Source organism: Gopherus evgoodei, chromosome 21, assembly GCF_007399415.2.
Source record: "Gopherus evgoodei ecotype Sinaloan lineage chromosome 21, rGopEvg1_v1.p, whole genome shotgun sequence".
NCBI lineage: Eukaryota > Metazoa > Chordata > Testudines > Testudinidae > Gopherus > Gopherus evgoodei.
The window spans coordinates 10,296,503-10,368,591 of NC_044342.1; the positions used below are offsets into that span (position 1 = coordinate 10,296,503).

The window sequence follows — 72,089 nt, forward strand, 5'->3', positions numbered from 1 at the left end:
TTACAGCTGTCTTCGCACAGCTGTGTAGGGAAAGCGCTGGAGTGTGGCCACATTGACAGCTACCAGTGCTGCAGTGTGGCCACATTTGCAGCATTTTCAGCGCTGTTGGGAGTGGTGCATTGTGGGCAGTTATCCCACAGAGCACCTCGTCCCATTTTGGCATCATGGGTTGTGGGAAGGGGCGGAGGGGGCGGGTCATTCTGCTTCCTGTCCCAACGCCCCATGATGCATAGCTTCACATCCCAGCAATCACTGTTTTTCCATCCATGTTTGGCACCATTGTAACTCTCCCAACAGTTTCTGTGCAGCGCGTGTGGGAAATGGAGCCCAAACTGCTGAGGACTATGCTGATGAGTCTCACCAGCACATCACGTTTGGCAGTGGAGCTATTCCTTAAGCTCCAAAGTGATGAGGAGTCTGACGATGATAGCGAGTCGCCTGACACATAAGACACGACATTGCTTGTGGCATTCACGGAAATGCTCAGCACCATGGAATGCTGCTTTTGGGCTTGGGAAACAAGTAGTGAGTGGTGGGATCACATCGTCATGGAAGTCTGGGATGACGAGCAGTGGCTACAGAACTTTCGGATGAGAAAAGCCACTTTCATGGGACTGTGTGCTGAGCTCGCCCCCACCTTGCAGTGCAAGGACAAGAGATTGAGAGCTGCCCTGATGGTGGAGAAGTGGGTGGCTATTGCAATCTGGAAGCTGGCAACTCCAGACAGCTACCGATTGGTCGCGAACCAGTTTGGAGTGGGAAAGTCAACCGTTGAAATCGTGTTAATGCAAGTTTGCAGGGCCATTAATCGCATCCTGCTAAGAAGAACCGTGACTCTGGGGAATGTGCAGGACATTCTGGATGGGTTTACACAAATTGGTTTCCCTAACTGTGGAAGGGCGATAGATGGGACACATATTCCTGTTCTGGCACCACCCCACCTAGCATCCGACTACATTAATTGGAAGGGGTATTTCTCTATGGTTCTCCAGGCGCTTGTGGATCACTGTGGGCATTTCATTGACATTGACACAGGCTGGCCTGGAAAGGTGCATGATGCATGCATCTTTCGGAACACTGGCCTGTTCCGGAAGCTGCAGGCAGGGACTTTTTTCCCAGAGCGGAAGATCACAGTACGGGACATTGAAATGCCCGCTGTGATCCTTGGAGACTCCGCTTACCCATTAATGCCTTGGCTCATGAAACCATATACAGGAAAGCTTGAAAGGAGCAAGGACCGGTTCAAATACAGGCTGAGCCGGTGCCGAATGACTGCGGAGTGTGCTTTTGGCTGTTTAAAAGGGCGCTGGAATTCTCTGTATTGGAAGCTGGACTTGGGGGAAAGCAGCATCCCCGTGGTTATATCCACATGCTGTACCCTCCATAATATTTGTGAAAGGAAGGGTGAAACATTCAGTCAGGCATGGACCTCCGAGGTTCAACGCCTGGAGGCTGACTTTGCACAGCCAGAGAGCAGGGCTACTAGAGAGGCCCAACACAGGGCTTCAAGGATTAGGGATGCCTTGAGGGAGGAATTTGAGGCTAAAAACCAACAGTAATATTTGGTGCCTTGCACGGGAGTGAAGTGCAGTGGGTACAATGTTAGTAGGAATCTGTTTTTCCTAAGCTGATTTGCAGTGTCTGTTTCTTTCCTAGACTAAGGCATCTTTGACCTTCTGCAATAATAAAGATTGTTTTCAAAGCCAAGAATTCATGTATTGAAAAGAAAATAACTTTATTGACAGACACACAACATTTTGGGAACCTAAAAGGGCAGGGAGGTGGGGTGGTGAACTGTACAGTCACAGGTTTGAATATGTCCTGTCTGGAGTGCTGTGCAATGAGTGCTGCACTTCAGGATGGCTATACTGCATGGTGTTGGGGGTTGAGTGCAGAAGGTAAGGGTTGTAGTTCTCAGGGCTGGTTGGTGAACGTACAGATGTTGGAGGCAGCTGTGGAAGTAAGAACCTGGATGCTGGGGAAGGGGGTTTGGAGCTGACATTGGGGCACAAGGGAAAGAGCTTTGGGATGGGGGAGTGCGGCGTGGTAGTGCTCTGCCTGCATGGCTACGAGCACCTGGATAGAGTCCGTTTGGTGCGCCAAGGTGCTTATCAGCTCCTTTGTGCTTTTCTTCCTGGCTGCTGCGTTTCTCTGGCGGATCCTGCTTTCCCTTTCCCTCCAGTCCTGCAGTTTTTTATTCTCTCTGGCAGAGTGATCCATAACTGTTTGCAGCAGGTCGTCTTTGCTTTTTTGCGGCTTCTTCCGGAGGTTTTGGAGTCTTTCAGATGTTGATAACACAGGCAGCTGAGAACTCAGGGTCGCTTGTGGAAAGGCAAAAAAGGCAACCGTTAACAGAGGCAGCATTGTTTATCTCAGACAGACAGAGAAGGACATTCCCACACAGAGAAGGAGTTTACTTCACGTTAGCATAATTTTCCCATACCAAAGAGAGTGCACATAACCCACAGGAGCCCCGAAATGATGAGTAAGGGGGACTGATTGCTTCAGGGCTGTGCAGGGGTTTCTGTGCATTGGGGAAAGCAAAGAGAAGAAGGGGGCACCTACACTGAACAGTCTCCCAACATTTTTCACAGGAGTTAATCCTGGAAGATATCTCGCTGCTGCGAGTCACCTGGGAAGGGGGAATGATTGCTTCAGGGCTGTGCAGGGGTTTCTGTGCACTGGGGAAAGCAAACAGCTGAAGGGGGCACCTACCCTGAACACTTTCTCAACATTTTCCACAGGAGTTGATCCTGGAAGATATCTCGCTGCTGTGGGTCACCTGGGAAGAGCGGGAGGGTCTTCTACAGCAATGTGGATTCCGCCCTGGCCCCTATGCAGCTTGCCTGTGTGCAGCAATGGTCCCCCCACCCCTCGCGGCACAGTGGCGCGGACGCATTAGCCTGACTGGGACAATGACCACAGTGGCTCTCCCTATAAACTTGCGCAAGCGCATTGCCCACGCTCTGGCTGAAACTTTTGAAGAGATTACCGAGGCCGATTACCGCGACGTGATAGACCACATCAATGGGCTATTCCACATCTAGGCATGCATGCATGCAGCCCTAACCCTCCCTCCTCTCCCAAAACATTTCCATCCTGAAAATAAGAGCCACTTACCGGGAAGCCGCTCCTCTGCTTGTCCTTCACCACGTACCGGCTGCTGCGACTGGCTACCTTCCTCCTGGCTTGAGAAGAGCTCCTGGCTGCATGCCTCCTGGGACTCCCCCCACCCCAGTACCCTCACTCTCGGTTTCCTCCTCCCCTGCCTCCACCTCCCCCTCTCCCCCTGCTCTGAAGTGTCCATCGTAGTCCTCAGATTGGTGGTGAGGTCACCCCCAAGTATCGCGTCCAGCTCTTTGTAAAAACGGCAGGTCGTGGGGGCAGCACCAGAGTGGCAGTTTCCCTCACAGGCTTTGCAACAGCCACTCCGCAGCTCCTTCACTTTAATCCTGCACTGCACTGCGTTCCAGTCATGGCCCCTTTCCAGCATGGCCCTTGATATCTGCCCACAGGTATCGTAATTCCTACGACTGGAGTGCAGCTGTGACTGCACAGCTTCCTCCCCCCAAACACTGATGAGGTCCAGTAACTTGCCATTGCTCCATGCTGGGGCTCGTTTGGCGCGTGGAGGCATGGTCACCTGAAAGGATTCACTGATTGCACTCCACACCTGGCTGAGCAAACAGGAAGGGGATTTTTAAAATTCCCGGGGCTTTTAAAGGGCGGGTCACCTGAGGTCAGGGCAGTAGAGTTTGAACTGATGATCAAAGTGGCTGAGCAGGCATTCTGGGATACCTCCGAATATCTCTGGAGGCCAATAACAGCGCTTTTGGTGGCCACACTGGCGGTGCAGTGCTGTATCACCAGTGCTGCAGTAGTTATTCCCCAGGCAGAAGTGGAGTACAGCCAGCTCTGTATCTCCCAGAATACAGCACTGGATGTGCCTTGCAAGTGTGGACGGTGAGTAAGTTGCAGCGCTGTAAAGCCACCACCGGTGCTGCAACTCTCCAGTGTAGCCAAGCCCCCATTCTGTGTTTCTTTGTAAATGTAATCAACTGATGACAGTATTTTCTCCGTGAAAACATAGAATGTAATCTGATTATAAAGACTAGGCTAAAAGAGAACTGGATAAATTCATGGAGGTTAAGTCCATTAATGGCTATTAGCCAGGATGAGTAAGGAATGGTGTCCCTAGACTCTGTTTGTCAGAGGGTGGATATGGATGGCAGGAGAGAGATCACTTGATCATTATCTGTTAGGTTCACTCCCTCTGGGGCACCTGGCATTGGCCACTGTCAGTAGACAGGATACTGAGCTAGATGGACCTTTGGTCTGAGCCAGTAAGGCCATTCTTATGTTCTTATGGTTATTTACACACAAACCACAGTAGTCAATGGAGTTAATATATATTTACAGCAGTGTAAATATGTTAAACATCTATATGTCTACCATAATTCACAATCAAATAGAAATCTGTCATTATGACACAAAAATGTGTGTTCGGTCTTTTCCATCAGTCTATTTAAAAAAAACCACTCTGCTTCTCTTTATTGTATACATACTGTACACAGTGATGCACAAAGATAGTACTGAAATAAATATTATTCATAGCAGCAGGCAAATGCTGGACTCTTTTTCATGTTGGATGTGACTCAATTAGCACTGGATGGTACGTGAAATGCCAGGTCAGAGAATATAAGTGTGCATTTCCATTTACACCAAGCTTAGAACAAAATGACTCCTGACAAGTAACTTACACCAGTGCTCAAGTTACTACTGAAAGACCAGATTCTTTAGGCCAAGATGTCATCTCTATTAACTAATGGCTAGGAGAATGCCGACAGGTGCAAAAGAGCATATGGTTTGGATAGAGATATCCCTTAATATATTAACAGGGATTCTCTATATTAGTCAGGAGGAGAGGCTAGAAGTTGATAAAATACAGGTAAGAGCTGAAGGAAACAATCAAATGAAAAAAAGCCCTATTCAATTACATCACAGGAAGGCAGACAACTATCTATTGGTACATTTTATAAATGCTTGTGTACCAATGCAAGAAGTCTAATTACTAAGATGGGTGAACTTGAGGATCTGTTATTAAAAGAGTACATTGAAATAATTGGTGTCACAGAAACTTGGTGGAATAATGATAATCTATGGGACATGGCAATACCAGGGTATAAAATATCTGGGAATGACAGATAGGTCATGTTGATGCGGAAGTGGCACTATAGATGAAAGAAAGAACAGAGTCAAATATAGTAAAAATCTTAAATGAATCAAACTGAACTATAGAATGTATATGGATAGAAATTCCATGCTTGAATAATAAGAGTATAGCAGTAAGAATATACCACAGACCATCTGCCCAGGATGGTGATGGTAACTGTGAAACACTCAGGGAGAATAGAGAGACTATAAAAATAGAAAACTTAATAATAATGGAGGACTTCAACCATCCCCATATTGAATGCAGATCGATAGTACTGGCCTCCGGTAGCTATCCCAGAGTGCTCCAATGTGACCGCTCTGGACAGCACTTTGAACTCCGATGCACTAGCCACAGGAAAAGCTCCAGGAACTTTTGAATTTAATTTCCTGTTTGGTCAGCCTGGTGAACTCAGCAGCACTCAGCAGCACAGGTGGCCATGCAGTCTCCCCAGAATCATAGAGAGTAGAATGTTTCTACACTCCCCCTATCATCTCTGTCTCTGAGGTTATCGCAGATTAGAAGGTGAAAAAGTGCACTCGCGATTACATGTTTTCTGAGCTCATACAGTCCTCCTGCACTGATAGGGCACAGCTTAATGCACGGAAACAGTCAGTGGCAGAGGCCAGAAAAGAATTAAGTGAGCATGAAGAGCAGAGGCAGGTCGCGATGCTGAGGCTAATGGGGGAGCAAACGGACATGATGATGTGTCTGTTGGAGATGCAGGAAAGCCAGCAAGAGCACAGACCCCTGCTGCACCCACTGTATAACCGCTTACCCTCCTCCTCATGTTCCATAGCCTCCTCACCCAGATGCCCAAGAACGCAGGGGGAAGGCTCCGGGACACCCAGCAACTCCACTCCACAGGATGGCGCAAGCAACAGAAGGCTGTCATTCAAACAATTTGATTTTTATTGTAGCTACAGTAAGCAATATGGCCTTGTTCTTCCCTCCTCTCCCATCTCACCTGGGCTACCTTGTCCATTATGTCTTCTTTTTTTTTAATTAATAAAGAAAGAATGCATGGTTTCAAAACAATAGTTACTTTATTTCGAAGGGGGGAGGGTGGTTGGCTTACAGGGAATTAAAATCATCAAAGGGGGCAGGTTTGCATCAAGGAGAAACACACACAACAGTCACACCATAGCCTGGCCAGTCATGAAACTGGTTTTCAAAGCCTCTCTGATGCACAGAGCACCTTGCTGTGCTCTTCTAATCGCCCTGGTATCTGGCTGCTCAAAATTGGATGCCAGGTGATTTGCCTCAACCTCGCACCCCATCATAAACATCGACCCCTTATTCTCACAGGTATTATGGACCACACAGCAAGCAGCAATAACGATGGCAATGTTGGTCGTGCTGAGGTGTGACCTAGTCAGCAAACAGCGCCAGCGAGCTTTTAAAGTGTGTGACAGTGAGCTGAGTGGACTCCATACTTGCCTGGGTATGGCATCTGCATGGGTAACCCAGGAAAAAAGGTGCAAAACTATTGACAGCCGTTGCTTTCACGGAGGGAGGGGTGACTGACAACATGTACTCAAACCCACCCTTGACAATGTTTTTGCCCCATCAGGCATTGGGAGCTTAACCCAGAATTCCAATGGGCAGCGGAGATGCAGGAACTGTGGGATAGCTACCCGCTGTGCACAGCTCCGTAAGTCAATGCTAGCCACGGTAGTGAGGACACACTCCGTCAGCTTAGTGCGCTTAGTGGAGACATACATAATCGATTGTATATAATCAATATCTAAAAATCGACTTCTATAAATTTGATTTAATTTCATCGTGTAGACATACCCTGAGTGGAGTACCTTGCATTTATCCTTATTGAATTTCATCCTATTTACTTCAGACCATTTCTCCAGTTTTACCTGCAATCTCTCCCAGATTGGTATCACCCACAAACTTTATAAGTGCCATTATCTAAATCAGTGATGAAAATATTGAACAGAACAGAATCCAGAACTGATCCCTGTGGGACCCCACTCGTTACACCCTTTCAGCATGATTGTGAACCACTGATAACTACTCTCTGGGAACTATTTTCCAACCAGTTGTGCGCCCACCACATGGTAGCTTCACCTAGGTTATATTTCCCTAGTTTGTTTATGAGAAGATCATGTAAGACAGTATCAAAAGTGTTACCAAAGTCAAGAAATACTCCATCAACCACTTCCCCACTATCCACAAGTCTTTTTACCCTGTCAAAGAAAGCTATCAGGTTGGTTTGACATGATTTGTTATTGACAAATCCATACTGATTGCTACTTATCATCTTATTCTCTTTATAAGTTAGCAAATTGATTGCTTAATTATTTACTCCATTGGCTTTATGGGCACAGAAGTTCTGCTGACTGGTCTGCAATTCCCTGGCTTGTCATTATTGATTTTCCACCCATGTTGAGTAACAGGCCTACCCTGTCCTTGGTCTTCATCTTGTTACTAATGTATTTGTAGAATGTTTTCATGTTATTCTTTATGTCTCTAACTAGTTTGATCTTCTTTTGAGCCTTGGCCTTTTTAATTTTGTCCCTACATACCTCTGCTATTTGTTTATACTGATCCTTTGTAATTTTACCTAGTTTCCACTTTTTGTAGTACTTTTTTTTTTTTTGGATCTTTGAAGATCTCCTGATTAAGCCAGGGTGGTCTCTTGACATACTTCCTATCTTTCCTATGCAGTGGGATAGTTTGTTCTTATGCCCTTAATAATGTCTCTTTGAAAAACTGCCAACTGTCTTCAAGTGTTTTTCCCCTTAGACTTGCTTCTCTAACAATTCCCTGAGTTTGCTAAATTCTGCCTTTTTTAAATCCTTTGTCTTTATTGTGCTGTTCTCCCTCCTACCATTCCTTAGAATTATGAGTTTTACCATTTTATGACTTCCACCCAAACTGCCTTCTACTTTCAAATTCTCAACCAGTTCCTCGCTATTTGTCAAAATCAGATCTAGAACAGCCTCTCCCATAGCAGCTTTCTCCACCTTTTGGCGGAGAATGTGTCCAATACATTCCAAGAACTTGTTGGATAATCTGTGCCCTGCTGTGTTATTTTTATCAACAGATGTCTGAATAGCTGAAGTGCTGTGCTTTGGTGGATTTTAATTGTTTAAAGCCTGACCCACCTCTTCTTGCTGGTTTGGTGGTCTGTAGTAGACCACTACCATGGCATCACCCTTGTTTTTTACTCTTTTTATCCTTACCCAGAGACTTTCAACAAGTTTGTCTCTTATTTCTATCTCAAACTCAGTCCAAGCGTATACATTTTTATATAGAAGGCAACACTTCCTCCTTTTTTCCCTTCCTGTCCTTCCTGAACAAGCTGTACCCTTCTATACCAATATTCCAGTCATGCATATTGTCCCACCAAGTCTCTGATGCCAACTATGTTATTCTTTATTTACTTACTTATGTTTATTTACTAGCATTTCAAGTTCTTCCTGTTTATTTCTCAAACTTCTCCTATTAATATACAGACATCTAAGATACTGATTTTATTCCCTTCCTCCTAGTTTTGTCTTGTCTCTCTCTTACCCCTGCTATAACAGCCCATGCTCCCCACAGATTCTGACCCTTCTCCCAAGTGTCCATGTCTCTGACTTATATGTGGGATTTGGTCACCTGCCACCTTCGAAGCCCTAGTTTAAAACCCTCCTCACTAGGTTAGCCAGTCTGTATCCAAATGTGCTCTTCCCCTTCCTTGATAGGTGGACCCCATCTCTGCTTAGCAGTCCTTCTTCCTGGGACAGCATCCTGTGGTCAAGGAAGCCAAAGCCCTCCTGGTGACACCATCCTGTCAGCTAGCCATTCACCCTCAGGATGCATTTGTCTCTGCCTGTGCCCTTCCCTTGACTGGAAGGATTGAAAAGAACACCTCCTACACTCTCATCTCCTTAGCCCTTACTCCCAGAGCCATGTAGCACTTCTCATCTGCTGAGGGTTATACCCCACAGTATCATTAGTGCCCACATAGATGAGTAGCATGAGGTATTAGTCAGAGGGCCAGCTGATCCTTGACAATCCCTTCATAATATCTTGGATACCGGTCCTGGCAGGCAGCATATCTCCTGAGATGCCATGTCAGGGCAACAGATGGGTGCCTCCGTCCCACTCAGAAGACAGTCACCAACCACCATTACCCTACGTTTCCTCCTAGGAGTGGTGGTTGTGATCCTCCCAGCCTAGAGAGTACATGGCTTCTCCTCCTCCACCTTTGGGGTTGTTCCTCATCACTCATTGCCAGGGCAGCACAATGGTTCACCATCACCATGGAGGGTGAGTTGGAAGTTGGGGTGGAGAACAGCCTGCTGCCAGAAGTAACTAGCAGCCAGTGTCCTCCCTGTGACAGAGCCATATCCTCCTCCCCCAGTGATGTGACAGCAGTCTTCTCTAGCTCAATAGCTTCCACAGCCTTGGATATCTCCATGTGAATACTGTCAATGAATTATTTGTGTACATGGATGCTCCTCAGCCTAACCACCTCCTCCTGCAGCTCTCGCACCTGCTTCCTGAGAGATTCCACCAGCAGATGCCATTCACATTGGATGGTCCCCCTAGCCTGGCTTTCTGTGAGTGGGAAATGAAGGCCATAGTCTCTGCAAATCCATACCAGGATCTGGGTAGAGGCATCCATGGTTAGTTTCTCTGCCTGGTGAAGATGCAGGTGGAGGAGACAGGAGCAAAGTTGGCACTGGCTATGCCTCTCCCTTTTGCAAACTCCCTCTCAAGCTGCCATTTGCAGTCCCCTGTTCCCTAGCTCCCCTTGGTCATTTAGCCTCAGTCTTTTAAAGCCTTCTCTCCTAGGTCAGCCCTTCCCCTCATTAATCACAAAGGGGGAGGGTTATCACAAGGCTGATTGAGGCTGATCAAAGATGATTAAGGATAATCCTGGGAACAACGGCTCTAACAGTCCCCAGTCAAACAATCCCAAGTGACCCTGTTAAATAATCTGATGAATGAGACTACTGGACGATCAACGTGTAAAGATGTTGCATCTGAAGAAGTGAGGGTTTTTACCCACGAAAGCTTATGCCCAAATAAATCTGTTAGTCTTTAAGGTGCCACCAGACTCCTTGTTGGTTTTGTGGATACAGACTAACACAGCTACCCCCTGAAACATGTAAAGAAGCATTCAGGGAAGACATGGTCATTGCAGAGAAGCTAAAGGAATTCTTTGCATCATGCTTCACTACACAGCATATCAGGGAGATTCCTTCAGCTGAGCCATTCATTTTAGGGGACGAATTTGAGGAACTGTACCAGGTTGAGGTGCAAGAGAGATGAAGTATGTGCAGTAATATCATTTATTGGCTCTAGTTCTTGAACACTACAATGACACAGTCTGGGACAGTAGCTCTGAGATGTGGGAACAGCTGTATTCCTCTCCATGGGTGTTACCCACCCCCTCCTTGGATCTTCAGAGCGTCATTAGGCAGGAAGTTTCCCCGTTCTCAGCTCCCCATCCCAAGGGCCAGAATTCCCCAGATCCTGGCTCACATGGAGGACAGAGAAGGGGTTTTAGAAGATCCCAACATGGCAACCCTTCCATAAACCTTGATTGCACAAGGGCAGGTATGGAGAGGGATCCACCCCTTAAGATGGGAAAAGCTCCCTTCCCACTTACTGGCACACATGTGGGGCAGCAGGATGGGCAAAGATACCACAGAGTGGAAAGGCCCCCCATACACCAACTCCTATCAGTGGGGCCGGCTTTAGGAAGTGCGGGGTCAAATTCGAACATTTTTGGCAGGGCCCTGGTAGGGATGATTAAAAAAAAAAGAAAAATGTAATAAAAAAGCCTTTAATTTATTCCATGTATTATTTACTTTCCAAAAACTATATAAATAATAAAATTATATATTATGTACATTGCATCATATATGCTTTTGATTGGTTATTAATGACCTCCTTTTCACATGTGTGGGTCCCCGCCACTCCCTGGGGGTGTGCAGATGTGTGGGTCCCAGCTGCTCCCTGCTCCTTTCATTAAAGCAAGTATGCAGGGTTACTGCCCTGGGAACTGCAGGGCAGCAGTGGACATAGGGCTGGCTGGAGGCAGGGCAGGGGTTGACTGGAGGTAGGATTTGGCTGCAGGCTGAGCAAGGAGTGCGGGATTGACTGGAGACAGAGGGGTGTGGAGCGGGCTGGCTTCAGGCAGGGTTGCAGGGGGGTGCGGCAAGGATTGGCTGGAGACAGGGCAGCGGGTGCGAGGCTGGCTGCAGGCATGGTAGAGGGTGCAGGGCTGGCTGCAGGCGGTGGGGGCTGGTGCAGGCAGGGCAAAGGGTGCAGCAGAGGCAACTGGAGCCCTGGCCCTTTAAATAGCCCCCAATCTCCCCGCTATCCCAGGGCTCTGGGGTCTATTTAAAGGGCCCAGGGCTCCTCTGCTTCTATCCCACCTGGGACCTTTTAAATAGCCGGGGGAGCCTTGGGGAAGTGGCAGGGCTCTGGCAGCTATTTAAAGGACGGAGTGGCAGAGGGAGCTGGAGCCCCAGCCCTTTAGATAGTCCCCGGAGCCCCCCCCCCTACCCCAGGGCTCTGGGGGCTATTTAAAGGGCCTGGAGCTACAGCTGGGGGAGTGGGGCTGCGGGACAGGGCTTGCCGTGCTCTGGCCGGGACCGCAGGGCTTGCCGCAGCTGCAGGGCTTGCTGCTCAGGCGGGACCCCCAGCTGGGCCGCGGGGCTGCCACACTCCCACCAGCGCTCTGGCCAAGGGAGCGGGGCCACGGAAGACCCTGGAGTGGACTGCATCCAGGTTAAGTAAAGGAAATTAAAAAGGCACCTAAGGCACGATACCCTCTTATGCATGGGCCCCATTCCGGGGAATCTGCTGAATCGGCCTAAAGCCAGCCCTGAGTGGGGAGGATGAGGGCAAAGACATCTCCTAGTGAGGCAAGAGACCCTAGATTTTGGCACACATATGGGAAGGGAGCATGTAGGGCTTACATGTGCCCCTGCCCCTATCTTCTCCCTCCTCCACACCCCATATCCTCCTGACCAGTGTTGCCTCTCTCCTTGGCCCCTTACCCATACACTTTTTTCATCTGACCCCCAACCTCTCTCTCCTCCCCCCAACCTCTCTCTCCTCCCCTACTAACCATCCCTACTTATTCCCCTCCCCATTCCTCCCTCCCTTTGCTGCAGTCCCCTATCCTTCTTCCCCCAATTTTCTGCCCCATAATTACCCCTCCCCACTCAGGAAGCTCTCAGATATCTAACTTTTCTCTAAAAAACTTTGATTTGATTTGTTTCTATACTCTCCCAAATAAAATTGCTACCCAGGACTCACAAATTGTAGCAACCTAAAATGATTTAGCAGTGCCAAAGTTATTTGTGCCCAGGGTGAGCAAGCATATTTCCACCCCCTACTAGAGCCTTGTGTGCGAATATATTTTTTAATCTTGCCCCTATCCCACCTCACAATACCCATCCCCACCTGCTCCCATGTTTGTTGAATTTTTATTCCCTTCCTGCTATTATGGCAGCTGAACTGACTGGATCCCATTCCCACCGTCATACTAGCGGGAGTGGGATAAAAATTCCACAAACAGTGCGGGAGTGAGTGGGAGTGGGTATTTTGGGGTGGGACTGGAGTGAGATTTAAAAAATAATCCTCCCACCCTGCAAACAGCATGAATGCCATTGGCAGCAGCTGCCACTCTCTGGCCATTCAGCTCTGAAGGCATCGCTGCCATCACCAGCGGTGCAGAAGAAAGGGTGGCATGGTATGGTGTATTTCCACCTTCACTTCTGTGCTTCTGCTGACCGAGGTGATGCCTCCAGAGTTGGGTGGCTCGAGAGCACCATTTTTACACCCCATTTTTCTGTCCCTAGCCCTGGCTCTGTGCACCAGGTAGCTACTCCACTTGCTCCACACTGGTTATGTCCCTGCAGCTCAGCCCAAAATACATTTTGTCCTAGGTGGGCATTTGTCATTAACTTTTACTTAGTTATGTTACTGAAAGGGTGAATTCATAGCCATCAGTCTCTACAATGCCTGTGATTAGCCCAATCATTACTTGAACAGTACTAGGAAGAAGAAATAAATCAATTTGGGGGCCACCCTGTGATGCTTTGACCCCCAAATTTGGATAACTAAAGCTACCATACCTCCATAAGGCACACCAAATTTCAGAGCAATCCAAGTAACTATTCAGATTTAGGCCACATATGAGTCGAGCTTCAAAATATAAAAAATGGTGGAAATGAAAATTCTCCAGATGTTTTTTTTTTTTACTCTGTTGGTGCTATATTTGGCACCATCACAGAATTAATGGGGGCATGCAATACCTTGGATAAAACTCAACAGTTTATTGCACTCAGTGCAACATGTATGATTACCTGCCCTATGGGCACGTGGCATATCTGTGCATTTGGTGCAAGGAGCTCCTGGCCCTTAGACACTGTGTATGGGGTTTGGAGGACAGAGAGGCTAAACTGGAGGAGATAAGAGAGACAGAAACATATAGATAAGACATTCCAGGACACAGGAAAACGGTCCCTCCCCCAGCCCGACAGGCAGTACTGTTGAAGAAGATGAAAGTCTCAGGGAAGGAGAACATCCAGCTGGAGTAGAGGGAAATGATCCCACAGTTGTGACCCTTCTTCCAGATGATGTTGTGGTATCCTCTTGCACTGAGGATACCTCTGCAAGGGAGGGAACTCCAGTTACTAGGAAGAGACAGGTAATCGTAATGGGAGAATCGATCGTTAGAAACATAGATAACTGGGTTTGTGATGACCAGAAGAATTGCATGGTGACTGGGGATTACAGTGAATGAGAAGCTGGATATGAGTCACCAGTGTGCCCTTGTTGCCAAGAAGCCTAATGGCATATTGAGCTGCATTAGTAGTTACAGCTAGCAAGGGAAGTGAAGGGTAACAAGAAGGGTTTCTACAGGTATGTTAGCAACGAGAAGAAGGTCAGGGAAAATGTGGGACCCTTAATGAATGGGGGAGGCAACCTAATTACACATGATGTGGAAAAAGCTGAAGTAGTGATTTTTTTGCCTTGGTATTCACAGACAAGGTCAGCTGCACACTGTTGTCCTGGGCAACACAATATGGGGAGGGGGTGAGCAGCCCTCAGTGGTAAAAGAACCTGTTAAGGACTATTTAGAAAAGCTGGACATGCACAAGTCCATGGCTCCAGATCTAATGCATCCGAGGATGCTATGGAATTGGCTGATGTGATTGCAGAGCTATTGGCCATTATCTCTGAAAACTCATGGTAATCGGGGGAGATCCCGGACTATTGGAAAAAGGCAATTATAGTGCCATCTTTTAAAAGGGGAAAAAAGAGAACCCTGGGAACTACAGCCTCCCCTCAGTCCCAGGAAAAATCATGGAGCAGGTCCTCAAGGAAACCATTTTGAAGCACTTGGAGGAGAGGAAGGTGATCAGGAACATTCATCATGGATTCACCAAGGGCAAGTCATGCCTGACCAACCTGATTACCTTCTATGATGAGATAACTGGCTCTGTCGCTATGGAGAAAGCAGTGGACGTGATATATCTTGACTTTAGCAAAGCTTTTGCTATGGTCTCCCACAGTATTCTTGCCAGCAAGTTAAAGTATGGGCTGGAGGAATGGACTATAAGGTGGATAGAAAGCTGGCTAGATGATCGGGCTCAATAGGTAGTGATCAATGGCTCCATGTCTAGTTAGCAGCCTGTCATAAACAGATAAGTAAGAGTTAATAGAACAGAAGTAGTTTATATCTCTTTTGCCTGTAAAGAGTTAACAAGATCAGTGAGCCTGCTGTCACCTGACCAGAGGACCAATCAGGGGACAGTATACTTTCAAATCTTGAAGGAGGGAAGTTTTTGTGTGTGCTGTTAGAATTTGGTTGTTGTTCACTCTGGGGGCTCAGAGGGACCAGACGTGCAACCAGGTTTCTCTCCAATCTCTCCGATACAGGCTCTTATAAGTTCAGAATAGTGAGTACTAGGTAGATAAAGCGAGTTAGGCTTATGTTTGTTCCCTTTATTTGCAAATGTGCATTTGGCTGGAAGGAGTTCAAATTTGTATTTTGCTGAAAGGATTTTAATTTGTACTTGTATACTTAGGCTGGGAGGGTATTCCCAGTGTCTATAGCTAAAAGACACTGTACCTATTCTATTTTAAATTTACAAAGATAATTTTTACAGTTTTTTCTTTCTTTAATTAAAAGCTTTTCTTGTTTAAGAACCTGATGGTTTTTTTATTCTGGTGAGACCCCAGGGGACTGGGTCTGGATCCACCAGGGAATTGGTGGGGAGAAAGGAAGGAAGGGGGAGAGAAAGGTTGATTTTCTCTCTGTGTTAGGATTACTTTCTCTCTCAGGGAGAGTCTGGGAGGGGAAGAGAGAAGGAGGGGGGAAGGTGCATTTTTCTCTCTGTTGTAAGATTCAAGCAGTTTGAATCACAGTGATCTTCCAGGGTAACCCAGGGAGGGGAAGCCTGGGAGAGGCAACGGTGAGGGAAAGGGTTTACTTTCCTTGTGTTAAGATCCAGAGAGTCTGGGTCTTGGGGGTCCCTGGGCAAGGTTTTGGGGGGACCAGAGTGTACCAGGCACTGGAATTCCTGGTTGGTGGCAGCACTAAAACTACTAAACTGGTAATTAAGCTTAGAGGAATTCATGCTGGTACCCCATCTGTTGGACGCTAAGGTTCAGAGTGGGGAATTATACCATGACACAGTCGGTTTCAAGCGGAGTGCCCAAAGGGTTGGTCCTGGGACCGGGTTTGTTCAATATCTTCATTAATGATCTGGATGACGGATAGGCTGAACCCTCAGCAATTTCACGGATGACACTAAGCTGTGGGGAGAGGTAGATATGCTGGAGGGTAGGGTTAGAGTCCAGAGTGACCTAGACAAATTGAAGAATTGGGCCAAAAGAAATGTGATGAGGTTCAACAACGACAAGTGTAGAGTCCTGCACTTTTGACGGAAGAATCTCTTGCACCGCTAGAGGCTGGGGATCAATTGGCTAAGCAGCAGTTCTGCAGAAAAGGATCTGGGGATTACAGTGAATTGCAGGATATATTGATCATCAACACTTCAAATGCATTTGCTGCCCTGGATTCATCCTTGTGATATGCCCCCTCTGAGCATCATTTGAAGATCATTTGCCCCCATGTATGCAGTAGTGCCCATGAGACGCAGTTTTATGCTGCAATAAAACTCGCCTCCCTGCTGTATCAGGGGCATAGCAGGTGGTTTAGCAGCCACTGGGGTCCATCTGGGCCCCCACGTTCCTGCTTTAGGGAAAAGGAGATCTGGGATCTCCTCTGCCTTTATCCCTCTAAGCTCAGGTCCGATGCTCCAGAGTGCCTCGTTCAGGGAACTTGTCTTGTTTGTGGAAGATCATCACGATGGCCTGTTCTGTGCACCTGTAGCAGAGTGAGTCTCTGCTCCTGCCCTGAAGGGGTTAAAAAGAGCCCTGGATAAGGGCTGGGGCTGGAGAAAGCAGCCTTTTAGGCTGGGCTTATTGGGGAAGGTGCAGCAGCTGGGGCCATGCCCCAAACTGAGCAACAGGCCCTTATATAAGGGCAGAGAAGGCAGGAGCCCAGAGAGTCTCTCTCTGCATTCAGAGAGAGAAGGGCTTGGCTGCAGAGAACCAAATAAGGTACCTAGGGTGAAGCAGGGCTGGGGAAAGGCAGAGGAGCTGGGGAGCTCCTGCCTGGAAAGCCCCAGGCTGCAGCCTAGCAGAAGGCTAAGAGGTACTGGGGGTTGCAGGGTGCAACCCAGGGGTAGGCCAAGGCAGCAGGTCCAAACCCCTTTGCTGATGATGAGTGGCTGATACTGCAGTCTGCCTCAGGGCGTGGGACTAGACAGTGACTGGCAGTAGCCTACACAGAGGCAAAGTGGGGATAGAGGGTTGGGGGTTCCCAGGGAGGGGAAACCCCTGAGGAAAAGGGGTTGGTGCCAGGGGGCAGAACCCCATGTAAAAGGGGCACTGGGGTCCAGGGAGGGATACGGGGCCCGTAGTAGGAACCAAGGCGGATCACCAGCCTGCAGAGGGCGCTCCACTGGAACCTGAGCTAATTCCTGAGAACGACCAGCAGAAGGTGCTGCGGGGGTGAGTCTGCCTGTTTACAGCACCCTTTGACCCCCATTCACTCTTCTACTTCTCCCTTGTGTGTGCGTCTGTGGGGGAAGGAATCTCGGGATTTTGCAGTGGGCTGAGGTGACATCTTGAGGCCATTGGTTTGCAGAGGGAGCACCAATAGCTTGTTGTTAAAACAGCTCTTTAATGGCCCATACTGGGCAGATTGTTACCAGTATCAGTGAAAATTCAGATACAGTTTCCTCAATGCAAAGCAATTTATTTGAGAGAGAATCACACATACATTGTATAACCTTTTACAGCATCTTCTTAATAAGCCTCAATTCCCCAAGCATAAACCCTCAGTAATTATGTTGGCCTTACACAGTATCCTTATTGGCAAACAAAGCAGGTATAGCTACTAGTCCTGTGATGGATACTTCTTTTCTTCATCTGCCAAATGTCCCCAGAGGCAGAGTGTTGGCTACCCTAAGGCCTCTAGTCCAAAAGTCCCACAAAGGTCCCTCACAAATGAGTTTGGGGTACCCTGACTTATCTACAGCATCACAGGCCTTTTTGGATATTAATTGAGGGGTCTTCCTCTCAGCACATATGATAGTCCCAGTACTTATATCTCTTTCTTTCAAAGAAGTTACATGCCCCTGAAATATGCCCTGTGGGCATTTCATTACTAGTTTTCCCAGTTAATATCTTTGGAAGGGACAAGAAGGGACAAATCAAAGATCAGTTGATGCAAACTTACTCAGCAAACTTACCTGAGCTGTTAGAGTGGTGCCATCCTGAGGTGTCATCTTAAACCAGTTCAGTTAGTATGAAGCTCATTGTTCACATGTTTTCTATGCATTTACTTAGTGAGCTAGCCATCGACTGACCATAAGCAAAGTTTCAGCTAAAATACACAAACACACACAGAGCCTCTGGCTAACCTTTCATAATCCATAGTGCAAATTTCCATGCAAATGGTCTGATGCTAAGAGAACCCTGCTCCCAGAATCCTTTAGAAAATTCAGATAGACCAAGCCTTACTACATTCATGTCAATCACAGTAAGTCATAATAATTCAGCACATCCCAGTACTTGTCTCTCTCACCTACCCCTTCGGGGAGGTGAAGCATGACTGTTGTTCTAGGATGAATCCCTACAAGGACATAAAAATAAATAATCATGTGCAGCCACGATTGCTACACGTACAGAGAAAAATCTGTCTACCCTGCATGATCCCTCCTTTCCATTGTTTGCTAGTATGCAGAGCTGGGGGAATCCTAGCCATACCTCCTGCCCACCTGAACATACTCCTTTTGGGGTATGAAGTACTTCATTATGGATGCATGGACATACTGAGGCTGAGATGATATAAAACTGCTTAATGGATTTCTATGATCAGTTTCCGTGATAGATTTTAAAATCCCAGCCTAAGCCTTCATTGGCTTGCAGATGGTCCCAGAATAAGAAGTTTCATCTGGAGAGGGGACTCTGAGGCTCACACAGTGAAGAAATCTCTTCTCCAGAGAGCTGCAGCCTAAGTTTTACCTTAGTGTGACCAGATATCCAGATTTTACAGGAACAGACCCAATATTTGGGGCTTTAGCTTATATAAGTGCCTAATGCTGCCTGTCTCAATTTTTCACACTTGCTAGCTGCTCACTCTATCGTGACAGATCTGATAATAGTTTCCAGAAAAGAGAAGCTTATGGATTAATTTGAAACATACACAGATAGGGAATGGGAGCTGTATGTATGGGTAAACTTTGAGACATTGTCCAAATACTATTTATAGATTACATGGGAGTTGAACTTGCAACCACTTCTACACATAAGCCAAAGCTTTCCACTGTCCCACAAAGCTACTGTACATTAGTCAGCCATTTGTAGATTCTAAGGCTAGAAGGGTCTGCTGTAGTCATCTAGTGTGACTGTCTGTGTAACACAGGCCATATGACTGTCCTGAATTAATTCATGTTTAGGCTACAGCAGATCTTTTAGAAAAACATCCAACCTTGACGTTAAAATAACCAGCAATGGAGAATTCATCACACCCCTTTCTAAGTGGCTAGAGCTAAAATTCAGAGGGATCTTGAGAAATTGGAGAACTAGGCAACAGAGTAAAAAATGAAATTCAGCAAAGATATATGTAAGGTGTGACACCTAGGGAAGAAAAACCAAATGCACAAATATGGAATGGGAGGAAACTGGCTTGGCAGCAGCACTGATGAGAAGGATCTGGGAGTTTTGATGGATCACAACCTCCACATAAATCAGCAATACGATATTGTTGCAAAAAAAATGCAGTTTTTGGTTTCATTAACAGAGGAATAGCATGCAAGTCACAGAAGGTGATAGTACTGTTCTTCTAGGCACTAATTAGGCCTCAGCTGGAGTTCTTTGTCCAAATTCAGCCACCACTATATAGAAAGGATGTAGGGAAACTGGAAAGGATACGAAGGTGAGTGACAAAGATGATCAAAGGGATGGAATGCAAGCCTTATGAGCAAAGGCTGAAGGAACTGGGTGTGTTTAGTCTGGAGAAAAAAGGGATATTATGGGGGAACATGATAGCGGTCTTCAGATACTTGAAAGGCTTGAAAGGCTGCCATAAAAAAGGCGGAGAAAAGTTGTTCACAGAGGACAGGACAAGAGGCAATGGGCTCAAACTACAGCAAAGCAGATCAAGATTAAATATCAGGAAAAACTTCCTAACGATAAGAACAGGAGGACAATGGAACAGACTGCCTAGGGAGATCATGGAAGCTGCTTCACTGGAGGCTGCATAGTCATCTGTCTTGAATGGTTTAGATAGAACAAACCTGCATCTTTCCAGGGGGTTAGATTAGATGACCCTTGTTATCTCATCTAACCCTATGATTGTGAGTTGTTTCAGTGGTTAACTATCCACACTGTCAAAAATGTGCACCTTTTTCCAATCTGAATGTGTCTAGCTTCAAATTCCAGCTGTAGGATCAAGTCACGCCTTTGTTTGCTGGACTGCAGAGTGCAAGCTCAAACTTTTGGTCCCTATGTAGGTATTTAGAAACTGTGACCAAGTCACTCCTTAGCCTTCTCTTTGTTAAACTAAAGAGATTAAGTTCCTTGAATCTATCATCATAAGGCATGTTTTCCAATCCTTTAATTGTTCTTGTGTCTCTTCTCTGAGCCTTAGCCAATTTATCAACATCTTCTTGATTTGTGACACCTGAACTGGGGATAGAATTTCAGTAGTGGTCACATAAAGAGGTAAAATAATCTCTCTATTCCCACTCTGGAATTAGCCCCTTTGGCCACAGCATCATGCAGGGAGCTCATGATCAGCGGAGCTGATTTATATTACACTATAGAGCAATATAAAAAATATATTCCCAAAGCCCACTAGTGGGTCAGGCCCAAATTTTCCAGCCGTGAACTGTGATCTTGAAGTCCATTATAGCTATCTTGCTCAATTCTGTTTGCCATACACAAAGAGCAGGGCTATACTCCAGGTGAGCAGTTCAAAACTTTCTAGGGGATTTGCACACCCAGTTCCCATTGCTTTTAATGGAAATTGGGAGACAATATCCTTAATGCAGCTATGAAAATCTCTGCCTCAGTCTAAATGAGATTATATTTCATATTAACTATAAATAGCAAGAGAAGGAACAAAAATAGGGTTTCCATGAGTGAGAGCACAGTGGGTGTGTCTCTCCTCAGTAACAGTTTGTTTCAGAAGTGAATCCAAAAAGGTAGCTACCCCCAGTAGATTCTGAGCAGGTTAGACAAGAATGTAACAGGGTACTTGAGGACACACTTAACTTTAAGCACAAGAGAATTCCCAGAGTCCCATGGGACTATGAACATGTTTAAAACCTAGGCCCATGTTTAGGAACCACGCTGAATTGGGGCTCTAAAGAACAGGACACATAAAGCAAATTCACTGGTGGCATGCAGAAGATCAAGGCCTGGATTCAATCCAGCCACAGGACCACCAACTCAGCAAAATGCTTATGATACTGCTAGCTCTGTGATCTGCCAGTGTTGTCCCCATAGCGGATCCCAATACTCTCGGGGAGGAGGCAACCTCCATAGGTCCATGAACAATCTTCTAGCCTTGGTAGTTGTTCGGGTCCCCACCCCACCCACTGTGAATGCTGGGGTACAGATGAGGGAACAAACAAAGAAATCCACAAACAAATCCCCCTCCACTCGAGATTTGAAAGTGTCTTCTTTCCTCACTGATCCTTCTGGTTAGGTGCCAACTAGGTGATTTTAGTTACTTAACACCTTACAGCTAAAGCGATTCAGAACAGCTGCCAAGGAGGGATGTTATGCTACCCTTTTCTTTATATTTGTGACAGAAGTGGTCCAGGATCCTGCAGTCATTCAGTCCTTCATTCAGTTACAAAACCATATACAATAGAACTATTGTGGGACCTTTTCCTGAGTAAGGACTTGACAAGAAATGTGCTGCATTCTCCATATCTTGGAGTCTTGTAATCTAAATTAGTTAGGTGACCAAATCCCATTGATATTCAATTGGAATTGGGCACTTAGGATCCCTTGGGATCTTTTGAGCCTATCCAAAGAAGAGATGCACAATGCATTCAAGTTCAACCATAATTTGCTGTGCTGGATGCAGGAAACTCCTGCCTTTTGTTATGCAGGAGTTCAGACCAGATGACCACAATGGGCCTTCCTGCCCATAAAATCTATTAATTTATGGATTTTGCAGACCTTTATTTATTGGCACCAATGGTACAACTCACATGATAAAGCTAAGATGAAGGGAGGACCGGGGTCCTAAATAACAACATAAGGATGGCGTGCTAAAGGTCTGATTTTAAAAAAAAACTGTACCCTACAGGTTATGGATGTATGCAAGGCAAAATTTGCAAAATAGCCACTAACTTTGGATGTCTCCATTTAAGGTCAGCGAATCTGGACCTTTTCTCCAAAATTGCTGTGCACTCATAATCCCAGCTGAAATCTATGCAAGCTGAAATTGCTCAGCAAATCTGAAAACCCAAGACTCGGTTCTCCCAAATTGTGCACTAAAAAAATGGAGGCTTCCAAAATTAGAGGACAAGTAGGAAAATTTTGATCATCAGGCTGGATTTATTTTCAGTTCTGAGAAGTTTAAATTTCCATTGGCTTCAGTATGATCTTGGAATCATCAGCAATGCTGGAATTTAGACCCGAAGCCAGAAACAACTTGGAAATAATGGCCTGGGATTTTTGTTGTTCCTGCTTTTTTCATAGATTAATAGATTCAATGGCCAGGAAGACTGATTAGATTTTCTAGTATGACTTCTTCCATAGTGCAGACCAGATAATTACCCCTGTACTGAGCCCAATAACTTGGGTTTGACTAAAGCATCTTCCAGAAAGGCAACCAGTCTGGATCTGAAGACTTTAAAAGACATGAGAACTTGACCATTTGGGTACATATGGTTTGCATGAATCACACAGTTTTCAAACTATTTAATATGGGCCTTTGTGGGTGACAAGTTAGTCCTGTACAGAGCTCTGCATTACACTAATCCAAGAGTTAATTTGTTCATAGAATCAATGCAAGCTGTGTTGGCCCATTCTGGAGAGGTGCAGAGCACACTCAGCTCCTGCTGGAATCACAAGGCATGTTCAGCTCCCAGGTCAGTCCATGTAATTGACATGGGCTCAATCCTGCACAGTGTGGGCCTGAACCAGCCATCTTTACATGAGTAGCCATGACTCACTCACGTGACCATGCTGGTTTTGCTATGAGCACTTGCATGAGTAACTAATACCTGTGTGAGTAAGGGCTTCAGGAGGAGGCCAATTTTGCAACGAAAATTCAGTAGAGAACCTGGTAGATTGAGGAAGATCCTTAGGACTAGGTCTACACTGCAGCTGGGCCTGAGCCCTCCCCAGCCTGGACAGGCAGACTTGCACTAACCAGACACAAACTAAAACTAGCAATGTGGACATTGTGGCTCAGGCAGCAACTATGGCTCTCAAACTCAACTGACCCTCTGAGTGTCTGCAATGTCCACACTGCTAGTTTAGTGCGCTAGCTGGACACAAGCTATCACCTATCTAAGATATAGACATTCCCTTAAAGACCCAATCCTGAAACCTTTATTCTTTTGGGCAATGCATAATCCTTGCTGATGAGGCCAGGAGAATTCTGAGACTAACTGTTAGAAGAAGAGTTATTCACTTGAGTGCTGAAACATTAGATGGTTATGTTAAACTTCACAGATTCCCACCTGTTCACATTGGTGTTCAAGGTACACAATGCCATGGGGAGGCTGAGGCTGTTTTTGGAGATCAGTGAGATCACCCATAGGGGCTAGTATCCCTAGACATGTTCACTGGCTCACGCTTATAGCAGTCTGATGAGTCACCAAAGAAACAGCCCTTTGTTCTCAAGGCAGGTGAGAGACTTCCTTGATTTTATTACAGAACCGATAACATTATTTCACTTTGTTCTTTAAGCTGTGTATTGAGAGCTATTTGGAGTGCACAATGGGAGTAAAATATGGTCCTTGCTCTTAAGATTTTATTGTCTCAGATGATCCTGGAAACTCAAGATGCTAGGGGAGATAACAACAGGCAATGGATGGAATACACTCAACTGGGCAATGAGTGTCGCTTTGCTAGCATCACAGACATCCTAGTTTCTTTCTTTCTTTCTTGACTGGAAGTATTGTTGGAGGGATTCTAAAATAAAACATTGTTCTGAAGACTGAAATGAAGGGGGAGAGAGATGTTTTGTGCAGAACTGGTTCAGGTAATGCAGCTCATGGAATTTAGTGCCACTTCCAGTGAAAATGTAACAGGAAAGGGGTGCCCAAACTTCCACCCAGTTTTGAAAATTTCAGCCTTGCAGCCTGGGAGAAGATTTTTTTGGTTAGCTGGTGGTTAACCTGGTGTATCTGGAGGAGTTGCAAAAGAAAAGGGTAAGGGACATGGGGACTTCTTCCTTTCTTTACTCATTGATACCTAAACTTTTTTTTTGTTTTGGTCTACTTGTTGCATCCTGCCAGTAAGTTATCTGGGCAGGTGCTGTGCCTTTACTATATATGTGTGAAACACTCAGCATAACAGGGAACTGATTGCTGATTAGGACACTATATGCTACAGTGCTACAGCTATTACTGCTTGTATTGTGTATAGCCAACTAGGGGGCTGGGAAGACTGAGTAAACATATGTTTTGTAACCCACTCTTCTTTGGGAATGTTTTTATCTGGTGCCAGATAAATGTACAGAAAATGCTACATATAGGTCAAATGGCTTGTTGTTTAATTTAAAATGGAGAATGGGTCTGTTTGTAGACCGTATAGCGTTGACAGCAGAGCCTGTCAAATTAGAAATTCTGACATTTTGTAACTTTCATTCGTCCTGAACTGGAAGAAAAACTCATAATTTTGAAATGTCACATGAAACTAACATTCTAAAAATCTCCTCATTTTGGAAAAATTGAAACAACTTTACCAAAATATTTCAATCAAGTTAATGCATTTCATTTTTAAGTTTGAAGCCCTTTATTCTGATTTTATCACATCAACATTTATATTATATTATATTATATTTAAACATTTTAATACTTTTCAGTCAAAAATTTGACAAAATTGCTACAGTCTCATATTTTTTATTAGTCGTCATTTTCTGATGGAAAACTGTTATGTTGAAAAACTTTCAATCAGCTCTACTCCACAGAGGTCTCCTCCACAGCAGAGATTTCAGAGACTGCTGTGGTCATGATATATATCAGCATCAATAACAAGGGAAAGGTGAGTAGGAGGTATGGGAAGCTAAACATATAATATTAGGAACTAGGGTTAAATATTCTGTTCAAGAACAATAGCCAAAAATATTGCACTATCCCTATAATGAAGCTGAAGTGTTCTGGATAATTAATGTAAAATTATATAGCAGGATAAAAAAAATGGTATTTTTGCCTTTATTCTTTATAATCAATATAAAAAAAAGAAGAGGAATACCATGAAAGAAGAAAAAAAAGCTTAAGACATAATGACTATGTCTGTCTATCTATCTATCTATCTATCTAAGAATTAAGCAACAGAATCTTGTGGCACCTTATAGACTAACAGAAGTATTGGCTACCCCTCTGATGTCTAATAATTAAAAGAAACAAGTGGGCAAACTGTGGAGTACTGTAAATATTAATCTATTGCTGTCATTTCAATAAAAGCTACCAGTATTTCTTGGTATTTTTTTGTTTCTTTTTATATGTAAAAGTAAGAGTTCCCATTGCTGATAATTGCCAAAGCTGATAGTGGTAAATAAAGTTATTATCATTGTGCAGGATATGGAAGATGCCTGTATTATTTTATGAATATTCTTCCTTCATCTATTTGTTTGCTTGTGTATTTCTTGGTTGCTATATTGTTATGAAGAGTTTAACTGTCACACAAGTGGACAGCAGGTAGACAGGAAGGGAGGTATAAGTTTCATATGGCATCATTCACCAATACTTAGGCCAATTCAGGTGTCAATTCCTTTGAAATTTACCTCTGACCATACTGAGTCAGAATTCTCAGCTTGGTACGGGGGGGTGGGTGGGAAGAGTTTCAAATGGGAAAACTGAATCAAGCAACCTCTGCAGTTGATGAAATACAGAGCCTCTGAGCTCAGAGCAGGAAGAAGGAGGAAGCAGACCGACCCCCTGTTTCAGAAGCATGGGTGTCTGGATAAGCTTTAAGTAAAACAGGTGCATGCCAGCATTCTATTGTTTAACCTTCTGCTCTTGTTATGTTTTGATTCCTACTGCTGAGATTAAACAATACTTTGTTTTCAAAAGGTTGCTTTGTGTTCACTGTGTTCACTACTAGTCCCAGATCCTAAAGGGAAGCCTCGCAGGGCAGCCAAATCCATCTGGGCCTGTCGAGCAAACACAGGTCATACCCAGCAGGCTGTAGTCTCATTTGAGAGTGAGAGAATTGTAGGATTCCACACCAGGGAGGTGAAGGCAAGAGGCCTGTCTCTGAAATGGGTTGCACTCAGGGAGATGTTGAGAGGTCTGCCAACTACAGCTATCCCTGAACTGTGATAATCATTATTAATAGGTCATTTTTTCTGAATGGGTTCTATTAATCAAACCATCTAGCTGAAGCTATGACCCTACTTCTGCAACAGGATTCATGCAGACACTCTCTTGTGCCTGTGCAGAGCAACATTATTGTTAGTAGCAATTACCGTATCTGTTATACTACTACCTAGGAAACAACCTAGAACAGGCCCTGTAGTGCTAGATACTGTATAAAGATAGAATAAAAGAAAGTCCTTGCCCCAAAGAACTTCTACTCTAACTGGACAAGACAGATAAAATGCAGGGGAATGGGAGAAAACATTGACTTCAGTGATCTCAACATGGGCATACAGGAAAATCCACATGAATCTGATTATAAAATCAGGGCCTAAGAAATGGAGTGTACGTATGTTTAGTATGAAATATTTATGATTTTTCTAGTATGAGACTCAAGAAAATAATGATTCAAATCAATGAGTTTTTTGTCTCAAGTAATCTTGATTGCAAAGGCCAGCATTCTTATACACGTTGAGTTGGTGCTTCCCTGTTTGAATGGTCTCATTTAAATCAGCATGAGACTGGAATTTTCAAGTGTATAAAGGAATGAGGTGCCCAAATCTCATTGAAATTTAGAAGCATAATCCTCTTAGATTCTGTTGAAAATCCCAGCCTGAGCGAAAGTGTAATGGAATCTCTCTTTTGAAATCAGTGGCACTCCTCATGACTAAGGTACCATTGACAAGAGCGGTAGAAACTGATAATTGGTCCTTTTTCCTCCCTCTTCATTCATACCCATTTGAAACAAGTGTGATTTAAAACAAATACTTTGGCCAGCTCTAGTTATGCCGGAGAAACATGATCCTGTTTCATTAAAGAGTTCAATATTTCAAAAGCGGGTTTTATTCGGAATGAAAACCACCATTTTTGACATTTCCTGTAGAAGGGAATGGAGCCCCATTTTTAGGGCAGCATGCCCCATTTGGCTGCCCTAGAGTGACAGCCCAATCTAGTTTCCCATCAGCCCACCTATCTTCCAGAAAGACATCCAGTCTTTATTGACATAAGAGCTAGCGATACACTATGTTATGGTTGTCTCTGTTTGTCTTCCAGTTGAAAACCTACGAAGAAACAATGAGGTTGAATCGAACAGTGGTGACTGAGTTCCTTCTCTTAGGATTTTCTACATCTCCAGAGAGGCAGATTTTACTCTTTGTTGCAGTGTTAGCCGTTTATATGGTTACTGTGGTGGGAAACCTCCTCATTATCCTTGTAACATTGCTGGATTCCACCCTTCATACCTCCATGTACTTTTTCCTCTGTAATTTATCTGCCTTAGAGGTTGGTTACACCTCAGTCACAGTCCCAAAAATGCTGCTGAGCCTCATCTCAGGGAACAAACGCATTTCCTTCACTAGCTGTGCCGTGCAAATGTTCTTCTTCCTTTGCTTTGGGATCACAGAATCTTCTTTTCTGGCCACCATGGCATATGACCGCTACGTGGCAATATGCAACCCCCTGTTTTATCCTATGATTATGAACAAGAAGGTGTGTGTCCTGCTGGCAGCCACTTCCTGGACTATTGGCATCCCGGCCCAGGCAGTCCAGACCAGTTTGGTGTTCACCTTACCCTTCTGTAGCTCCAAAAAGATAAACCATTTCTTCTGTGACTCAGCCCCTCTGCTATTGCTGGCCTGTGCTGACACCTCCATGAATGAAACCTTGACTTACATGGTGGTTGCTTTCTTTGGAATGGTGCCCTTTGCCCTGATCCTGTTGTCCTACATCCGGATCATCGCCACCATCATTAAGATGACATCAGTTGAGGGCAAGAGGAAAATCTTCTCCACCTGCTCCTCCCACCTCATTGTTGTGGCTTTATTCTATGGTTCTGGCATTATCCTTTATTTACAACCCAGGTCCAGTGAGTTTCCAGACAGTGGTAAACTTCTCTCCCTGTTTTACACTGTTTTGCCTGCCATGTTGAATCCTTTTATCTACAGCCTAAGGAACAGGGAAATCCAAACAGCCTTGAGGAGACATATGTGGAACAAATTGTTTCCTTGCTATAGCTGAGTGGCAAACAGTTTTTCCAGCCTCTTCTGCCTCTGAGAATGTGACTTTTGAATAATCACACTGTTGGGGGGGGGAGAATTTGCAGAAGTACCCATTAGTTTTGGCTGCCTTAGTAATTGAGCTGAGGCTCAGAGGACTTGATTTCTGAGGGTGCCCTGGTACTACCAGTGACCTCTGCTGTTGTACTCAGCCCTTCTGTTTTTCATGTGGGGTACCTAGGAAAGGAGGTGCACACAGTTAGTGGTCACCCAGAAAAATTCTGATGTAAGTTACTTAGCAGACATTCTGAAATCTTTAGCAGAACCAGGACTAGAAGCCAATTTTCCTTGGCCTAACACCACCAAACCATCCCCTCTCTTCCATTAGGCCTATGCACCATTGACTATATTCTTTCCGGCTTCTGCACTGAACAAGACAGGAATTAGAGCTGCCTGAAAACGGAATTTTCCTCCTGTGGTTGTTTGAACAAATTTGCATCCCAAGTCAACAGGGACCAGGAACAAAAAGTGTTCACAGGAGGGAAAGTGTCAAAAAAATTCCTCTTCAGGAAAACTAAGGGGAAATTTCCCACTGGCTCACTGAGCTGTCCAGGTAGTCCAAGAAGTCAAATTGATGGCTACCCAGGTAGTCAAGGAGGTGGCTATCCAGAGAGTTGTGAAGTGTCTGCCCAAAAAGTGGGGTGCTATGCAGCCACTGAGGCTTAATTTCCAGCAAGGTTCCTGGGACCCGGACAGATATTGTGCCTGGCAGCTTGCCTGCCAGTTGCTAGGCTGGCAGTCAAGAAAGAGAACTTGGAGTCATTGTGGATAGTTTGGTGAAAACATCTGCCCAATGTGCAAAAACAGTAAAAAAAAAATTGAAAATGATGTTAATAACAACTGGGAAAGGGATAAGACAGTAAATATTATAGTGCCACTATACAAATGAATGATATCCCATTACCTTGCATCCTATGTGCAGTTCTTGTTTCCCCATTGTCACCATGTCTGGACTGGCTCACAAGTGCGGGGGCCTACCACTGGGCAGACTGTCATAAAACAGGTCAGAGGCCCCAAATTGGTGGTGTGATCTATAATTAGATTTCACCAAGCCTTTAACAGATATGAACACCTTGATCATTATGCCGGTCTTACCATGGAGTCACAGATAGTCTCTTTAGATGCTCCAGTTATAGACTTAGACTATCAGGGTTGAAAGGGACCTCAGGAGGTCATCTAGTCCAACCCCCTGCTCAATGCAGGACCAATCCCCAATTAAATCCCCAAATGTCCCCCTCAGGGGGTGAGCTCACAATCCTGGGTTTAAGCAGGCCAATGCTCAAACCACTGAGCTATCCCTCCCCCAGTCTATTTTGCCATCCAAACAAACTGGACTTAGTGATAAGTGGTTACTTAAACCAAAACTCACAAAATATTCACGTTGCTCCCAGTCCCAAGAGACCAGTCACTTATCCCACATCAGTTAGTTTTCTAGAGATCACACCAAAGACAATGCTGGTAGCCAACTAAAGATTTACTAGCTAAGAAAGAAGAATGAGAATAATTGAGAGGTTAAAGCAGGTAAAAATATAGGCACAGGTGACTCACAGTTTGTAATTCCAAATTGTAGCAGAGATGTAGTAATCTGCAAGTTTCCAAAAAGGTTCTTGGGGCTACTCAGAATGATCTCTGTCTTCTCGTTCTGTTATTCCGCCATCTTAGAATCTAAATAGGTCAGAGATGAAGTCTCTTTCCTTTAATCCATTCTTATAGTTTCTTTCCACAGAAAAGAAGCTGACAGTGTGGGCTTTTCCTCTATTAACAGAGAGTGAGGAATGCATTTTGAATCTTTGATCTCCGATCTTTACATACAATGACCACAGCGGAAATAAGCACTTTTCTATTAAAGGTCATCATTTGCATTCCGCAAGGCTTCTTTCTTGCTTGATAGGTTATTTAGTTACAGGGGTCAACACAGTATAAATGTTTGCTACCGTGGAGGAAAATGGCCTAAGGCCTAAACTTTGGTCAAGTGAACTGTATGTATGATCAGGTGACCTGTATGTGTGTGGCCTGCAGGAAGGAGGAAGGGGGTAAAAGGAGAAGGGTAGACAAAAACTACTAAAGCAGAACTAACTGTAGAAATTATAAAAGTAGAATTAACCTTTTGTAACAGTTTATGATTAATAGCTGCCTGGTGACAGAGCAAGAAACCACAAAGGGCAAAAGTAAGGAAAAACAGAAAAGGCTTGCTTTGGTTTATTCCTTATAAGGACGTAAAACTTTAAGAAAACATATGTAATTTTTGTGATTTTTATCCTATAGATGCTCTCTCATTTTATCTGTTGGGGGAGGGAGGGGGTTCGGCTGCCTTGGCTGACTCCGTCATGCATGCATGTTCGCATGATCAATAAAGGAGCCTCAGGCTGTCTGATCCAAAATCAACCATGTAGGCAATTTTCCACAACATTACTACATTATAACAGGATTCAGATAAGTGAAAACAATGCATGTAACATCCCATTAGTTTTCATCAAATTTAAACATCAAATATACTCTGATACATTTAACAATTACTTTGATCTACACTAACACACAAGTGAATTGACCTGAGACTTGGACATGAGCTGGCACCTGGTCTGCCAGTGTCACACCCATATCAAAAAAATCTATATTATAATAGGAAAAGGTACAGAGATGGGAAACAAAAATGATTAGGGGTATGAAAGAGCTTCCATATGAGGAGAAATTAAAAAGACTGGACCTTTCCAGACTGGAAAAGAGCTTATTATGGGGAGGGGGGGGATATCATCGATATCTATAAAATTGTGAATGATGAGAAGAAAGTGAATCAGGAAGTTTTATTTACCCCTGCACATAACACAAAAATCAGGGATCATCCAATGAAATTAATAGGCAGCAGATTTACAACAAACAAAGGAAGTACTTCTTCACACAATGCACAATCAACCCATGGAACTTGTTGCAGGGAATGTGATGAAAGCCAAAAGTATAATTGGGTTCAAAAAATAATTAGATAAGTTCACGGAGGATAAGACGATTATGGCTATTATCCAAGATGATCAGGGATGCAACTTCATACTCTGGATGTCTCTGTTCTGTTCAAGTCCCTCTGACCCATCTGGCACTGCTGGCAGAGGCTACTGAGTGGGTACATTTCACAGTCTCAGAAACATTAAATTCAATTGAAAAAATCTATCATGATTTTTGGTAAGTGAAATATATTCCTTCTCACTCCATTTGCAGCTAATGTCATAGTCAAAGTATAAGGGAATTGGGGTTTACAAGAGGCTTTCAGTATGACTATAACATTCTACTAAGGGCAACCGTGGCAAAGGGATAAACTATAACAACAGTTATTTCGGTCCCTGCTGGCTGATCATGGCAATGAAGAATCTGTCCATAGAGTGTAAGGTTCTTGTCCTTAAGGATGCACTGTTTCTATATGTCTGATCCCAGATCTGGAGTGACAGCTGACACTATGAAGGAACCCTGATCATTTTCATTTGAAACATGTTAATTTCACTGACTCTTATTTAGGACATTTTTTTTTACATCCTTGCTTCATTGTGTGCTCATTAAAACCATCCCTGTTAGTAACACAGCCACCAAAAAGAAATCTGTCCAATCAGCCATACAGCAGCCATGACTCTGTAGAGATTTACAAGAGAACACACAGGTTGTTATAATTTCACATGCCTTAATCTGCACTCTGAGAATTTCTCAGCTGAGACCTGGGCACTGCCTGGAGATTTTTCAGTCCTCTTAAGGAATGAAGGGACAGTGGCAGAAGCAAAGTTGCTAGTTATTTTAAAGGGTTCCGTGAAGGCCATTAGACTGGAAATGCTCTTGGAAAATGCAGGTTGCAGTGGTAGTCCCAGCAGCTTTGATTAGCAAGGAAAATCAGAGCCACTGATTAATGTTAGACAAAGGAAGGGGAGGGTTTGTTCCTATGTCAAGTAGCCCCCTGATGTGTAAAGTGAAAGGGGTCAAGCTAGCTCCTGTGAAAGGTGATTCCTTCCTTCATAAATTCTACCAGAGTCTCACCTAGTGAGGCAATGGAAGGGGAGGAGGGAGCGCTGTGAAAATGACATGTAAACAAACCGGAGATTCCCACTGAGTTAGCCAAGGCAGAAAGGTCCAGGTGCACTGAGTGAAAGGCAATTCCAGTATTCTAGGCCTCAGTGACAGAGATCAGTAAACCTACCTGGACTGTGACAAGCCTTGCTGTTCTGCCCACCACGAACCCCAGTTCTGCCCTCAGTCCTAACCCACAGCCCCCCTCCACCTCATGCTATTCTTCACTGAGTGGCACACATGCACACACACACGCCCCATAATCCTAACCCTATAGTCCCCTAGCTGTTGCAGCCCTGCAAAGCCCCCACTCAACAGCTCTGCCAGTTCCCCTCAATCCTGACCCACAGGCTCTTGTTCTCCTTGTCCTGTGCTCCTTGATGCCTCCAAAAGCTCTGCTGATGTCCATTAATCCTAACTTGAAGCCCCTGCCTTCTATCCAATTTCTGGGCTAACACACAAGTCTGTTGCTGCACCTCAATCCCAACCCACAGACACCCTGCTGTCCCAGCCCTACCCCCTATTCCATGCCCTCCAACTCTTAATGCCTAGAAATAAATGCCTGGGAATAAATTGTTGACTCAGTTGCTTGACCACACTTTAGTTTGGTATGCAATATATTCAAGAGACCAACGCAGCAACACCAGTCAGGCTGATTGCTCTAAACCAATAATAATAAAGTACAGGACAATGGTTCAATACAATACCGGTCTCCAGGAAGCCGTATCACACAGCACTGTTACATTCACCTTATGCAGAAGCTGTGCTGTCAAAGTTGGATCTTTAAAGTCATCTTTTTATACCCAAGCTATCTGCAAGTACAAGATACTATGTAAGTCATCTGATATTACATTTAACCAATCAGTTTTCTACCTTGTTCTTCTGGCACCATGGTGTATCCCATATCTCTTTATTTTGACAGCATGTATTTCAGGCACCAAAGAGTATAAAGGCATGTCTTAGGTTTGTACAAGGCCTAGACAAGCCTCTTCCTTTGAGGCATTTCAGTCCAGGCTCTCAGTGCAACTCCCTATCTCCTGCTCTGACAAAGCACTATGTGTCCTGATCTTGACAACTTCCAAAATTGCACAAGCCACACCTTACTTCAGTGAGTGCAAGGGGTTATGGAATACTTAGCCCTTGTTCCAGCTCAGGTGGTAGCTAGGGGATTTCTCATGATAGTTGCCTCTTTGTTCTGTTCCACCCATGTATATATCTTTTGCATAAGGAAGGAATCCCTTGTCCCTTTGGTTTCTTCCCCATCCCAATGGAGATTAGGAAACACTATTTCACTAAGAGGGGGTGAAGCACTGGAATGTATTACCTACGGAGGTAGTGGAATCTCCCTCCTTGGAAGTTTTTAAGGTCCGGCTTGACAAAGCCCTGGCTGGGATGATATAGTTGGTGTTGGTCCTGCTTTGAGCAGGGAGTTGGACTAGATGACATCCTGTGGTCTCTTCTAACCCTAATCGCTATAATTTTGTGATTCTGTGTCCTCCAGCATGAGGTAGCGGGGACACTGAAACCAATACACAAACACAGACACAAGTTTAGCACATGACATTCCCTTCAACAAGGGACAGCAGACTCACACACAATTATACACACAGTCTATATGGCAACAACAACCTCAGAGAGAGAGGGAAATGCTCATTAAGTGCAACAGAGACACACGGGTAAAAACACAAGTTTACACACACAATGGGCCAATAAACCAAGACAGCATAACACTATCATGTACATCTAGCAGGCCTCATTCCCTTTATGCATGCATGTGTGTGTGCACACACTCACTCAAAATACCAGAAAACTACTTAATATTAAGCTATTGTTCTGATCCTTCATAGTGTAAATCTGAAGTATTTTCTTTTCTTTAACTGGAGCTAATCCAGATGCACAGGTTATGCTGAACCCTGTGTTTTAATATCAGTGATGCCCCAGACTTCCTCCATGAGTTTAGGGAGATCACTTAAGAAAAATGGTTGCAAATGCAGGCACCTAAAGGCAACTAGCAAAAATTCATATTAATCAGAGTAGCCTTCTCTTCAACAGGGGAAGCATCTGCATTGCTCATTGACAGGTCTGGGACTTACAACTTTCCTGAAATCCTTAAAATATCAGGATTAATTAGAAACATTAAGGTTTAGGTTTTCAGATTGCCAAGGCCTTTGGATGGGGATTTCTATTCCTTTCAATGGGAATTGGAGGAGCAAGTACAGATATTACTGCGAATCAGAGAAGTGGAGATGTTCCTAGGCAACTAGATTTTGGAAACACCAGTAGCCCAGGTTCAAAGAAAAATGGAGCTGGTCACCACAGAGTCAGAGATAGAGGATGTCATAGAGGACACCTGGCAGTTCTTAACCACCATGGTCAAGACATCACAGTGTCATTCTGCGGAGCTGGAGATAGATGTGGACAGACAGGTTATGGCCACCAGAGAGAAGATGACCAGGAAGAATTCTGCACAACTACATGTTTCCAATCGAAACCAGAACCTCAGTGTGGAAACTGTGGAAGAGACCTCTCAAGATCCAGCTCTTCCAAGGGAAGAGAGCGATTCATAGCCAAAAATTCACAGATTTCAAAGCTAGACAGAACAAGGTCTCAAGTTCAGTGGGGGAGGTTTAGGTTGGATATTAGGAAAAAACTTTTTCACTAGGAGGGTGGTGAAGCACTGGAATGGGTTACCTAGGGAGGTGGTGGAATCTCCATCCTTATCGGTTTTTAAGGTCAGGCTTGACAAAGCCCTGGCTGGGATGATTTAGTTGGGGATTGGTCTTGCTTTCAGCAGGGTGTTGGACTAGATACCTCCTGAGGTCCCTTCCAACCCTGATAGTCCATGATTCTTTCTAGTCTGACATCCTGCATAGCACAGGCGGTAGAACTACCCTGAATAATTCCTAGATGTACAGAACACACCTGTGGATGGCAGCTTGGCCCAATCCATAAGCAAATCAAATCTGCCTACAAAGAGATCTCCAGTACTCTAAGACAGACAATCTTTGTTGGGATTCAATACACAGAAGAATGGAAAGAATATTTTGCAAGGTACATGTGGAAAACAGAGTATGGTGTACTGCCCTCCCGGAACCAATGCACAAGACATGACTGTAAGTTTGAAAAGGTTGCTGAAGTCAATGGTCAAGGATCCAAAAAAGCACCAATGACACTGCATCTCAAGATATCTCACAGATAGCAGGTGAGTTCAAGGAACTGGGAAGTGTGATGAGAACGAAAAATGTGTAAGCAATAATTTCTGAGATCCTTTCTGTCCCATGATTGAAGAAATATAGGAAGAAAATGTTTCTAGAAGTGAACTGCTGTCTAGGTAAGTGGTATAGAGCAGTGGTTGTCAAGCAGTGGTACACATACCCCGGAGGTACGCAGAGGTCTTCCAGGGGGCACATCAATTCATCTAGATATTTGTCTAGTTTTACAATAGACTACATAAAAAAGCACTAGTGAAGTCAGTACAAACTAAAATTTCGTATGGACAATGTCTTGTTTATATTGCTCTATATACAGTAATGTAATGTGCATATACCCACTATATTAGATATGCATTTTATGTCATTTACTCATGTGTTTAAGCATGTTAATGAGGTTGAATTTGTCATGGTGTGTATGCTGTGCAAATGATAGATTTTTTTAAAAAAAGAAATGCTGTGTGATGCTGTATTATTGAATATGAGCATTTACATCACTGATGTTGCCACTGTTATACAATTGCAACAAATCTTGTACACAGTATATCATGTAAGGCAGGCCTGCACAACTCGTAAAGCGACAAGGGCCACATTACTCCAAAGAAAGCAGCTGAGGGCCGAAACTCCCCAGCCCCGCGGAAACAACCCCCCAGGACCTCCGGGCCCCGCGGAAACACCCCGCCCCAGCATCGCTCAGCCCTGCGGAAATAAACCCTCCTTCCCCAGCACTGGCCCATCAAAACAGCGGTGGGCCAAAAAGGAAGGTTGGGGGTGGGGAGGTGATACTTGATTTTAAATCAACCAGGGGATCCCAGCTGAAGAGGTGACTGGAGCTGTCAGGGGCAAACTAAAGGGCCCCAGGGCTCCTGCAGCTGGGGAAACCTGGAGCTTTGCGGGGCTGGGGCAGGGATTTAAAGGGCCCAGAGCTCTTGTCAGAAGCCCAGAGCCCTTTGTTTCCTGGCAGTGGCTGAGATTTAAAAGGCTCTGGGCTCCCCGCCGCTGCGGACAGCTCAGAGACTTTTGAATCCCGGCCGCAGCTGAGATTTAAAGGGCTCTGGGCTCCTCGCCGCTGCGGGCAGCTCAGAGCCCTTTGAATCCCAGCTGCGGCTGGAATTTAAATGGCTCTGGGCTCCCTGTGGTTGCGGGCAGCCCAGAGCCTTTGAATCACGCCGTGGCTGAGATTTAAAGGGCTCTGGGCTCCCTGCGGCTGCGGGCAGCCAATAGCCCTTTGATTTCCTGCCGCGGGCCACACAGCGAGCCTCCACAGGCCAAATGCGGCCCGCGACCCGTATGTTGTGCAGACCTGATGTAAAGCGTCAATGGAAAAGTTATAATTTTCTAAATAAGATGATCCCGTTTAAATCCATGTATCATCCCGATATCTGAAGTTATGAAGATTGGCTATGTGTCTGTATCTCAAATGTGCTTGTTCTGGGGTAACCACCACAAGGTAGTTTACATCCAGTTTCACCAGCCCATTGTGAATGGACTATTCAAGCTGCATGGCCCCTTAAGGATTCTTCCTTTTAACAATGGACCATTGAAGAAATTCATCCTGCCCAGCAAGCCTGTTTGCAGAGCCTTTCCTGTGGACTCTTTAGCAAGTATATGGGTAATGGCTGCCCCTGTGAGTCATCAAAGCATGTAAGGACATGTACCATGCTGGACTCCATCTTAGGCACGTAATTTTACAACAGCTGAAGCTGTGAACTTTGTTTGAAATGGAAAATTTCCAGGCACATGGCAAAGGGTATAAAATGGAATGACTCTATTTTGCCTCTTTCCTGATCCAAGTCTCTGGACTGTTGATTTACAATTCAAAGGAGTATCTTGGACTATGGACTGAGGACCTTCCAATCTTTTAGAAGTTATCAGAGACTTTACAAGCCAGCAGTCTATAACAACACTGCTACAAACCTGATATAAGAACATTGCCATTATTGTATATATATATATATAAACTATTAACACAATTAACTCTATTCTACTTTTCTTTTCTTAACCTTAAATTTTTGTTACTAATGGATTGGCAGCAGCATGATTATTGGGCAAGATCTGAGTTCTATATTGGCCTTGCTATGTGGCTGATCTCTTGAGATCAGAAGAAACCTTTGTTTGATTAAATTGGTTTTCAGTAACCACACTTCATAACGTCTAGTGTCTGGGTTGTGAAAAAAGGGCTGGAATGTCTAAGGAGATGGCATTATGGGGGGAGGGATAGCTCAGTCGTTTGAGCATTAGCCCGCTAAACCCAGGGTTGTGAGTTCAATCCTTGAGGGGGCAATTTGGGGATTAGCTCTGCTTTAAGCAGGGGGTTGGATTAGATGATCTCTTGAGGTCCCTTCCAACCCTAATAATCTATGATTTTTGACTTCTTTCTTGTTAACCAATGTGGTGAGACAGGACTTTACATATGTTACCAGTTTGGTATATCTAATGATAGAATAACCACCAGTTTGGAGTGTGTCTGCCCTATTCCTTAGCAGTTTGTCCTGAATCTGGTATTCTCAGCTGTGACCCATTGAGGCACGGTGACATCCAGATGTTCTTTATTCTTTATTCTTTCGCAACAAAGTTTTCATTCTTGCAGAGGTGGCTTATGACCACCACACTGCCATATGTGACCCACTGCATTCTATGAAGAAATAATTCAGCAGGCAGCTTATGTTTGGTGAATGGCTGTGAAGGGGTATACCAGGCCTTTTGAGGCCCCCTGCTGGAAGTCTCGCAGTCCTGCTATACCCTGTCCCAGAAAAGGAGCAGTGAAGGTGGGTCTTCCAGGCCTGTCTAGAAAGACTGCAGGGAAGCAACCAATCAAAGCTCAGCAGGCTCAGCAGAGCCTGAGTCAGTCCATGGCAGGGAACAGATGAGCAAGAAAGGTGCTCCTTGCTGGTGTCTGGAGCTCAAGGGTGTGCCAGAAGTTGGGTGTTGGTGACACTGTCTGTCCATGAGGAAGAACTTCAGCCCTGAGGTAAATGGGGGAAGAGAAAGTGGATAATGGGAAGTGGGCCAGGAAATAGCAGCAGCAACAGAGTTATAGGAAGCAGCATATGGCTTCTATTTATAGGGTCCCAGGGTCAGGACCACGTGTAGGGGGCGGGCACAGGTCCCCTACTGGCCACTCACAGAGTTGCCAAAGTCCTGGCAAGGGACTGAACTCAAGGTAGTGTCCTGACTGGAGAGATGGGGGACAGTACAGATATCAACAACAGCACTGTGACACTTAGACCTTCATTACTCCAAAAGGGGTTCCTTCATGTGCGTGACTCAGCTTGGGTGCAACAGTCAACAGGGGTCCCACAAGCAGAGAGAGTGCAGGTTCGTATCCCCTTGACAAAGCCCTGGCTGGGATGATTTAGTTGTTGGTCCTGCTTTGAGCAGGGGGTTGGACTAGATGACCTCCTGAGGTCTCTTCCAACACTGATATTCTATGATTCTATAACAGAAGGTACTCATGAGAGCTGAGTGTGCCCCATCATAATGGATCATGGGAGCTATATAGACTTTAGTAAACCATGTTTCTCCGCTACTAAAATTACACTTCTGTGGTCACAGTTTAATTAACCATTTCCGCTCCTTTCCCTTATCCTGCACTGAGACATTCACCAATGAAATAGTGCTTCTTTGCTCTGTTGCTGTATTAGGATTAAGCTCCCTCCTGGTCTCCTACAGTCACATCATATCCATCAGCTCCATAGGACACACATAAATCCTCCTCCACCTGCAGCCTCCACCTCGATGTGGCTATTTTATACTAGGGGACAGGTTCTTAGAGATTCCATGGTACAGTTTGAGACATTTAATCCTTTCAATTGTAGTCCCACACACCCACCAGAATGACCTACACTGCCATTACTATCTATTTTGTAACCTGCTATTACCATAAGAACAGCCATAGTGTGTCAGACCAAGTTACATCTAGTCCAGTATCCTGTCATCTGGCAGTGACCAATGCCAGATGCTTCAGAGGGAATGAACAAAACAGGTAATCATCAAGTGATCCATTCCCTGCCACCCATTACCAGCTTCTAGCAAACAGAAGCTAGGGACACCATCCCTGCCCATCCTGGCTAAGAGTCACTGATCCGCCATTAATTTATCTACTTCTTTTTTTGAACCCTGTTCCATTGATTTTCATCATTCTGCCAAGTTTCTGTGATGTCTATTATATAAATAGTCTCATTTAATACCAGGTACTCAAATTCACCCATCTTAGTATTAGATTTCTATAATTTGCATACAAGCACTTATCAAATTGGTCAATATTTAGTTATCTTTCATCAGGTGGTGTTTTTGAAAGGGACTTTTATTTCTCTATTTCTTTTCAGTTACTGCCTGTACCTTATCAACTTTCTATCCTTTTCTGTTTATTAGGATATAGAGCAGAACTGGCAACCTTTTGGAAGTGGTGCACCGAGTCTTCATTTAATCACTCTAACTTAAGACTTCACATGCCAGTAATACATTTTAACATTCTTAGAAGGTCTCCTTCTATAAGTCTATAATATCTAACTAAACTATTGTTGCATGTAAAGTAAATAAGATTTTTAAAATGTTTAAGAAGCTTAATTTAAAATTAAATTAAAGTGCAGATTCCCCCCAGACCAGTGGCCAGGACCTGGACAATGTGAGTGATACTGAAAATAAGCTTGCGTGCTGCCTTCGACACACGTGCCATAGGTTGCCTACCTCGATATAGAGAATAGCATTTAATAAATCCTTCCCTAAGGAAAGTCTCTATGCAAATTGCATGCATCCATCATCCTTCATCCTGCCCTTAATTTAAAAACTCCTCCTCAACTTTTTTATTTGACATGCCAACCATCTGGTTCCATTTTGGATTAGGTGGAGCTAAAAATGTCCAGGACCTGGAGAGAGAGGTCAAGGAGATGCTGGCTCCATCCTCCAGCCCTTGGGCCTTACTCATGGTGTTGGGCCCCAAGAAGGATGGGTCAATCTGGTTTTGTGTGGATTACCGGAGTCTTAATGCCATCACCAAATACAATGCCTACCCCATGCCTAGGCCTGACAAGCTCCTGGACCAGCTATTTATTATGGATTTCACCAAGGGCTACTGGCAAGTACCTTTGGATCCAGTTGCCTGGCTGAAATCTTCTTTTACCACCCCTCTGGGGTTATACAAGTTACCAGTTCTATGTTTTTGCCTAAAGGGGGCACCTACCACCTTGCACCTCAGTCACTGAAGAGGATGGAGAATTTTGCCCTGATATATACTGATGATATCTGTGTTTTTAGCCAGACCTGGGAGAACCATGTGTCCCAGGTTAAACAAGTGCTGGACTGGATGCAGGACTGACTATAAAGTTCCCATCGACTAATTAAACTTCTGTTTTACCGGCTGGCTGAGAGTCATGTCTGACTGCAGAGTTGGGGTGCAGGGCCCTCTAGCTTCCCCAGGAACTCCGTCTAGGCAGACTCTCTGCGGGAAGCACACGGTGTGGAAGAGGATGCTGAATGTTCTGAGGCAAGACCCAGGAAGGTTGAAGCTGTGTAAGCTTCTTGCCCTGGAGACAGTATGGTCAGAGAGAGGAGGCTCCCCCAGAGTCCTGACTGGCTTCATATGGAGTAGTTCCAGAGCATTGATCTGGTGACTCTGTGATACAAGTCAATAGCAGTTGCATGCCTAAATACCTTAGGTCCAGTTAAAATTCACAGTGGCTCAGGATGGGCTGGCCCTTTCAGAGAGATGGGCTCATCCACACCCGTACTTTTTTCATCTGCTTCCAGGTGAAGGTTTGGGCTTCAGGCTGTGGTTGGGTCAGGTGACTAGACATCATGTGAGGGAGCCAGATCCATCAAAAGAAAGGGGCCAAGGGGGTAGGATAGATCCAGTGAAGGTCTCTTCAGAGGCCCAGAGTCTGGAAGTGGGCCTTCACGGAGCACCACTCTGAGATCTGAGGAGCAGAGAGAGTTGGGCCTGATGTCCTGATTCAAGAGAAAAAAGTAGAAGAATTCAAGGGATCAGGAGACTCTTGCAGTGGATCCAGAGGGGACCCAGAGTCAGGGAGGATTTGAGAAGAAGCTCTCCACAGCAGCCAGAATGAGGGTCTGGCTTGAGCTACCTGCCCTGCAGGGCTGGAACAGAACCTGTCAGAGGAAACAAGGGATGGGCATAATGGCCTGGTGAATCTGGCTCTAACCTAACCGTAATCCAGCAAATCTCTTCAGCAGGAGTTTAATTCTAAGTCTTCAGTGGGACTAGTCACATGGTTAAAGTTAAGCATGTGCTGAAGAGTTTTTCAGGAGGGAACAAATTAACAAAACAAAAAGAAGACTGAGAAGTATTGGGATTGTGTCAACAAATGTGGAGTGAAGGATCCATAGCTCCAACAGGGCCAGGTCCACAGTTGGTGTTGAGAAAAGAAGTTTGAAGTCTGTCAATTCACAGCACCTGAGGATGTGACCCTATATAATTGAGGCACTTCCTTGTTGACACACTCCGGTTGCTTCACAGTGTTGTTGGAGTTTTTTTGTTAATTTGTTCCCTCCCTATGCTCTCCCAGGAGTCACCTCCCAGTCTACAGGAAGGCATCTCATTCAGCATTGTTACATTCACCTAACAGAGAAGGCGTGCTCCATAAGTAACATCTGCAAAACCCTCTTTTTACCCAACCTGTTTACAAGAAGAAGGATACTGTGTGCACCAGCTCAAACTACATTTAACCAACCAGCTTTCTACCTTGTTTCTCTGGTACAACTGTACACACTTTATCTTTTTGTCCTGAACAGATGCATTCCTGATACCAAGGTACATGAAGGCACTTCCTACATTTGTCCAAGGGTAGAGCACCCATACATTATCTGTTTTCTCTGGATCATTCCAGGTACTGGTCTGTGAGAGTAACTACCACTGCTTCCCACAGTAAAACACTCAAATGTTCTAATCCAGTAGGTTTCCCTATTTACTTAAGCCAAAATTTATGTCAGTGAATACAGGGTGTTGTGGGATACTTAGCATAAGTGATCAGGATTATAAGAAAGGTACAGGGAAATTTAGGGTATATAACTCCTTTCTGCTTAATGCATACCAATATGTATATGGTGAGAATATATTTATATACACACACACATTAATAACTTATATATGTTATTAATGTGTGTGTGTGTGTGTGTGTGTGTGCGTGTGTATATATAGAAGACTGTGAAGTATTGGGATTGTGTCAACAAGTGTGGAGTGAAGGATCCATAGCTCCAAGAGGGCCAGATCCTGCTAAAGTGTGTGTATACACACACACATTAATAACATAAATATACACTAGCCAGCATACATTGGTGAACACCAGCTGGGGATTTGGCTCTGAGTATTTTTAGGCAAAATTAAAACCTTAGTGTGAATGCTGCCATTAATTCTGTATTCTCCCTTAGCTGAACTCTACTTTCTAACTTTAACCTTAACTTTAACCTCTTCTCTGGCTCATATTGTCTTCACCAGAGTTACTCTGTGTATGCTCATATTTAACTGAGAACAATCTGTACATGCACCAATTTTCTGAGTAGAACTGATCATAAAAATGAAGAAAAACCAATTCTGTGTGGGAAAATAAATAACATTCTAGAGTCATTTTAATTTTACAGGTTTTTTAAAAGAAACAATTTTCCGTAGAGCTGTTGATTAATCATATCTATCTCACGTGATTAACTCAAAAAATTAATTGCAATTAATTACAGTTTTAATTGCAGTTAAATAATAGAATACCAACTAAAATTTATTACATATTTTGGATGCTTTTCTACATTTTCAACTATATTTATTTCAATTACAACACAGAATACAAAGAGTACAGTGCTCACTTTATATTATTATTTTTATTACAAATATTTTCACTGTAAAAATGGGATAAACAAAAAAATAGTGTTTTTCAATTAATCTAATACAAGTACGGTAGTTCTATCTCTTTATTGTAAAAGTGCAATTTACAAATGTATTTTTTTGGTTACATAATTGCACTCCAAAACAAAACACTGTAAAATGTTAGAACCTACAAATCCCCTCATTCCAACTTCTTGTTCAGCCATTCTAAAGTTTTACATTGTTTTATGTTTGCATGAAGTTATTTTCTGTACATAATTCTACATTTGTAAGTTAAACTTTTCATGATAAATAGAGTGTACTACACTACTTGTATTAGGTGAATTGAAAAATACTATTTCTTCTGTTTTTTACAGTGCAAATATTTGTAATAAATAGAAAGCGAGCACTGTACATTTTGTGTTCTTTGTTGTAATTGAAATCAATATATTTGAAAATGTAGAAAACATCCAAAAATGTTTAAATAAATGGTATTCTATAATCAGGATTTTTTTTTTAGTTGCTTGAAAGCCCTAATTTTCTGTTGTTTATTGAATTTTTTTATTGAAAATATTTGGTTTTCCAAATTTTATTTCAAAATGTTCCATTTTTCTTTTGTCTTCTCCTCTCCCCTTTCCGTTTACCCTTTTCTCTCCCCTCTCCCTTTTGTGTCTGAACAAGTAGGAGAATAAGGACAAAATGACAGAAAAAACTCCCAAACCAAACAACCCTAAGAACCCCAAACAAACACCTGAACCCCCAAACAAGAACAGCCTACCTCTCCCAAAAAAATCTACATTGTTCCATTTCCTGGAAAAGGGAATATTTATTTATTTTAATCAATATTTTCTGTGGAAATTTTCCATTCTGAATAAGTGGTTTTGCATGAAAAGATTTTGGATGAAAAAAAATAATAATTTGAAAAAAACCTTTCAATCTGCTCTACTGAATCTATTCTCTCCCTGTGCCTATTCAAACCCCAAGAAAAATGAAAGTCTAGCTTATTGATTGGTGTAAATGGATTTATACCACCGGAGGTCAGACCTGAGTGTTTACTGAAACACTTACCTGAAGTATACAATGATCCCAGCCATCAGCATCACAACGAGCAGGTGTATTTTTCTGATTCACATGATGTTGATGTAATGTAATGAGAGCACAGAAAAGAACAGAATTATTAATAATAATGTTTTCCACAGCCTCACCCAGATTCCCTGGGAGAATTTAGGCCTCAGCATTTAAAAGGTGCAGGTCAGCAGCAGATGCTGTTTCTTCCTTTCTCAGCCCTGTTTTAGAGGGTGTAACTGCAACAGCTAACCAGGTTAATCACAATCTCTCCTTATGTTGTGAGCTGACTTCCTCTTTCACCTTTGCCCTCTGCATAACTCCTTGGCAAAAATCGCCTTTTGACAGCAGACACACAGCAGATTGAGCTCTGACTGCAAACAGTCAGAGAAAGAATTCTTTGACCAGCAGGGAAATAAAATAATCTGAAAAAGGGGTCAGTTAAAATGTACCCTAAGCCAGCACTGCCATGCAGCAGCTCCCAGCCTGTGTCACGCTCCTTTCCCCTCCCTGCACCCTGCCCTTCTAAGGTTACTACCTGTGAGTTACAATTAAAAAACCAGGACATCCAGAACAATCCAGAGACTATAAAACAGGCCAGCTTCACAGCCTTCTGGTATAGCAGCTATCTCAGACAAGAGAGGGTCTTGGACAGGCTGAAACCTGATACCCCTCTGGCTGGGCCCCACCTCCCTTCCGCTTTGCTCTCCCTACCAGCACAAAGTGAAAGTACAGGTTTCAGAGTAGCAGCCATGTTAGTCTGTATCTGCAAAAAGAACAGGAGTACTTGTGGCACCTTAGAGACTAACAAATTTATTTGCGCATAAGCTTTCTTGCTACAGCCCACTTCATCAGATGCATATAGTGAGGAAATATATATACATACAGAGAACATGAAAAGGTGAGAGTTGCCCAACCAACTCTACGAGGCTAATTAATGAAGATGAACTGTTGTCAGCAGGAGAAAAAAAAACTTTTGTAGTGATAATCAAGATGGCCCATTTAAGACAGTTTGACAAGATATTTAACATGGGGAAAATAGAGTCAACGTGTGTAATGGTTCAGCCATTCCCAGTCACTATTTAAGCCTAAACTGATAGTATAACTAGTTTGCATATCATATTTGCTTCAGTTTGGGGGGCTGTCTGTAAGTGAGGACAGGTCTGTCTTCCAAGATCTGTGAGAGTGAGGGATCATCCTTCAGGATAGGTTGTAGATTTTCAAAAACAGACTCCAATGAGAAACTGCTAAACTTGAATTGATATGCAAACTAGATACTATCAATTTAGGCTTAAACAGCTGTGATTTCCCAGCAGATCCGAGTGTGTTTGGTACCTGAAGTTCTTCTGCCAGGATTTGTGACCAGTAGTACATTAAGCCTTCTCCAATGATTTATCTAGCATAGCTGGAGCAAAGCATAACTTATTAGAAAATATTACAGAGCAACTCCTAGTGACTAACACACCATTAATAAAAGAATAAAAACCCAGCAACACTACAATCATGATTTCAATGGGAACTCAGCCATTCAGACAGCAGTGGAGACTCTTTCTGACCTTCTCAGCTTTGCAGGAAGCAAAATGTCAGCTCTCTCAGCAAACCCCATCACAGAGCTGATGACATTGAGCTTCCCCATAGATGACTATGGAAAGACACTGGCATCAAGTCAAACATATCCCACCCTCCCCAAAAGCAGATCACCCAAAATATCTATAAAAAAGCAACTAATCAACCAAACACCCAACAAACAGAACATACAGAACATAAAAAAGACACAAACTTAAGACTTTCTTATGGCTACTGATTAGACAGGTTTACTTACACCAGTCAAACCCTACAGTAACTCCATTGAGTTCAACGGAGCTAGTCTGGATTTTTTCTACCGCATAATCAGATTGCATGCTATGTTCACATGGGAACAATTGTATCATCAGTTGGTTACATTTATGAAGAAATGCTGAATGAAACTATGGTCATGGAAGAAATATGGGCATTTTATTCTTGGAGAACAACCTTGATCCAATTATTCTCTACAGGGCAGCTTTGATATCCTTGTTCCTCATGCTGTAGATGATTGGATTCATCACTGGAGGCACCAGGGAATAGAGAACAGTCGCCACGAGATCTACACCTGCTGGAGTGCTTGAGGTGAGTTTCAAGTAGGCAAAGGTGCCAGTGGAAACAAACAAGGAGAACACAATGAGGTGAGGGAGGCAGGTGGACAGAGCTTTATGCCGGCCCTTTTCAGAGGGGATTCTCAGCACTGTGTTGAAGATCTGGACATATGACACAATTATTAAACCAAAGCAGCTTAAGCCTAAAAAGATAACAATTACAATAGCTCGCACTTCACTGCGGTTTGAGTCAGGGCAGGCAAGCTTGAGTAGCTGGGGGATTTCACAAAGAACTGATCCGCCATGTTGACTCCACAGAAGGTTATGGAAAATGTGCTCCCAGTGTGCAGTGCAGAATTGAGAAGACCACAGATCCAGGCACTGGCTGCCATTTGGACACAGGCTCTCCTGTTCATCACCCTCTCATAGTGCAGTGGTTTGCAGATAACGATATATCAGTCATATGCCATGATGGTGAGTAAGAAAACATCTGCTGAAGAGAATAATATGAAAAAAAAGACTTGGGCAAAGCATCCAAAATAAGAAATTGACCTGGTGTTCATGATGCAGTTGACCATGGATTTGGGGATAATGACAGAGATAAAGCCGAGGTCCAGCATGGATAAATTTATCAGTAAGAAGAACATGGGCGTGTGAAGATGGAGGTCAAGGATTACAGCAGTGATAACAAACAGGTTCCCTGTCATGGCTACCAGGTAAATCACTAGGAACTCCACAAATTGTAAAATCTGCAGCTCTCGACCCTCAGAGAAGCCCAGGAGAAGGAACTCAGTCATGGTGGTTTGGTTCAACATTTTCCTTCTCAGTACATCATGTCCTGACTGTTCTCATGTCCTGTGTAGGGAAGAACAAAGAAAATGCTCATGATTAGAACAACAGAAGGAATTACCCTGATTCCTCTCTCATTAAGATCTCCTGATGTGAATGTGAGAGTCGCACAACACTCGCATGTGAACTGGCTAGATGTGGTGAGTGCTCCTCACCACTCTCATCCAGACCACTAGTCAGGTGCATTATCACACTAACATAACTTGGATTCAAGTATCAGAGGGGTAGCCATGTAAGTCTGGATCTCTAAAAAGCAACAAAGAATGTGGCAGCTTATAGACTAACAGATGTATTGGAGCATAAGTTTTCATGGGTGAATACCCACTTCATCAGACGCATGTAATGGAAATTTCCAGAGGCAGGTATAAATATGCAGGCAAGAACCAGTCTAGAGATAACAAAGTTAGTTCAGTCATGGGGCCCTCTTTTAGCAGTTGAGGATGAGGCCCTCTTTTAGCAGTTGAGGTGTGAACACCAGGGAGGAGAAACTGCTTTTGTAGTTGGTGAGCCATTCACAGTCTTTGTTTAAGCCTGAGCTGATAGTGTCAAATTTGCAGATGAACTGAGGCTCAGCGGTTTCTCTTTGAAGTCTGGTCTGGACATTTTATTTGCTGTAGTATGGCTACCTTTAAATCTGCTATTTTGTGTCCAGGGAGGTTGAAGTGTTCTCCTACAGGTTTTTGTATATTGCCATTCCTAATATCTGAATTGTGTCCATTTATCCTTTTACATAGAGATTGTCCAGTTTGGCCAATGTATATAGCAGAGGGGCATTGCTGGCACATGATGGCATGTATAACATTGGTGGACGTGCAGGTGCTAGTGAACCGGTGATAGTGTGGTTGATCTGGTTAGGTCCTGTGATGGTGTCGCTGGTGTAGATATGTGGGCAGAGTTGGCATCGAGGTTTGTTGCATGGATTGGTTCCTGAGTTAGAGTTACTATGGTGTGGTGTGTGCTTGCTTACAGTTGGCAGGTTGTCTGTGGGCAAGGACTGGCCTGCCTCTCAAGGTCTGTGAAAGTGAGGGATCATTGTCCAGGATGGGTTGTAGATCACTGATGATGCATTGGAGAAGTTCTGGTTGAGGACTGTGGGCAGGGCTGCCCAAAGGATTCCAGGGGCCTGGGGTCTTCGGCGGCGGGGGGCCCCCGCTTCGGCAGTAATTCGGAGGCTGGGGACCCTTCTCTTCCAGGACCCGCCACTGAGGTGCCCTGAAGACCTGCGGCGGGGCTCCCCCCCCACCGAATTACTGCCAAAGCAGGACCCGAAGTGCAGCCGGGTCTTCGGTGGCAGGGGGCCCCCGCTGCGTGTCTCCTTGGCACTTCTGCAGTGGGTCCTGGAACAGAAGGGCCCCCCTGCCACTGAATTACTGCCGAAGACCCGGCTGCTCTTCGGCGGTAATTTGCCGGTGGGGGGTCTTTCCACCCCGGAGAGGAAGGACCCCCTGCCGGTGAAGACCGGGAGTGTAGGAAGCTCCAGGGGCCTGGGCCCCGCAAGAGTTTTCCGGGCCCACCGGAGTGAGTGAAGGACCCCACTCCAGGGGCCCTGAAAAACTCTCGTGGGGGCCCCTGTGGGGCCGGGGCTTGGGGCAAATTGCCCCTCTTGCCCTGCCCTCTAGGTGATAGCCAGTGGAGTCCTGTTGGTTTATTTCTTGGGCTTGTCTTGCAGAAGGAGACTTCTTGGTATACATCTTGCTCTGTTAATTTGTTTCCTTATTTCCCTGCACCACGCCAATGCCAACTCTGCCCACATATCTACACCAGCGACACCATCACAGAACCTAATCAGATCAGCTACAACATCATCAGCTCATTCACCTGCACGTCCACCAATGTTATATATACCATCATGTTCCTGCAATGCCCCTCTGCTGTGTCCATCGGCCAAACTGGACAGTCCTACGTAAAAGGATAAGTGGACATAAGTCAGATATTAGGAATGGCAATATATAAAAACCTATAGAAGAACACTTCAACCTCCCTGGACACAAAATAGCAAAATTAAAGGTAGCCATCCTACCGCAAAAAAACTTCAGGAGCAGACTTCAAAGAGAAACCTCTGAGCTTCAGTTCATTTTCAAATTTGACACCATCAGCTCAGGCCTAAACAAAGACTGTGAATGGCTCGCCAACTACAAAAGCAGTTTCTCCTCCCTTGGTGTTCACACCTCAACTGCTAGAAAAGGGTCTCATCCTCCCTGACTGAACTAACCTTGTTATCTCCAGACTGATTCTTGCTTGCATATTTATACTTGCTTCTGGAAATTTCCATTACATGTGTCTGATGAAGTGGGTATTCACCCACAAAAGCTCATGCTCCAATACATCTGTTAGTCTATAAGGTGCCACAGGACTCTTTGCTGCTTATAACTTGGATTAGCTACCTTTAAATTAAGGGAGTCGGGTCAGTTTACACCATCTGAGGATCTTGCCCAAGATGTGGCTTGATAAAATGCAGTATGAAGAACTAGAGCAAAATAGAACCCAAATCCAACAATTCCAGCCAGGATGCTTACCCTATTGTGCTCAGCTTAAAATTTGGGCATGAAACTAACATTTTAAAACAGCCTGATTCCTCCTTTCCCTGGAAATACAACATAGACACATCCAGCCTTCTAAGTGATAGCTCATCTGTGATGATTCCACCCAAGGGCCACATAGACGGCTAGTTGCCTGGTTACACATTTATTTATGCCACCAATCCCAGCTGCATGTCCATTTCTATGAGGTGATGGGCTAGTAACATTGCTCAATTACTGCTGTGTTGATCTTTTACCTCTGTGACTTTATGTCTATGTTGTGCAGTTAGACCTCCATCTTAGTATTGGATATGTTTTGCGTAACTGTTTACAGCAGTTTTTTTTTCTTTTCCCCTTTTTGGCTGGCAGCAGCATGTGACAAAAGGTGTAGTGCTTGACTAAGAGATTTGGAGTCTAGTCCCACTGACGTGTCCTATGTCTTTGACACTGGTCAAAATAGACATGCTTTGGCTGCTAGCCCTGACTCCTCTTTCAAAAGTGCTAATGTTTATAAAACATATTCTGGGGGGCTGTTGCTTTAGTCAGTTATGTTTTGAACACTGAAATCTGAAAAAAAACAATCATTTATTTTTCAACTTCAAAATTGCAATTTTCAGCTGAAATTTTTTGATTTCCCAAATGCTGGTGGAAAAAAGAAAAAAAACTAGGTTTAGGTTTTTTGGTAAAAATCCAAAATTTTCCAAGGAGGAAATAAAAATTTGAGCAGCCATTGATATTGAATTAATTAATAGAATTAATTAAAATCTTCAAATTGTAATTCACATTTATGTTCTTAAATCCCCAATGTAAAATCATAGAGAGTTCACCTGGTCCAGCCCCCAGCTTCCAGACAGGACCAAGTAAACCTAGACCATCCCTGACAGAGGTTTGTCCAACTTCCCTTGGCAGCCTATTCAAACCAGGTCTTTGGAGCTGTGCTCCGGCTCCACTCCAACTCCAGGAAAAAATCTGCAGCTCCATTGCTCCAGAGCTTCTCCGTGCTCCAGCTCTGGGCTCTGCTCCAAAGCCCTGGTTTGGACGACCCTTAGAGATAGAAAATTTTTCATACTACCTAGCCTAAATCTCGCTTGCGGAAGATGAAGCCCATTGCTTTCTGTTCTACCTTTAGTAGATGTGGAGAACAATTGATCACCGTTCTCTTTATAACAACATTTAACATATTTGAAGATTTTGATCAGGTCCCCCCGCAGTCTTCCTTTTTTTGAAACTAAACATGCCCAGTTTATTAATATCCAAATACATTTAACTGACATAACAAACTTACTGTTCTGGACTTTGTGTAACTTGTCCCAACTTGCGATGCTTTCCGGTCTCAAGCAGCAGGATTATTTAGCTAGTTATCACGCATCCCTCACTATATCATGCAGCAGTTATTTCCATGTCTCTTCACTGGATTTCCTGAGTTGCTAAATCTCTCTGTAGTTCCTAGCAAACACTCCACAGATGGGTGCTGCTTGCTCTCCTGCTTGACCAGACTTGGCAGAGAGGTGATGGACTAAATGGGATGGGGGACTGAAAGCCCCTCCCAGCTCTGTAGATAATCCTGGCTTCTGCAGGGTTGAGACACAGTCACAGCCCAGGATGTCCCTGCTCTGGGGTTAAATCACTGAATCTCATCACCAGGGCTGTGAGACCAGCTCTTGTCTCACTTGTCTCACTTCAGGACCAAACCACCCTGACAACCAGCCCTAGCCGAGCCTACCCTCACAGAAGGGAGATCCGACCTACCCTGGATCTTACATGATGGCAGCATCCTTAGAAGGATCCTAGGTTAAAACCAAGCAGGGCTGAGATCCAGAGGTGTCCTATGGTGTTTGCAATCTAAAAACAACAACAACAACAAAAATTGTGTTTGCAGTAAAAAAATTTTCTCCTTCTGATTAATGGTATGACTAATCCAACTGTCTTTAGGCTCCTCTAATCTGGGGTTTGGGTGCTGAAGTCCCTTTGTGGTTCTCGGGCTCAGTGTTCAGTCATTGTTAATGGACACTCACAAACACAATAATATTTGCTCCTGGATACACAACTGTTTGCACCTAGAGACACACAGAAAATAGCAGACACTCATAGCACACACAAAGTCCCATATTATGCTTCACTAACAAATGCACAACATTCTAAATTCACTAATACCTGGACGTTGACAAACACTGAGACACTCACATTCACATCATGTATATTCAGAAACTCATCCACAAGGACATAAAAACTTTTGCAGGCTTTTTTACCTTAAGGTTTACCTTAAGCAAACCAAATACTTTGCTGCTGAAAACTGATTTAGTTTGTATCTCTTGTATCTGATTCTATTATTATTATATTTTTATTTGGAGGTTGTCTATTTATGACCAAAAAATTCTAAAATGCTTGAGGAAAACCAACACAAAAATGTTCATTTTACTGAAAAACTATTTTCTTTCAAAGAAAAATTGATGAAAAAATATTGACATTCCTAACGTGAACAAGAATTGGTTTTTCAAAGTGTCTGAGTGACTTAGGAATGTAAGTCCCAATTAAAGTCCATTGGAACTATGCACTTAAATCACTTAGGATATATCTTAATTGCAAATGAAATCCCACAGGTGGCCCATGCCAGCTGACTCGGGCTGCGGGGATGTTTCCTCTTTGTGTAGACATTGCGGTTTGGGCTGCAGCCCAAGCTCTAGGACCTCCCCACCTCACAGGGTCCCAGTGCTGGCCTAACTCTTTGAAGTTATTTAAGAACTTTTACAAATCCCACCTTTACAAACCAATTTAATTGCTATTATTATTTAGTTATGCAGTAACACAGATAACTAAATCCAACAGTCAACTGCAAATGAAGAAACAGATTCAAGAGTACCTTGCAGGTGCTTCCCACCTCTCAGTCAGTGCTATTCAACCATATTACTATTACTAGTCTAGTACCTTGGTGCAACATTGCACTAGGTGCTATAAAAACAGAGAACAAAAATCCAGTGACTGACCCAAAGATTTTATAATCTAACTAATCCCAGTTTAATTGGACAGTTTGCTCTTGCTCCTTTCCATTTCGCAGGAGCAGCTGAAAACTGCTAGAGATTACCAGGGAATCAGGCCTTAAAATTAAAATAAATGAAATTATATCTACGTATATGGAGGCCAGGATTACAGACCAATCCTTAAGGCTGAGATCCATTTTGCATTTAAAGCACAGATTTTGTCTTTGTTATCCCAGGACAAATACTAAATTATGTAGGAGAGTTTTATTGTGGACATCAAATCACAGAAGAAATGGATAATTTCCCTGGGACAAGGAAAATGGAAGCACAAGATGATGAAGAGGAGGATTATGATACTAATCATGGAGCTGCTAAGCCTGGGCCCAACTGCTAAATGGTTACAGGCCTTGAAGTCCATAAGAGGTGCACAGTGTGATGGATTCGCTAGACAAAATGCTCTGTAGTTGCCACGTACCCAAGGAAATATGATTCTGTGACATAGGCTCTAACAGAAGATATTGTTATCACCCGTCAGGCAATACACCAGCATCTGGGGAAATATAGAGGATGTTTAACAGGTCTCCAAGCAGAACAAGTTTGCCAGAAACGTAGGGACGTGAAGGTGGTGATGAATGACAACTATAGAGGAACGGTAGATGATGAGAAACACCAGGAAGAGCAGGATGTGCACCTAATAGAGGTGTTCAGATCCCATCCAAGTGAAAGAGATGACAGATGCTTGGTTTCTTCTTACTTCACTGAATATCTAGATAAACGAAATAGGTGAGAACCAAGGGGGAGATTATAAAATAGAAGCAAAATGTAGTATCACCTGTTTAATTTTAATATAATTGTATAAATCACCTGATTAAGGAAGAAAACCAATGTGATATAGTGCCAAGCTGCCCAATCAACACATTCAAATAAATACTCACAATTCACAATCCAAAAGAAATCCATAGCATAACATTTATTTGTTCAGAATATTTGTTGAACAATTAAGAAAGATGAGGACATTCATTTAAAAAAATCCAATCTTTTGAAGTAGTCGCCTCAGAAGATCTTAGCTTATTTTGTATGTTATTCACTGTAAATAATTCAACCAGATGGAACCATTATCTTCTTTTCCAGTTACCTCTTGCTGAGATTACATGTAAATCTATTTAACTGAGAGCAATGTAGCCATTGATTTATATTCTCTAAGTGATACCAATCAGATTGTATATCTGGTGTGGGATCATAGTTTCACTAGAACATTGATATATCAAATTAGACATGAGTCTATTTGTCCCAGTGTCCTGTCTTCAGTAAAAGTTATTGCCAGATATTTCAGAGGAAGATACAATGAAATCTATCTATCTACTTATCTATCATATAGATGCCATTGCAGCAATATCTAGGTGTTGCCATTATGGAACAATCAGGAGGGATAACTTAGGGGGAAAAAAGACAGGGTTGAACAGTGGTGAAAACATAAAACCATTTTGGGACCACATCATCAGCTGGTCAATGGGCCAGATCCCTCACCGATGTAAATCACTGATGTAAATCAATGTTGTTTCACTGAGGACAATGCAATCTAATCTCCAGCTGGTGTAAATCAGTGTAGCTTCATTGGTGTCAATAGGCCAGATCCTCAACTGGGGTAATTCAGGGTGGCTTCATTGGCCAGATTTCCAGATGAGATTCACTCATCAGTCAGTGGAGTTATGCTGATTTACTCTAAGTGAGGATCTGACTATTGCAATGTTAGTATATTTCAAATGATCATTTAATCTCCCATGTATTTTATCCCAAAATAAATAACTTGGAAACACCAGCCTTCACTTCAAAGCAGCCAGTTTGCTAACAGATTTCCTTATGGCCTCAGGCATATCATTGTTTCTTAGGGTATAAAAGAGGGGATTGACCATTGGGGTTAAGACCTCATAGAAAAGAGAGAATGCTTTGTTGATATTGATTAAAGGGTTGACTGATGATATGATGTAAAAAATTATTAGAGTCCCATAGAAAATGGTGCCAACAGGTGACAGGAGCAAGTGGAAAAGGCCTTTTTCCTCCCAAAGGTGGACAGGATTATCAAGATGGTACCTATGATACAGATGTAGGAAGCCAGGGTTAAAAGAAAGGGTGGTAGTGTTCCAATGAAAGAGAGTATGACAATTACCTTTGTGATCAGGCGGGTGTCACTGCAGGAGAGTTTTATCAAGGGTGTTAGATCACAGAAGAAATGATTGATTTCATTGTGACCACATAAGTTCAGCTGTGACACTGAGAATATCAACGAGACAGAAACCACTCACCCACCTTGATGTAAATCAGAGTCTCGTGTTCCTTCATTGGAAGCATCTAGCTCTGGCCACTGTTGGGGATGTGTCAACCTTCATGATTTATGGCATAAGACGACCAATGGTACAGTCAGAGAGAAATGCATATTGAACAGCGAAGGTGGAGTTATTTATGCATCCCAGGAGCTAATGTGATCCTGGGATGCATGAACAAGAGAATGCCAAGGTTATTTTACCTCCGTATTTGGTACTGGTGTGACCGCTGCCGGAATATTGTGTCCAGTTTTGATGCCCACAGTTGAAGAAGAAATTGATAAATTGGAGAGGGTTCAGAGAAGAGCCAGAAGAATGATTAAAGGATTAGAAAACATGCCTTATAGTGACAGATTCAAGGAGTTCAATCTATTCATCTCAAAAAAGACAAGGTGAAGGGGTGACTTGATTACAGTTTATAACAATCTACATGGAGAAGAAATATGTGATATATAATAATGGGCTCTTCAACCTAACAGACAAAGGACTAACACCGTCTAATGGCTGGAAGTTGAAGATAGTCAAATTAAGATTGAAATAAAGTGTACATTTTCAACTGTAAGTGTAATTATCCATTAGAACAGTTTACCAAATGTCATGGTGGATTCTCCATCACCTAGAATTTTAAAAGGAAGATTGGACGTTTTTCTAAAAATCTGCTATAAGAATTATTTTGGGGAAACCTATGCCTGGGGTATACAGGACAGAGTGTTAGATCACAGTGTTCCCTTGGGGCTTTGGAATCTATGTCTCTATTTTAAAAGTGTTGAAGGCAGTAGGGTGGGTGCCCATATACCACCATAGGTCCTGACTCCATGGGTGTTCCTGAGCTGGAACACCCACAGGGAAAAATTAGTGGGTGCTCTGCACTCAGTGGCAGCCAAGCTCCCCTCTCCCCATCCCAGCTCCGTCTCCTTCCCTGAGCATGCTGTGTTCCCGCTCCTCCACCTACCTCCCAGTGCTTCCCGCCTGGCCACCGCCAAACAGCTTTTTGGCCGCTCCGGGGGGGGCGGGGAGAGGAGCAGGAGCGTGGTGCACTCAGGGGAAGAAGCGGGGCTGGGGTGGGGATTTGGGGAAGGAATCAAAATAGGGGCAGGGAGGGGGCAGAGACTTTGGGGAAAGGATTGGAGTCAGGGCAAGGCCGAGGGCAGAGGGGGATCAAGCACCCAGCGGCAGGAGCAGAAGTTGGCACCTATGTATACCACTGAGCAGCAGGCGATAGGACGCTTGTGTCAACACTCATAAGAGGAGCTGGGTTATCAGGATAAAAATGATTTTGTATAATAGGGAAATCAGACATTCAAACAGATGAGGGCTAAATAAAAGACTAGATAAATATAGAAAAAATTGTTGTCTACACAGCTGAAATGCCAAGGAAATAATTTTCCTGCTCAAGATTCTTGACTGAGCTGTTGGGCAACTAAATAACGAAGAGAGGGGAATCTCAGTACCTCTGGAATTAAATGGAAAATATTAGTTAAAATTTAATTTATCTTCCTCAGTAAAATTTGCCAAGTTTTCTGTGCCTTAGATACAATCAATAGAAAACATGGAGTGGGGAAATCAAGCCACCACCACCAAATTCATCCTCCTTGGATTCTGAAATCTCCATCAACTGTAGATCTTTCTCTTCCAGCCATTTTCAGTTAGCTACCTTGTGACGATGTCTGGGAACGTCCTCACTGTTGCTCTAGTTGTGGGTGATCAACAACTTCACACCCACATGTACTTCTTACTCTGGAACTTATCCTGCTTGGAGACCTGCTACAGCTCCACCATCCTGCTCAGGATGCTGCCCAGTCTCCTGACTGGGCTCAGAACTATTTCTTTTCAGGGCTGCATTGTACAAACGTATTTCTTTGATTGTCTGGGAACTACAGAATCTTTCCTCCCAGCAGCTATGTCATATGATTGGTATTTAGCAATATGTAAACCCCTGCACTATGCAAATCTTATGAATAGCAGGTTCTGTCTCCTGCTAGAAGCTGACTTTTGGATAAGTGCATTTCTGTCTATTAGTATAATAGTATTGTTGGTGTAGGAAGAGCACCTCCTGAGCGATGTTAGTTATGCAGACAGAAGTTCTCATCTGTCCACATAGCTATGTCTTACCAAAGGCTTTGTTGGCATAGCAATATTATTTGGGTGTGTGGTTAAGTATAGAGCAAGGATTTGATCACATGATCAGTCTGATTTTGGAAAGGGTCACCTAACAAAGGGGATGGGAGGTTAGAGAGTCTGTCACCAGTTATTTGAAAAAAGACTGGAAACACACTAACTCCAGGGGTCAGAGATAGAGACTCCATGATTCAGGGAAGGAGCCGTGAGCTGTAGGAATGGGAATCCTGGGCACACTATGGCCCAAGCTCTATGAATGTCCCAGATGGCTGAGGGAACTGAGGGAGGTTTTCTATTGCCCTGTCCAGATCACTGTATTTCTCATGTGATCTTGTGTTTAGAGATCTTTGCAAAGCCTGTGAATCTGTTTGCTGCACCTGTCACCTCCCCTGGAGAAGTGAACCATAAACTCAGAGCACCTACATGCGTCCATCTCTGGGATGGAGTGTGCTTGACATACTAGGGCATCTGGGGCACCAGCACAGGTACTGGAGCCTAAGGCAACTGGGCCATGTCATTCCATTTCCATGAAGGGTTAGAAAGAAGAAATTATGCTGCAGCCTGCTGAGATCCATGAAAGCTTAATACACACACGTCTGCAGTAGTGGTGTAGGGGTAGGATTTTATATTTGTATTAAAGGCCATAGTTTATCTTGCCAGCCACCCTTTCTGAATAGCAGAAAGGACTGACCCTCTGGGAAACAGGTAGCAACGGATCTGACAGACGGCCAGCGTCTGTATTGATGTTAAGGCAGGGACGGACCAGATTGATTATCGTCACCCTTTGTTTTAGGATAAGTTGTATTATAGAAGATGGGGTCTTGTTTCCTATATGTATTATAAACTTCCTTCTAATCATTTCTTTGTTTTAAGGTTTAGTGAGTAAAAGGCAGGATCATGTATTGTGTCTATGTTAATTAGATTAGAGGAATGCTGAAGGCCCGAGCCACAGTGTGAACTGTTTTGATTACAAGATTTAATGAGGTTTAATTTCTACTGCCTTTCTTGCTCAATATAAAACACTGCTGTTTGTATAAGGTCTCTGTAAAAGACTGTTTGTGTGAATGAGGAGTTCATGATTCAGGAAAAGATAAGATGTTATGCCAGAGAACCATGCCTGTGGCTGTTTTACTGCCAGAGGGGCAGCACCCCAGAAAAAGGAGCACCGGAATCCTGGGAGAGACATGGGGGCCAGCGGTAAGGTGGATCAACGGCCTGCAGAGGGCACTCTGGAAACTGGGTGAACTATTTCCGACAGAGACTAGCAGGAGGTGCCGCAGGGGTGAGTCCCACTTCGCTTACACTCTAATATCTTGCATCTTATAATGATGAGCTAGAGCCAAAGTCTTTGTAGTTAACAAAAAAGACTCTCAAGACATGTCTACACTGGCAACGTTAAAGCGCTGCCGTGGCAGCACTGCCACGACAACACTTTAACATGGCCTTGTAGTCACAGCACCAGCACTGGGAGAGAGCTATCTCAGCGCTGTAAAAAACTCACCTCCACGAGGGTAATAGCTACCAGCACTGGGAGCCTGGCTTTCAGCACTGTTACACTGTCTACACTGTCATGTTACAGCATTGAAACTTTCTGTGCTCAGGGGTGTGTTTTTTCACACCTCAAGCAAGAAAGTTGCAGCACTGTAAAGTGCCAGTGTAGATAAGTCCTCTGTCATTGACTACAAGGGGTTTTGTGTAAGGACACATATGGGACAGAGGCAACAGGTATTTTCTCCGCATTTGATATGGGCTAGGATCTTTGTCTTCCCTGCCCACTCTCAAAACAAACACTCACAGATTACATTCACGTTTTACAATACAGCAATCCACCTTTCCCATCCCACATACACAGAATATTTCCTCACACTCTGGGAGAGAGAGCCTCTCGCTGTTTCAGCAAGGACCAGAAGGATAAGAGATAATTACGTCATCAAGCATCTAAGTAGAGATTTTCAAAGGAGCATAGAATGGTTAGCTGCCCAACTCCCTTTGATATTCAGATGCAGTTGGGTGCCTAACTCCCTTAGATTTCTTAAAAAATCACAGCCAGTGTCAAAAAGGAGATTTGAACTATTTTTCATGTGGCAGCTTTAGGGTCTACTAGGCCTGTGTTTGGAATTCCAGGTCCAGAGATCAAAATGACCCTGGAACTTTAGCCAAGAATTTTTTAACTTGGGAGTATTCAATTTTCTTATTACTATGAAATAGAATTGACATTGGTTCCTTTTTTGCTATTATTCTAGCAGACCTATTCATCAAATACATCAGGTGAACAGAGATTTCCATTGAGATCAGAAGTTCTATCTGTATTAATTTTCTTTGAAATGACATTCCCTATTTTTTTAGTGCTTTGTCTTTTGGGTCAACAGTTCTGCTGTCTGTTATTTTCCCTTTGGAATCGGTTGTTTTCCATGACTTCCCCATTGAGGTTAGTCATAGGACTGTTCTTGTACCATTGTTTTTCCTTTCCAAAAACAAAGATTAACTTTTCTCTAGGCAATAATTTCAAATTCCCACCAGCAGAAGTATCAAGGGAGATTACATCATCTCATACGAACAAGAAATTACCGACCAGGAGAGACCATAGTTTCTGTGACAGGAAATATCAACAAAATACACCTAGAAGCGCCGTAGGACCCTGACATTGAGATAGGAACCCAAAGTTCAGGTTACTGAGATAATGTGAGACTATCAATAGCAGATGAGTGGACAATGTAGTGCAAAAACTGTAAACTTATCTCAGGAAATCTGAAGAAAGGGGTAAGGTGCAATAGATCATCAGTATGAAAGGTAAATCAACACAGTAAAAATGAAATAATTTGATTTAGAAAAAAAGAAATGCCTACTCAGGCATCCACCATGTCAGAAACATTATAACTGTATGTTCAGTCCAGGAGGGAAAGTAAATAAACTGTGATGGGGTGACACTGCACACTATATTCTTCATAATGATAGTATTATGTTATGATTAGAGCATAATTATGATGTATTTTGTGCAAGACGGGTCATGTAAGGTGTCATTGGAAAAGTTGTGATTTGCTTAATATGATTATCCTATTTCTATGCATGTGTCATTTTTATATATGAAGTTATGAATATGGACTATGTATCTGTATTTCAAATGTAGTTACACCTTGGTAATTTCCACTAGGCAAGATGCTTTCAGTCTACATGCCTGGTAGGGAAGGGCCTATTCAGGGTAATGAGCCATTAGGGAAAACAATAGACTTTAGGAGAAGCTTATCCCCCACCTGATAAGCCTTCCTGAGAGCACTCCAGAGAGCCTGTTAGTAATTGTTGCTATGACTCTACAAGGGCAGGCGACCAGACCACATGACTCTGAACTCCATCTTGGGATGTCGGTACTTTTCCACTCATTGATCCAGGCATCAAGTTTTGAAACAAAAGGTTCCCGCCCTATGCTAAGGCTATAAAAGGCAGGGAGTGATATCACCAGTTCTTCACTCATCTCACAAGAGGACTCCTGGAAAAACCTAAGAAACAAACAAACACTGAAGTGGGGGAAGTGCTTGAACCAGGCTAGAGGGATTTTAGCCTGTGTATGGAGACCTGAGAAATCTTAACTGCAAAGCAAATGCAGCCTGTGCTTTGAGAATCTGCAAGACCGCTGGTATCATCAGTCAGGGTTAGCAACTGCTCATTCATAGTCAATCTAACCACTGTGTTATTCTTAATTTGTGTTTTTGTTTATTTGCTGGTAATCTGCTTTGATCTGTTTCCTATCCCTTATAGTCACTTAAAATCGGTGTTTTGTTCTTAAACTTGTTTGTAGTTTAACATAAAGCAGTGTGCCTTTAAGTGAAATATCTTGGGAAAAATCTCAGCTTGTTTAGCATGTGTGTGCATATTCCTCTTCATACTGAGGGAGAGGGGGAAACTGAGTAACAAAGTCCTACTGGTCAGTGTTTTGAGCAGGCCAGGGTGGTACAGCTGTGGGGTCCTAGCCTGGGGATTTTGTGGCTTCCGTACTGTTGGCTCATGCAGTGGCTGGTCAGAGAGCCTGCATACAAATGCAGCTGGGTGTGTCCCTACCTGTGTAAAAGCTGGAGGAAGTGTAGGACCAGGAGTAGGTTTGCAAATTGCCACAGCAGCACAGTGTCAGAGGGAGCCCAGACTGGAGGGTCAGAGGGCTCAGTGGAACTACAGTTCCATGTAGCACCCCAGGGGTAAGCCATCAAAAATGGGTTATAGCAAAGCAAGCTTAAGAAAGAGCAGTGAATAGCTCTCAGATTTAGAGCATGAGAATGGCCATACTGCGGCAGACCAAAGTTCCATCTAGCCCATTATCTTGTCTTTTGACAGTGGCCAATGCAAGGTGCTTCAGAGGGAATAAATGGAAGAGGTAATCAGCAAGTGATCCATCCCCTGTCACCCATTCCCTTTTTCCTGTACCATATAATTACTGGTTATTTAGTCTTTTGACTATATTTTATAGTGAACCACAGTGAGTGAAGCAATTTACTATTCAATTCGGCAGCACTAAGATACAATAACTATATTGCAATCAATACAAAGAGAGAATGGTATCTGTAGGCCTGATTTGTTCACGTCATCAGGTCAATACTTCCCCACGAGTCAACTTCCCATCACCGACCAGCCCCTACTCTATGAGTTGTCATTCTGTTAGTAGATACAATCTAGGGGCCAAACCATTCTTTATCTCACTATGGCTCACATGCTCCAACATCTTGCAGCTTGTATTAAAACCATGAGCCAGATCCAAAGCTCTTTCTAGATAAGGGAAAGATTCTCAGTCATTGAGTACAAGAGGTTTTGTGTCAGGCCCCTTACAGGGAAAAGGCAGAGATATTTTCCTCATGTCTGATATGGGCTAGGATCCCTGTCTCCCCTGCCCATTCAAAATAAACTCTTGCAGACTATATTCGCATTTTACAATAGAACAATCCACCTCCACCTTTCCCATCCCATATGCACAGCATATTCCCGCACATCAATGTTCCCTTTAATTTTTTCTATCCATGTGCAGAGTGAATTTTGTTATGTGCACCAATAAAGAGGTGATGTGTGCCACCTGTAAAAACTAAAACAAAAATGTAGATATATATTTTTGAAAAGTTACCAGAGGGATAATTACTCCATCCAGGACAGGTTAAGCATTTTAATACTAACTACTCAAAGAATTAAATGTAAGTGTAAGAGAGAAATAAAATTATACAATGCATAGACCAGTCATAAAACTGCAATAACACAACAACACAAATATGTGTTTAGAGGTAAGTGTATAAGAGACAGTGTGTGTGTGCATGTGTGTGTGTGAGAGAGAGAAAGACAGTGAGTGTATGTGTGAGAGACACAGAGAATGTGTGTGTGTGTGTGTCAGTGTATTTATGTGTGTGTGAAACAGACTGTGTGTGTGTGAGACAGTGTGTATGTGTGACAGACACAGTGTGTGTGTGAGAGAGAGAAAAAGAGAGAGACTGTGTGTGTCAGAGACAGAATGTCTGTGTGTGTGTCAGAGACACAGAGACAGTGTGTGTCTGTGTGTGAGTGAGCAAGAGACACAGAGACAGTGTGTGTGTGTGTGTGAGTGGGCAAGAGACACAGAGACAGAGTGTGAGTGTGCTGGCTGCTGGGGAAGCCTATGGGAGACTATGTTTTGTCTTTTTAAGGCACTCCCACCAGAAAGCTGAGACTGAAGCAGCTACCAGAAGCTCTCTGCTCCTGAGCCCTTGTCCCCACTCTCCTGCTCTCTGGAGATGGAGTACATGGGCAGGGAGGAGTGGAGGAGAGGGACATCCTGACATCAGCATCCCCCCCCCGCCCTCCCTGCTCTGCACAGGAAGCAGCAGGGTCCCAGGAGCCACTTGCAAGGGGCTCCAAGGCAAAGAGCAGGAGCACTGCAGCTGCAGAGCAGTGGGTGGATGGCTACCTGAACACATGCCACCCTGGGAGGCTCTGCTACTCAGTGCATGGCGCTTGACTCACTCCTGTGCAGTTGCACAGCCACACAGCTTAGAGGGAACGCTTTATCTTTCCTCTGTGCAATCCTTTCAAATACCCACTAGCAGAACTATCAAGGGAGATTACATCACCTCATAAGAATGAGAAATTACCAACCAGGAGAGACATTAATTTCTATGAAAGGGAATAACAACAAAATACACCAAGGAGCACTGTAAGATCCAGTAATTACTGAGATAATTGAAGATTATCAAGAGTAGAAGAAATTAGAAAATGTAGTGCGAAGACTATAATCTTATCTCAAAAAATGTGAAGGAAGGGTTATGTTTAGGGGGAAGCTGGCAATAGACTGTCAGTGTGAAACGTAAAGCATTCTGTCTATATATATCTTCCTTTTTTTCTCCAGTTTTTCATTTTTCTCCAGGCTCTCCCTTCTGGATAAAAATGACTCTCTTATTTGTCCCTTAATGAGTTTTCATTTTTATCTAACTTTCATTTCTTTATATGCTGTTGGATTCCGATCTCAGTTGCACTTGCATACATTCGCATGAAGCTGATGCAATTTACCCTGGTGCACCTGAGATCAGGAAACAGCCCGTGGTCTGTGTTTAGGGTTTGTTTATGTCATTATCTGTTTCTCAGCTGCATCTTATCAAATAGTGCAAATTTTAATTTGAATCTGCTAGGATAGAAGATAGCAGGCTAGACCTTCATACAAACCACAGCCTCATTAGTGTTTCAGTATTTGTCTTATGGGGGATATCTATACTGCATCTGGACGGTGTAATTCCCTGTTCTTGTAAACCCACCACACACAATCTTTGATTGAGTTATTGTGCTAAAAATAGCAGTGTAGCCTCGACAGCACAGACTAGCTGCCAGAGCCTAATCCCATCTGAGTTCCTAGGTACGTACACAGGTGGCCTTCCCAAATGGCTGCGTGTGCTGCTGTTTTCTCACTGCTTATTTTATTTTGCTAGTTTGATCAAAGCTAGTGCATGTACATCTACCCAAGCTGAGAATTACACCTCCCAGCTGCAGGGGAGACATACTAGTGGTAGAACTCTAAATGTCTTTCATTTCTAGTCTATTGATTTTTTGTTATGTCTTCTAGATTTGTTGATGTGACACTGATATGATAAAGATACTTCAAAATCCCAGCCGAAAAGTATTTAAACTTGAAGAGAGCTGAAGGGAGTTAGATGGGACATTTCCATAATTCAGTAGAGTTCCATGCTCTTGTTTCACCTATTTTGGAAGCTCAACCTCTTAAGGATAGGAGTCTTCCTCTGTTTTTTTGGCAACTTCATTTTTCCAGTGGAGAGATGCAGTGGTACGAGGTTACCCGCTCCAGGTTTCTGCCAGTATAACCAACAGCACAGCCTGACTCTGTGTACTCCATCAATATTTAATGGTTTTCTGATTCTAGATACATATTATGGAGAAAGCAGAAGTAAGAAACCAAACGCCCATCGTGCAATTCATCCTTTTAGGATTTGGGAATGACCCTGAACTGCAGCTCCTTCTTTTCCTGCTGTTTCTAGTGATCTACATTGTGACCGTCGCTGCAAACATCCTCTTTGTTGTGCTAGTTGTGACTAATCAGCACCTTCACATCCCCATGTACTTTTTACTGGGGAACTTGTCCTGCCTGGAGATCTGCTACACCTCTGCCATCCTGCCCAGGCTGCTGGCCAGTCTGCTGACTGGGGACAGAACCATTTCTGTTAAGGGCTGCATTGTGCAATTATATTTCTTTGGTATCCTGTCAAATACAGAAAATCTGCTGCTCACGGCAATGTCTTATGATCGGTATTTAGCGATATGCAATCCACTCCGTTATGGTGCTCTGGTGAATGGCAGGGTTTGTTGGCAGCTTGTGGCAGGGTCCTGGATAAGTAGCTTTCTGCTCTGCACCATAGTAAACATTTTCTTTTTCCAATTAACGTTCTGTGATTCTAAAGAAATTGACCATTTCTTTTGCGATTTTTCACCCATGATAAAGTTGTCCTGTGTCGACACTCAGACTCTAGAACTGTTGACATTTATTATCTCTGTAATAGGGACATTTGTGCCCTTTCTTCTGACTCTGACATCCTACATTTGTATCATAATCACCATCCTGAGAATCCCTTCCAGTGTCGGGAGGCAAAAGACCTTTTCCACCTGCTCCTCTCACCTCATCGTGCTTGCAGTTTTGTATGTGACCGTATTAACTGTCTATGTAATTCCAACCGCCAATGTACCCAAGGTCCTACACAAAATCTTCTCTGTCTTCTACACAGTCCTGACTCCCATGATCAACCCTGTCATCTACAGCCTGAGAAACAAGGAGGTCAATGAGTCCCTAAGAAAATCTATTCTTAAACTAGTAGCTTAGAGAAACATTATTCTTAAACTAGTAGCTTAGAGAAACAGGCATAGAATGTGAAAGTATACATTTTAGCATATAATAAAATAGAGATGAACTGACATAGTTTCTTATTTGAGTCCAAGTCCGTGAGAACAGGGTTACCCCTTTTTAACCTTACTTCATATTTTTTTCTTTCTTTCTCTCTCTCTTTCTCTTCTTGTTACTCTGCTACCTTTTGAGCATTCATCTTTCATACATTTAATACACATTTCTTTTATACAAAACTTCATACTGTAAGAAGCATTCTTGATGAAAATTGGGCTTTTTTCCAAACTCACTTTTCAGTAAAGCACTCTGGTTCATTCATCCGTACATGAACACTAATGTCCAAATTCTGCAAGGAGCTTACTATCTTTTGAGTGGTTCTGGGTCTCTTCCACTCCCACTGAAGCCAGTGACATTCATTCTCCATTTTTTTAGGATCCTCCATTTTCATTTATGCCTCCAAATAGTAGGTGAAAAATGTTGCCGCCACAGTGAGTAGAGAACTTTGATTGAGCAGTATTCTCTGCAGATCTGTAACTGGGTAAACAAAAAGTGAAAGTCTGTGGAGGTTTGGGAGTCTCAGTGTCCTGCCATGTGAAATTTCCTTCCTGTTTATACACCTTTTCAGGGTCAAGGCAACATTAAAATGTCTATATTTATATCAATAGTGGCATAGATATCATTACAGATATATGAAATACAAACATAAGATGTATGGCCAAAATGTTCATAGCTCATAAGATCTGATTTTCCTCCCCCCACCCAAATAAAAAGAAAGGAATGAATTAATATGAATAGGAAATGAGCACCAAAAAACACTAGGCAACTTTGCAAATCTCAGCCTAGATATTGTCACACGGGCCTCCCTCGTCCCAGATAGAAATACACTTACACATAAAAATATTTACCACCAAAATCTGACCCAAAAAATGAATTAAAGAACCAAATTTTACTGAGTATCCCTGTTATTTTTGATCTTCCTCCAAATTTTTGGGGCCTGTTTTTTACCAAAAAATATTGTCATTCCCCTGTTCTCCTTGTAACTGGTTAGGTACCCATTGCTCTCCTGACCACCAACCCCACCCTCCTGTTGTCCCCTGATGAAAGGCCATGTGGGGTGTGTGACACTACACCCCATATTCTTCATGGAGATATTGTTATAATATGAATTTGGCATAACTAAGACATGTTTTATGCAATATGGGTCTTGTGAGATATCATTGGAAAGGTTATTACTTACTGATTCTGATTAACTAATATATATGTTTGTGTCCTTCTTGTATCTGAAGCAATCCCATGATATACATAAGTGATAAAAATGCTGGACATTGCTAACCTAGATGAGATTCACATGGGCTTGAATCTTTACCTCATCTAAATGACTTTTGTTTTACATTGGTTTAAGTTACAGGAGAAGCTGGACTATTGAATTTAGTGAATTTTTCATAGAATGAAATATTTTAAGGCCAGTGGGGACCTTTAGGGCAATCCAATCTGTAGAATCTCAGCTGGTGGTTTCTCAATAAAACCCAGAAAGTTCAGCTGAACATGAGGATACTTTTCAGAGAGATATCACATTCCCAGAGATAGTACATAGATTCAAAGACCAGAAGGGATGATTCTGATCATCTGGTCTGATCTCCTGTACAGCACACATGCATGGGGCCTCCACGGGAGGAGGCCAAGTGGGGGTGGGCCTCAGGGCAAAGCAGGGGGAATGGCCCTCAACTTTGAGGGAGCTTCTGGTGCTCAAGCCCAGTTTCTTCAAAAGTGAGAGTCTCAGCCCCCCCCCCCCTTCTGTTTCTCACCCACCCTGAAGAGCCAAGATAGAAGGATGAGAGCTGGTTGCAGATTTTCTCAGGGAAGAGTTTTCAATTGTAAAGTGCTGATTCGACAGCAATTGAAACCTTCCACAGAAACATGGTGATTCCACAGAAGTTTTCACTGGAAAACAGGAAGTCTGGATGGCCAGTCTGGGTTCCTGCCAGCTTGTCCCCACACTCCTCTCTAGGCTTCCAGACTCCTTGGCAGGATGTCTGGTGGGCTTCAGAGGAGCCCAGGCTCCCAAGCTTTCTGGACTTCTAAGTTTTCCAACATCTTGGCATCCTGGAGATGGGCTGCTTGAGAACTAGGGAGCCTTGGACAGTGTGGCTTGAAACTTTAAGGAAAATCTATTTTGGTTCTTCTTCAATGGACTTTTGTGGAAATATCTCTCCCAAGGGATGGACATTCCAGTTCCCACCCAGCTCTAAGAATAATGGCCCTTGTTTATCTTCACTACAAGGACTGCTTCCTGTCAGGGCTCTGCCTAGAGCCTGATACCTGCCAAAAGGGCCACTCTGGTCTAATACCTTAGTCCTCAGAGGATGCATCTGTGAGCTTCCACCGATGAGTCTTCCTGGGCAGGGGGAAGACAGCTGAAAAACTCCAGTTTGAGACACAAAGAAGTCCTTAGCCAACTGAGGCAATGGTCCCTTTCTCAGAGGTAGGCCCCAGAATCTGAGCTGGCTTGCCTTCTAAACAAATGGAACTAAGGAAGAACTAGGAGTAGAAAGAGATGGCTCTCACTCCATTTAAAGTGAAACTTCTTTGGCATGGCATGGGGTGAAAAGCAGGGCAGAATTTGTGGCACTACTTTTGACTAGCAGGTACAGTCCCTAGTGCTGGAACTAGTCTTAAACCTGAAGCTTGCATTTGGCTTCTTCTCAATCAGGAATCACTCATAGAATCATAGGCTTGGAAGGGACCTCAGGAGGTCATCTAGTCCAACACGCTGCTCAAAGCAGGACCAATCTCCAGATTTTTACCCGAGTTCCCCAAATGGCCCCTTCAAGGATTGAACTCACAACCCCTGGGTTTAGCAGGCCAATGCTCAAAACACTGAGCTATCCTACCCACCTTATAGCTGAGTTATATTAATCTAAGGGACATGATACTTCTTCTTTCCCCTCTGCTACCATTTCATCATCTTCCTCCTTCTCTTTTTCTTCTTTTGATGATGATGAAGCTACTAGGTTCAATGTAAATACTTCATTGGAAAGACTTTACTGGGATATTATGTACATTTGTGGCCTTCATACCTCAAAAAGGACAGTGATACATGAATAGGGGTCAGAGAAGAGCCAGGAAACATAACCTGTTTAGCTTATCCTAGAGAAAGGAAAGAGGTGACATGTTCATGGGCTGCTGGGAAGATAGTTTCTGATAGTAGAGGGCTCTTCAGCAGATAAAGGAATAATAAGATCCAATGGCTATAAGTTGAAGCTAGATACATTCAGGATAGAAATAAGGCACAAGTTTAAATCATAGAATCTCAGGGTTGGAAGGGACCTCAGGAGGTCATCTAGTCCAACCCCCTCTCAAAGCAGAACCAATCCCCAGCTAAATCATCCCAGCCAGGACTTTGTCAAGACTAACCTTAAAAACCTCTAAGGAAGGAGATTCCACCACCTCCCTAAGTAACCCATTCCAGGGCTTCACCACCCTCCTAGTGAAAAAGCTTTTCCTAATATCCAACCTAAACCTCCCGTGTAATTAGTGCATGTAATTCAATATTAGAGCAATTCACCAAGGCGTGTAGTAAATTCTTCTTTTTTTGGAGTCTTTACATCAAGATCTGACAACTTTCTAAAAGATATTTTCTACACCTCGCACAGCGGGGTCCTGTTCCATGACTTGGGCTACTTCACACTACGATAAATAATAATAGTAGCTCAGCCTCATGTTATCATGGATGCAATGAGCTGGCCTGTGTTATGCCAGAGGTCAGGCTGGGTGGTCACAGCGGTCCCTTCTGGTCTTAACATCCACAAAAGGTCTATTTAGTAGAGAAGTCTTCAAAGCAGCCCCGCTGAATTTTAGAGCATGCTGCAAAGAAGATCTATGAAATAGGAAGTTGGGGAAAAGCTGAAGGGAGGGGACTTGTGAAGAGATATTTTGTGTTCGTGGGCTGCATGGATTTATCTCTGTACTGCTGGGCAGTTCCTTCTATGTGACTTGTGAGTTCAGTGTCAGGGCACCTAAGTCCAGATTTTTAAAGGTATTTAGGCACCCAGTGGCATTTTCTAGAACACCTAGTTTCCTCACTCCTCTTGATTTCATTAGCTTTTTAGGTATCTAACCACTTTTAAAAAACTTGACTTTAGATCTTATTTATGGGTAGTTTGTTCCCCTATTTGAAACTCAATAAAATAAACAGACATTAGACCTGATTGGAAATGCTGTTTCATCTGAACTGAAATGTTACATGAAAGGCATCATTTTCAATGATATTTCTAGTTTTTTATTTCTTAATCAAAACAGAGCACTATGATATGGGAAAAATAGAATGTTGCAATTCTCCTTTGCAGAATGACTTTTCATTTCAGTTTTAGTATCTGATACAACTTGATAGGATATAGTTGAAATCTGAATGAAATGTTTCAAGTTCATTCAAATGAAACATTTTGATTGACCAAAAATTAATAATTTTTCAGAATTATGTTGCTTGGAAAATGTCAAATTTTATTTTCTATTTCATTTTGGAATGGAAACATTTGCAAAATGCAGAATTTCCCATGTAAAAAAACCCTCAGATTCTTGCACAGCTCTCATAAATGTAACTAACACCCCAGGTACCAGACAGAATGCCCCCCCACTAAATTCATAGAATCATAGAATATCAGGGTTGGAAGGGACCTCAGGAGGTCACCTAGTCCAACCCCCAGCTCAAAGCAGAACCAATTCCCAACTAAATCATCCCAGACAGGGCTTTGTCAAGCCTGACCTTAAAAACCTCTAAGGAAGGAGATTCCACCACCTCCCAAGGGAACCCATTCCAGTATTTCACCACTCTCCGAGTGAAAAAGTTTTTCCTAATATCTAACTTAAACCTCCTGCACTGCAACTTGAGACAATTACTCCTTGTTCTGTCATCTGCTACCTCTGAGAACAGCCTAGATCCATTCTCTTTGGAACCCTCTTTCAGGTAGTTGAAAGCAGCTATCAAATCCTCCCTCATTCTTCTCTTCTGCAGACTAAACAATCCCAGTTCCCTCAGCCTCTCCTCAAAGGTCATATGCACTAGCCCCCCTGATCATTTTTGTTACCCTCCGCTGGACTCTTTCCAATTTTTCCACATCCTTGTAGTGTGGGGCTCAAAACTGGACACAGTACTCCAGATGAGCCTCACCAATGTCAAATAGAGGGGAATGATCACATCCCTCAATGTGCTGGCAATGCCCCTGCTTATACAGCCCAAAATGCCTTTAGGCTTCTTGGCAACAAGGGCACACTGTTGACTCACATCCAACTTCTCGTCCACTGTAACCCCTAGGTCCTTTTCTACAGAACTGCTGCCTAGCCATTCGGTCCCTAGTCTATAGCAGAGCATGGGATGCAGGACTCTGCACTTCCCCTTGTTGAACCTCATTAGGTTTCTTTTGGACTAATTTTCTAATTTGTCTAGGTCCCTCTGTATCTTATCCCTACCCTCCAGCATATCTACCACTCCTCCCACTTTAATGTCATCTGCAAACTTGCTGAGCATGCAGTCCACACCATCCTCCAGATCATTAATGAAGATACTGAAGAAAACCAGCCCCAGGACAGACCCTTGGGGCACTCCGCTTGAAACCAGCTGCCAACTAGACATGGAGCCATTGATAGCTACCCGCTGAGCCCGACAATCTAGCCAGCTTTCTATCCACCTTATCGTCCATTCATCCAGCCCATATTCTTTAACTTGCTGGCAAGAGTACGGTGGGAGACTGTATCAAAAGCTTTGCTAAAGTCAAGGAATAACGTGTCCAATGCTTTCCCCTCATCCACAGACCCAGTTATCTCCTCACAGAAGGCAATTAGGTTAGTCAGACATGACTTGCCCTTGATGAATTCATGCTGACTGTTCCTGATCACTTTCCTTTCCTAGATGTGCTTCAGAATTGATTCCTTTAGAAACTGCTCCATGATTTTTCCAGGGACTGAGGTGAGGCTGACTGGCCTGTAGTTCCCCGGATCCTCCTCCTTCCCTTTTTTAAAGATGGACATTACATTAGCCTTTTTCCAGTCATCCAGGACTTCCTCTGATCGCTATGAGTTTTCAAAGATAATGGGCAATGGGTCTGCAATCCATAGCTGCCAATTCCTTTAGCACCCTCGGATGCAGCGCATCCGGCCGATGGACTTGTGCTCATCCAGTTTTTCTAAATAGTCCCAATTCACTTCTTTCTCCACAGTGGGCTGGTCGCCTTCTCCCCATACTGTGCAGCCCATTGCAGCAGTCTGGGAACTGACCTTGTTTGAGACGACAGAGGCAAAAAACGTCATTGAGTACATTAGCTTTTTCCACATCCTCTGTCACTAGGTTGCCTCCCTCATTCA

The 72,089-nt window shown here is 43.6% G+C and overlaps 2 protein-coding genes across 2 annotated transcripts; both read left to right on the plus strand.

The window, feature by feature from the left end:
* The first annotated feature begins 4,837 nt into the window (after positions 1–4,837).
* Positions 4,838–28,329, plus strand: LOC115638032 (olfactory receptor 10A7-like). The gene is made up of 3 exons (XM_030539628.1): positions 4,838–4,948; positions 24,911–24,997; positions 27,367–28,329. Exons 1-3 carry the CDS (start codon positions 4,838–4,840, stop codon positions 28,327–28,329), a joined length of 1,161 nt encoding a protein of 386 aa, XP_030395488.1.
* A 36,440-nt stretch (positions 28,330–64,769) lies between these two features.
* Positions 64,770–65,711, plus strand: LOC115638033 (olfactory receptor 5V1-like). The gene has a single exon (XM_030539630.1). The coding sequence runs from the start codon at positions 64,770–64,772 to the stop codon at positions 65,709–65,711; it is 942 nt and encodes a 313-aa protein (XP_030395490.1).
* Positions 65,712–72,089: the final 6,378 nt, after the last annotated feature.

Coding starts and splice junctions, on each gene's coding strand:
- LOC115638032 (XM_030539628.1), top strand. CDS start 4,838: ATGCCGACAGGTGCAAAAGAGCATATGGTTTGGATAGAGATATCCCTT. Junction 4,949..24,910: donor TAGAAGTTGATAAAATACAG/GTAAGAGCTGAA, acceptor ACTTTCAATCAG/CTCTACTCCACAGAGGTCTC. Junction 24,998..27,366: donor GCATCAATAACAAGGGAAAG/GTGAGTAGGAGG, acceptor TTTGTCTTCCAG/TTGAAAACCTACGAAGAAAC.
- LOC115638033 (XM_030539630.1), top strand. CDS start 64,770: ATGGAGAAAGCAGAAGTAAGAAACCAAACGCCCATCGTGCAATTCATC.